Here is a 72,089-nt window from a genome sequence, read left to right on the forward strand (position 1 = left end):
TTCCTTTTTATTATCAATAACATGCATAAAACATGCAACTTTAGTAATAAACATAGTCGTTCTTTGTAGTATCTTTTGGAATTATGTCCTTATAAACACAGAATTAATGATAAATTCCATTGTGGGTGATTTACATGTACAAGACAAAAAGCATATGGAACATTTATAATTATCTGTGTTACATCATCATGTATGTTTCTGACAGTGGAGGGCTTCCATTTTCTCTAGGCTTTGATGAAATCCAAGTTCTCTGCTTGCAATTTTGCATTAAAAAAAATGGTAGGGGTGCCTGGGTGTCTCAGTGTGTTAAAGCCTCTGCCTTCGGCTGGGGTCATGATCCCAGGGTTCTGGGATCAAGCTCTGCATTGGGCTCTCTGCTCAGCGGGGAGCCTACTTCCCCCCTCTCTCTCTGCCTGCCTCTCTGCCTACTTTTGATCTCTGTCTGGCTTGTGATCTTTGTCTGTGAAATAAATAAATAAAATCTTTTAAAAAATGGTAGGATTTTCCAGAATTGACTCCTGGGTCCTACATTTCAAACTTGTTTCTTCTTTCCCTCTAGCCATATAATTCTAGTTCTGCATGCCAGACGAACCATTAATATCACATTAAACATCAGGTCTGGAACTCCATATCACAATGTTGTGCCAGAAGTTGGGGGAGCAGAAGTATTTCTAGAAGCCATTTCTATACTGGGTGCTAGAAATATATTAATCATAACACAAAAATACCTATAAACCACATACTAAATCCAAGCTAAAGAATCCTCCAATTCAACTTTCCCTCAGCTGGATCCTCCAAATACCCTTAGCCATTCCAATACCATTAGACACAGGGCTAAATATGACAGAGGGGTAGAAGAAAGAGACAGTAATCTTGACTGATTGCGGTTTAAATATATGCTGTGAATATTATAAAATATAAAACAATGGGAACACATTGCCAGGACCCCTTATAGTGTCCTAGAGTACATCTGCCTCCAGGTAAGAGGGGAAGGTTATTTGCTCTCGTTCTGTATTTAAAAAAAAAAAAAAAAAATTTCCAGTCCTAGGAAGTCTTCAGCAAAACATCATTTTGGAATCTCCAGAATGTCACAACACTGGGTGAGTTGGGAAATAGTACTCTTGATACAGTTAGCAACATTTCTCAGAAGTCACAATGAACAGCCTGATGTACCAGTCTAAAGTGGTGACGTCATTGACAGGGCACCATAGTGTGGATGAGGGTTGCAGGCTGGAGGAAGGTGGGCGACTACCATGGAAAAGCATGAGTCATGAGAAGTTTATAGGCAAGGATAAGACTTCCCCCATCTGGGAGGGGATGTTGCCCCAGAAATTATTGAGGAGCGGGCCTTTGTCTTGAACCATGAAATATATATTATGTCTATTAATATACTATCACTAAATTTACATGAGAAATTGAGTAATGCCAACTTCATTTCTAAATCCCAGAGCCAATCCACATCATGTACCAAATGGATTTGGATAACGATGAGTGCTAGGATATTTCATGCACAATATCCGTGATGTGATCTTTGCTGTAACCCAGATGCTATGCTCTGAATCCAACCACCTCCTGGGAGGCAACTATGCACCTGTCCAATGCTGGCTTTGGCCAAATATCAAACTAAAACCTAAACAGAAGATGAGCAGTTTTATATATGACCCAGCCCTCATGCTCAGACCTCAGAGCTACAAGAACGACTGCTCAACCAATTTTGTAGTTATGGTTCCCAAGAAGAAATGGTGTGCCCAAAAGTGTCCCGTTTGAATCTCTGGAAAACAGACTAAGTACAGCCCTTAACCCCAAACTCCTCTCTTTTCTATTCTCTTATCACCTACCAATAAGACTTGGTTCTGGCCCACCCTCTGTTTTGTTTTTTTTTAAGATTTTGTTTATTTATTTGCCAGACATCACAAGTAGGCAGAGAGGCAGCCGGGGGGGGGTGGTGGCGTGGGGAATCAGGCTCCCCGCTGAGTGGAGAGCCTGCCACGAGACTCAATCCCAGGACCCTGAGATCATGACCTGAGAGAAAGCAGAGGCTCACACTGAGCTACCCAGACGCCCCCATCCTCTGTTCTTAAAATGCAATGTACTACATGCTTTGAAAGTGATTCTTTCAAAATTGCATCCCAATTAAATTTGCATGGATTGCTCCTTTATTATTTACCAATCTTTCCACTCCAACCCTACGCATTCTGTCACAGACTAGCCCTGTTTTCTTTAGCCACTGGCCATTTCACTAGGCTAATAAACAAAGACCAACTTATATAAACACAGAAGGCACCTCCCCCTGACCCTAGAAATACTAATAGAGAATAAAGAGGAAAATAAAGGTGGAAAAAAATCAAAGCAAGGATTTTTTTCCCCCTTGGGCAGAATTTGGACTCATATTTTCTTTCCTACCAGTCTTGGGAATGTAGTATGGGTCAGTTACTTTATCTATTTTATATTATTTGATCATTAGGCCAACCTGCTAAATAAGCATTATTATTATATCCGATTCAAATATACAAAAACTAATGCTCAGTGACATTAAGAAAAAAAAATTACCGAGCAGGTTAGTAATCATGGAGCTGGGCTTCTAACTCAGAACCCCTCCCTCTAGGACGCCATACATGCTGCAGACTCTGGGTTGTTCTTCAGAGAGAACTCAGTCCTGTTTAGTGTTAGGATTGTTTGTTTTTTGTGTTAGCCAAGGGCAGGAAAAATATTTTGAAGGAATTTCAACTAAAAGGCAGGTATATAAATAAATAATGTGCCTATCTCCTTCTGAGCCATATACTGCCAGCACCAAGCTTTGTTCATTCCCATTTCTTTCAAAAGCAGAAGAGACATGTGACATAATAAAATTTCTCTAAAATACACAATTTTAAGCTACCGTTTATTTCTTAAGGACTTACTGAGTACACTCTGCATTTTAGAGTTGTTTGCTTCTCCTAACCACCCTATGAAATAAATACGGTCCTTTATCCAGAGGAAAGAATTGAGGTCTAAAAGTTAAGTGGTTTGTGCGAGGTAGCCAGGGGAAGGATGATAAAGTGAATTAATGCCGGGGCGCCTGGTTGGTTCAGTGGGTTAAGCCTCTGCCTTCGCTCAGGTCATGATCTCAGGGTTCTGGGATTGAGCCCCACATCGGGCTCTCTGCTTGGTGGGGAGCCTGCTGCTCCTTTCCCCTCTGCTTGCCTCTCTGCCTACTTGTGATATCTCTCCCTGTCAAATAAATAAATAAAATCTTTTTTAAAAAAGTGAGTTAATGTCTGTCTGACCCCAAAATTCGTTCTCTGAAGTATTACATTAAATTTTCTTACAATCATTAGAGTGACCCAGGCGTGTTTTTCGTTACTCATTTTATACCAGCTTAGAAATCAAAATTTGTCTTCTGTACTCACCTCAGAAGCATTGCCTCATGCCCTATATATAGCCCGAGCATGGTCTTTGGAGCCAGAATGCCCACGTTGAACTCCCAGTGATACCGCTTGGTAATGTGTGAATCTGGGCAACTTACTTTATCTCTCTGCCTCAGTTTCATCATCTGCAAAATGGATATAGTCCTGCTGCCTACATTCTAAGTTATCATGAGGATTACATGACTTTAATATGTGGAAAACAGTCCAAAGAGTGTAGGATGCTTATTAAAAACTCTGCTCATGTTTGTATGGAGGAATATATGATGCGTAGTAAGTACTAGGTCAATATTTGCACAGGAGAATATATGAGACACAGTGTTTGCCCTCACCGATTCTTGGCATGCCGCACTCCAGCAGGGGCCTCAGTGATGGCTCAGGTTTTGTGTAGGTACCTGCTATACAGTTGCAGCATCCATCTCTCATTTTCTGTTCTGGATTCTTCCCTGACACTAGCGTGTAACTCTCCAGTGGCACCCCCCAGGCATCGTATGTAGAGGTGTGAGTGAATTGTCTCGCTGTGTGCCAGCCTCTGACCAATATGAAATGAGAGGTGCTGAATAAATGCCTAGCTCTCCCATCTCTCAGGAGACCATTCAGAGGATCTTCGGTGTGTGTGTGTGTGATGGGTGGAAGATTTGGAGATGGAAATCAATGGAGTCCTGAGGAATAAGTGATTGGAGCTTCTGGGACTTCATAACAGGAGACAAATGTCCAAGCCTGACCTCTGGGAGTCCATTATTCTTGGTGCCAACATGTTTCCCTCTCCATCTCATGTATAACATGGTGCTAAGTAAAGCAGAACAGCAGAGAAATAAAATCCATTGGATTGCATATCCCACAGATGGGATCTTGTTTTCCTTGGCCTAATACAACCTAAGTAATTTGCCTCCAGTAAGAAATTGACTCAATTCAAGAAGTACAGTTCAATACATGAGAAACCTGCAGGCATGAGTTCCATATTCATGTCTACATTTAATCAGTTTTATGACCCTAGGAAAGATACTAAACCACTGTAAGTCTCAACTCTCTTTTTGCAAAAATGAGAGCTATCACTTGATGATTTCTAGAATCTTTCCAATAAAATTAAAATTCTGATTCCCAATGCCTTTGCCAGTTACTAACATTGTACGAATTACTGGGAACATATGATGAAAATAGATTCAAGATTGTTAAACATCTTATAATCTATCTTACTTGAAATAGATGTGATAAGACTTTTATTCATGTATTTGCAAATAATTTAAACATTTAAAATAAATCTATCATACTTAAAGTGTAAAAATAATCTAACCAGGGGCTCCTGGGTGGCTCAGTCAGTTAAGCACCTGACTCTTGGTTTTGGTTCAGGTCGTGATCTTCAGATCGTGGGTTGGAGTTCCATGTGGGGCTCCACACTCGGTGGGGAATTTGTTTCTCTCCCTCTGCCCCCTCCTCCTGCTCATGCTTCTCTCTCTCAAATAAATAAATAAATAAATGTTAAAAAAAACATGTAACCATTACTCACATGGTGGGGAGGCCACAGTTTGAAAAATACTTTCTAAAATTGCATCCCTGCAATTTGATGGTCACAACATTCTTATTGTATTAATCCTATTAGTAAATCCCATTTGGGGCAAAAAGAAGTTAAGTTCAAAAAGGTTATTCAATTTCTTTTCAGCTATATGGCAACTAGTTAGTGGACACAAAGTTTTCCATTAAGGATCTAATCTTTTTGAAAACTAGTTTCCCACTAGGATCAAAAATAAACAAAACCAAAAACAAGCAATGAAGGTGAGAGATAAAATTTGTTCAATCAGATAAATAAAAGAAGGAAAATATTAACACGATGAGGATTTCTTCTGGTTTTGTAGAAACACCCCTTATTCCCGCCTATATAGTAAAATCCTTGAGGTAACAGGTAAGTGGCTTATGTAATGCTTTGTGTTCTCCTTCCGGGCTTGAATACGGTAAGTGCTAAATAATAAATCACCCGAGAGATGAATGATTGAGTGATTAATTAGGACTGAGAATTAGGGAAAAAATTTATTCCTCCAGGATTTCCTTCTTGACTTGCCAGTCTCAGGTAAGGCAAAATGTTTCTCTACTCTACTAATACCAGATTATTACAACATTTGTTATGGAATACTGGAATTCTCTGTACGTGGTTCTCTTGCTCATCCATGACCTATATGAAAGGAAGGTCTGATGTTTAACCATTCATTTGTCATGTGCCCCTAGGTTGTGGTAAGTAAAAGAAACATGTGTTGAATCAACAAATGAATAAAAGACAAAAGGAATTAGGAAGAGAGAGAACAATTTGGTAATTTGGGATTTATTAATCTGTGGTGTTATTTGAAGGTGGACAGAGTAATGGGATCAGAAACACAGGAATCAGACACTCGGGGATGTTCACAGTTGGGACAGGAATGGAGAAAGGAGGCATAACAGAAATGTCACTGTAGATCAAGTGGAAGAACCAGAAAAACGTGAGATCACGCAAATAAAGAAAGTGGCAAACACTCTCATGGTCTTTCCATTACGATGTATTTATTGGGCCTTATATAAAGTTTATATTTAGCAAGGATACTCAGAGTACCACTAAAAGTTGGTATTCAACATCAGTTTGAGCTTGTATACACATGGCCGCAACCTCACAGAACATAAAGCAAGTGAGGCTCTGGTAACATGTTACCTTTGAGTCTGGAATTTCTAATCCTTGCTGTGTGGGCTGAAGCAAATTAGCCTGAATGTGTCTCAGTTTTGTTTGTATGGCAAAAACATCACCATCGCCCATCATTGGGCTGCTTTATGCAATCACTAATAAAACATTATGATAAAGCCCTCTGCAAATATGAAGTGCTATTGAAATGTCGAGTAATACACTGGACATCTTTGTATTCCATCAGACACATCCCGAGAGACGTTTCCTTCCTTCCAGAACATGTACACTCAATGAAGTGTCCATCTGGCAAGTTAGACTCTGCCAAGAGTTGGAAAGGCAAATTATTATAAGGTAAACAGCTGAGTGCTGGTGTGTAAAGGTGGTAAAGACTTGTAGCCCTGCTTGCATATGGGTTAAGAATAGGGATTAAGATGCCCCAGAATGTGCAATGTACTTGATATTTTCCCTGGGGAGAATGAAGGCAGGGAAAATTTCTGGCTACCTGGGCCCCTTTGCCTTCCCTCCGAAAACATTACACTTGGCTAATGGAGCTGTAACTTTGTTTTGATTTCCTGAGTGGTCTTGAGTTACCTAATATCTGGCTGGCTTCCCTAAATGGTTGCTTCTTAGATCTCTCCAGTAAAATCATACTTAAACCATTTTCATTAGGAACCGAGTACTACATGATCATAAAGTACCTCATGAAATGCCTTGATTAGCAGAGATCAAAGGCTGAGCTTCATTAGTTTTGCTTTCTTTCCCCTCCTACTTTGCCTTTGCGCTCAACTGTATTAACCTGACTAGCTTCACTCTCCGGAGTTTTGCACAATCTGGAAAAGATAACTTCTCCTGAGAAGTCTGGCTTTTCATTGGAGCACATGGCTTGCAGGTTTTCTTGGCCCAAGGCACAGTCAACAAACTGTCTATTCAGCCCATTCTGTGGAGAGAACCAGCCCATACTCAGAAAGTAGCACCACTGTGGGTGTTGCTGCCTTACTCCCAGAGTTGAGAAGGAATGGGATTAACACCATGGCCAGAGGTGAGGAGCCTATGAGCCTGGCTTTCCTCACCAACCCGAGTCCTTTCAAACACACTCAAGAGTCATATATTTAACAAAAGTTAACAAAACTATCCGCCATAATGTGGTGGGGGGGGGGTACTCCTCATTAGGGATCAACTCTTCGAGTTTCAAGTTTCTCACATGTAAATTGGGGGTGTTAGTGTTGACTTCACAGCCCCGTTGTTAAGATGAAAATGAGATAATGTTTACAGAACACCTACCAGAGCCTAGCACACAGAAAGCCCGCCATAAGTGATGACATCGACGCATGCCAAGTCAATGCAGCCTTGCAGTTCTAGAAAGGAGAAGGACTAATGCAGAATTGTAACATGCTAACTATTTCTGGGAAGTGTTTCCAACTGCTCAGCCACAGCAGCCTCCAATTTTCTTTTGGATTAATATCCCAGTAAAGAATGGAAGATGTTTCCTTGGATTAGCTCTTTGGAGCCAGGCAAACCTCAAACCTTCCCACAAGCACATGGAAGAGGATGTCTACTCTTGGTCTAAGAACAAGAGACACACTGAACAATCTGTTTTTCTGTTTTATGAGGTTGAGTGATGAACTAAAGACAAGGTAAGCTTTTTTTCTGTGTAGAAAACCTGTGGTAAAATTCGGGCATTTTCAAGACGGAAAATGCAGACTCGTCCTGAGATTTTGGTTGAAGTCTCATTTGACAATGTCAATTTGTTTTTCCTCCATCTCTTCCTTTCTTCATGAATTTTCTGTATTATGATAGTGTAATTTAAAAATGCAGTTATAATTTTTACATTACCAACAATTATCACTAGCAATTAGCAATTCTCAGATTGTTTACATTGTGCCGATCACTACAAAAAGAAAGAATCCATGAAACAAGATGGGATTGGGAGGGAGACAAGCCATAAGTGACTCTTAATCTCACAAAACAAACTGAGGGTTGCTGGGAGGAGGGGGGTTGGGAGAAGGGGGGTGGGGTTATGGACATTGGGGAGGGTATGTGCTTTGGTGAGTGCTGTGAAGTGTGTAAACCTGGCGATTCACAGACCTGTACCCCTGGGGATAAAAATATATGTTTATAAAAAATAAAAAATTTAAAAAAAAGAAAGATATCTATTTAGACTTAGTTTAATTCAAGTAATAAAAGCTAACTACTCAAGTGCTGTTCTCTGGTTCAATCCCCCTCCAGGTTTTTCCCACATGTATGTTTGTATCATCCCTAAAAATTAGGTCTGATCCTCAACTCCCATATTATAGATGAAGAAATTAACTTCAGGGAATTAAATATCTCCCCCAAGGTGTTACACCTACTTGATAGCAAAAGCGGGTTTTAGCTTGTATCTGTCTGAATCCAGAGCTCAAGTTCTTGCCTGCTCTACCTAATTACCTCTCAACTACATTTTTTTCATAATCCCAGAGTTTTTCTTTCCAACAGTCACGCTAAGAACTGAGAAGGGGTGAGAGTACATAAAGCAAAGTATTAGTCTGAGCTCCCCTCCTAAAAAAAAGTTCACTTCTCGAGAAAGACCTAGTAAGTGGTGTATCCCATCCTTTGCCTCTAACCCCTCCCTACCTTACACTAGATTTTAATTCTAATTTACTGCTAAATGTGATTTAAGTGATCCCTGTGGTGCTTAATACCCTGTAGATGAGGGGATGATTTTCATTTTACTGGTTGGCTGGATGAATGAATCCTTTCTGTACTGCTTTCACCTCCCATTCCCACTGTGTCAAAGATGCTTGTAGATTTATGAGGCCAGCATCACCTTGATCCCAAAACCAGACAAGGATCCCATCAAAAAAGAGAGCTATAGACCAATATCCTTGATGAACACAGATGCAAAATTTCTCACCAAAATACTAGCCAATAGGATTCAACAGTACATTAAAAAGATTATTCACCACGACCAAGTGGGATTTATTCCAGGGCTGCAAGGTTGGTTCAACATCCGCAAATCAGTCAATGTGATACAACACATCAATAAAAGAAAGAACAAGAACCATATGATACTCTCAATAGATGCTGAAATGCATTTGACAAAGTACAGCATCCCTTCCTGATCAAAACTCTTCAAAGTGTGGGGATAGAGGCACATACCTCAATATCATCAAAGCCATCTATGAAAAACCCACCGCAAATATCATTCTCAATGGAGAAAAACTGAAAGCTTTTCCGCTAAGGTCAGGAACACGGCAGGGATGTCCATTATCACCACTGCTATTCAACATCGTACTAGAGGTCCTAGCCTCAGCAATCAGACAACAAAAGGAAATTAAGGCATCCAAATCGGCAAAGAAGAAGTCAAATTATCACTCTTCACAGATGATATGATACTATATGTGGAAAACCCAAAAGACTCCTCTCCAAAACTGCTAGAACTTGTACAGGAATTCAGTAAAGTGTCAGGATATAAAATCAATGCACAGAAATCAGTTGCATTTCTCTACACCAACAACAAGACAGAAGAAAGAGAAATTAAGGAGTCAATCCCATTTACAATTGAACCCCAAACCATAACATACCTAGGAATAAACCTAACCAAAGAGGCTAAGAATCTATACTCAGAAAACTATAAAGTACTCATGAAAGAAATTGAGGAAGACACAAAGAAATGGAAAAATGTTCCATGCTCCTGGATTGGAAGAATAAATACTGTGAAAATGTCTATGCTACCTAAAGCAATCTACACATTTAATGCAATTCCTATCAAAGTACTATCCATCTTTTTCAAAGAAATGGAACAAATAATTCTAAAATTTATATAGAACCAGAAAAGACCTCGAATAGCCAAAGAGATATTGAAAAAGAAAGCCAAAGTTGGTGGCATCACAATTCTGGATTTCAAGCTCTATTACAAAGCTGTCATCATCAAGACAGCATGGTACTGGCACAAAAACAGACACATAGATCAATGGAACAGAGTAGAGAGCCCAGAAATAGACCCTCAACTCTATGGTCAACTAATCTTCGACAAAGCAGGAAAGAATGTCCAATGGAAAAAAGACAGCCTCTTCAATAAATGGTGTTGGGAAAATTGGACAGCCACATGCAGAAAAATGAAATTGGACCATTTCCTTACACCACACACAAAAATAGACTCAAAATGGATGAAGGACCTCAATGTGAGAAAGGAATCCATCAAAATCCTTGAGGAGAACACAGGCAGCAACCTCTTCGACCTCAGCTGCAGCAACATCTTCCTAGGAACATCGCCAAAGGCAAGGGAAGCAAGGGCAAAAATGAACTATTGGGATTTCATCAAGATCAAAAGCTTTTGCACAGCAAAGGAAACAGTTAACAAAATCAAAAGACAACTGACAGAATGGGAGAAGATATTTGTAAATGACATATCAGATAAAGGACTAGTGTCCAAAATCTATAAAGAACTTAGCAAACTCAACACCCAAAGAACAAATAATCCAATCAAGAAATGGGCAGAGGACATGAACAGATATTTCTGCAAAGAAGACATCCAGATGGCCAACAGACACATAAAAAAGTGCTCCATATCACTCGGCATCAGGGAAATACAAATCAAAACCACAATGAGATATCACCTCACACCAGTCAGAATGGCTAAAATCAACAAGTCAGGAAATGACAGATGTTGGCGAGGATGCGGAGAAAGGGGAAAGCTCCTACACTGTTGGTGGGAATGCAAGCTGGTGCAACCACTCTGGAAAACAGCATGGAGGTTCCTCAAAATGTTGAAAATAGAACTGCCCTATGACCCAGCAATTGCACTACTGGGTATTTACTCTAAAGATACAAACATAGTGATCCAAAGGGGCACGTGCACCTGAATGTTTATAACAGCAATGTCAACAATAGCCAAACTATGGAAAGAACCTAGATGTCCATCAATAGATGAATGGATAAAGAAGATGTATATATACACAATGGAATACTATGCAGCCATCAAAAGAAATGAAATCTTGCCATTTGCGACAACATGGATGGAACTAGAGCATATCATGTTCAGTGAAATAAGTCAAGTGGAGGAAGACAACTATCATATGATCGCCCTGATATGAGGAAGTGGTGAAGCAACATGGGGGCTTAAGTGGGTAGGAGAAGAATCAATGAAACAAGATGGGACTGGGAGGGAGACAAATCATAAGTGACTCTTAATCTCACAAAACAAACTGAGGGTTGCTGGGGGGAGGGGGTTGTGAGAAGGGGGGTGGGGTTATGGACATTGAGGAGGGTATGTGCTTTGGTGAGTGCTGTGAAGTGTGTAAAACTGGCAATTCACAGACCTGTACCCCTGGGGATAAAAATATTTGTTTATAAAAAATAAAAAATTAAAAAAAAAGATGCTTGTAGAGAAGCTGAATAGGAATCTTACCCCCACTCCTCCAATTTCCACTTCCTCAGAACATACCCAGTGGGGCATCATTGAAGATCCATACTTTCTGGAACACACCCTATGAGAAACTCCAATGGAGAGAACTAAAGTTCACAGATGTCAATTGATGCTTTTACCCTTGGATTTCAAGACTTTCCATATGAAGATGTGGCTTGAGCTTGGATCCCATTTATAAAGTGTAAAACCTGTATATTTAAAACATACTGACAAAACACTAAATGTTGCAATTATTAAGGATCATAGAATATTTTCTGAGGACAATTTTTATATTATATCATATGAAATAGTTATTTATCAATGTGGCCAATAGATTTTGCAGTCTTGAGGACAGGATGAGATTTATAATTACCTTTGAATATTCAGCTTTGTGTAGTGGCCAGCACAGGGAGGCCCGTCAGATACCAATTGATTCCCTAGTTGAATGAGTACATGAATGAAGTTCATCAATGAATGAATCACCCATCTTAAGGATTACTGTGCTATTTTTATGTGTCGATTTAACTGGGCCATGAAGCACCCAGATATTTGTTTAAAAACTCTTTTGTATTTCAAAGTCCATAGTCTCTCATGATTGTATGTGTTTGTGAAGGTGTTTCTGGAGGAGATTAGCATTTGAGTCATTTTTATTCCCCAAACAAATGGGCCTCATCCAATTCACTGAAGTCTGAATTGAAGAATAAATGTTGAGTAGAACATTTTCTCTCTCTGCTTGACTGTGTTCAAGCTGAGAACATGAGTCTTCTCTTGTAGTTCAAGTAATAAAAGCTAACACTCAGACTCAAACTCAGACTAGAATTTAAACATTGGCCTTCTTGGTTCTTGGGCTCTTGAAACTATACTCACACATATGAACAGCTAGCCTGGGTCTGGTCTTACCAGTCTCCATAATCACATGAGCAATCCCTAGAAATAAATCTTTCTCTGTCTCTCTTGGTCTCTCTGTCTCTGTCTCTCTCTCTATATATATTTTACATACATATACATACATAAACATATGCAGTTGACCTTTGAATAACATGGATTTGAACTTCACAGATTCACTTATATGTGGGTTTCTTTCAGAGTTGACAGCAAAAGCCACAAGGCATGTATTTACAACTGCCTGCCCAAGTTTTCACAGGATCGAATTAAAGGCAACTGGCCCAGAGACTCACCTGCTGTTCTCCGAGTATCCACGGAGGCCAGCCAAAGTTTCTAGCAGCCTTCAGGGCCAGGACTAGGCTGGGCTGCACGTCATTCTCTGTGCAGGATAGAGTGGGCCAGTGAGCAACCCAAGAGCATCTGAATTCTCAGAGTTCCAGTGTCGCTGGCTTTGGGCCCTTCCTGGGCTGGCAAGGACCCTCCTCCCAGCATGAGGCTTCCAGAGGCCAAGTAGCCATGTAAGTCAGCGGCTGCTGCTGGCCACTAGCCACTGGCCAGGGGCACACCTCCACATAAGAGGCTGCTCTATGTACTATGCCTCCCAGCCACTGCTACCTCCTGTGGGCCTGCTTGTGCCTGCTGCTGAAGATCCAGGTCCCCAGGAAGCAGAACATCACAATCCTAGGGCCAGGCCAGCTGCCTCCATAGTCCCTGGTCTTCTGGGGCACTCTAAGCAGACTTATTTTTCAAAAAAAAGAAAAAAATACACACACAGAGTATTGTAAGTATATTTTTCCTTTCCACTGTGATTTTCTTAATAACATTTGTCTAGCTTACTTTATTGTCAGAATACAGTCTAATACATATAACATAAACAAAATGTGTTTATATATTGTTTATGTTATTTTTAAGGCTCCCAGGCAATGAAAATTTACTAATAGTTGAGCTTTTAAGGAATCAAAAGTTATACACAGATTTTCAATTGCAGGAGAGTGAGTGTTGGTGCCCCTGACCCCCGCATTGTTCAAGGGTCAGCTATATAAGCATAGGATAGTTACCTATAACACCATGCTGTGCGTTAGATTTTCAGAACTCATTCATCTTGCATAACTGAAATCTTGTACCCTTTGACCAACATCTTTTCACTTCCTCTTCCTCACAGCCCCTGGATACCACCATTCTACTCTCTGCTTCTGTGAGTTTGACTCTTTTAGATTTTCCAGGTAAGAGGTATCATATAGCATTTGTCTTTCTGTGTCTGGCTGATTTCACTTAGCCTTATGACATCCACGTTCCTCCATGTAGCTACAAATGGCAGGATTTTCATATGGTCTATCGATCTCACTTCTGACTGTATATCTGAAGGATCTGATATCAGGATCCTGAGAGATATCTGAGCTCCCATATTTGCTTCAGCACTATTCATATTTGCCAAGACACAGAATCAACCTAAATGTCCATTTGTGAATGAGGGCATTAAAGAATGTGGTATATACATTAAATGGAATATTACTCAGCACTAAACAAGTTTCCTTTTAAAATGAAATCATTTTGTTAAGTGTGTTGCTTCCTGTTTGAATAAGGTCACCATGTAAATTGTTAGGCACAGTGTCTGACATGCAGTAGACATTGAGAAGGAGTGACTTAGCCTTCCTTGTGACACTAGTAGAGATTGTCTTTGGAACTGTTCCCAGCTTTTCCCCAAATGTGCTTCTAGCAGTTTGGGGAGGGACAGTCATGGAACTTGGATTGTGTCAGGAGAGAGCTCAGAAACTAATTCTGGAAAGCTGCATATGAATATATATAACACAATTTTTTAAAAGATTTTATTTATTCATTTGACAGAAAGAGATCGCAAGTAGGCAGAGAGGTGGGGGGGGGGTACAGGAGGCAGGTTCCCCGCTGAGCAGAGAGCCTGATGTGGGGCTCAATCCCAGGACCCTGAGATCATGACCTGAGCTGAAGGCAGAGGCTTAACCCACTGAGCCACCTAGGTGCCCCATATGTAACACACAAATTTCTGTAAGAAACCGTGGTGGCTGTTCTAATGGCACTGTAACAAGTGGTTTAGCTTCAGCTCTAGAGCCAGATGACCTAGATCCATGTTCTGATAACCATGTGATTTTGTACAAATTGCTTGATTTTTCTATGTCCATCTTCCTTGCCTGTGAAAACAAATAATATTGGCCTATACTTCACAGGACTGTTTTAGCAGTAAGAGTTAATACAGGCTCAGTACTTAAAGCATTTCTTTTTTTTTTTTAATAATTTTATTTATTTATTTGACAGACAGAGATCACAAGTAGACAGAGAGGCAGGCAGAGAGAGAGAGGAGGAAGCAGGCTCCTTGCTGAGCAGAGAGCCCGATGCGGGGCTCAATCCCAGGACCCTGAGATCCTGACTTGAGCCGAAGGCAGAGGCTTAACCCACTGAGCCACCTAGGCGCCCCGACTTTCAGCATTTCTGACACATAGGAAGAACTGAATTTGTATTTGTGATTATTATAACGAATACCTTTTAGAAAGAAAGAAGTTAAGGCTTAGAAAAGTCAAGCAAGTTACCTAAGATGACATAGCCATGGAGCAGAAGAACTGAGGCTTGAACCCAATTCTATCTAATATAAAACCTGTATTCTTTCCCATTTTTTTGGTGTTTCTCAAATTTGAGTGATGGATAGACCGTCTTCAAAAGAAACAGAAGTTCTGTTTAATGTCATTGTTGATTTAGATTATTTTTGTTATAATGTTGCTAAAATATTTCTAATTTGAAACCTGGATGTAACTTCTTGAGCCTATAAATCATTTAAACTATAAAATTTAAACACATTTACTAATTACATGCAAACAAAAGTTGCAACCCAGTAAAATTCAATTTAGTAACATTTATTTAATGTGATGGCTGTTGTTGTTTTCTTGAAATTAAAACCACTCACAAAGGAACATGGTACTCACTGCTAAGGTTCAAGTTATTTTGCGGTCATCATGCCCATACATCTGTGTGCTGTGAGATCAGTCATTTTTTCCACCACTGTTCTCTGTTCCAACTACTGTAAAACCATAACATGATGTCATTTGGCCTTCACTTGGCAGAAATGCACCATTTACATAGTAATTCTGCCTCCATTTTTTTTCACTCTAGTCCAGGATGAAGTAGAACAACGTGAGTACAACAAACTAAAAAAAAACCATTATTGAATATGCGGACAATTCTTGGTTGTGAGGTTGCCATCAGATGTCAAAAATATGTTTATGTACATATTTGTAGATTGCCATTGATGTGAAATTCCCAAGTCAAAATAAATCTCATGGACTATTGGGAATATGCTCTAGGATCCCCAGAGGACAAAAGATCTTAGTTTAGGAAGTTCTGAGCTGCTCTCTTTTGGTCTTCTTCCTCTCCTCTCCCGTCTAGAAGGAGCATTCATTTATGCCACAAATGATTTAGAATAATGTTTGAGTCATGCTAACGTAGTGATGACTAGAAGGAAGGAAGAAGCAACAGTGAATTACTTTGTCAAGTTTGTGTACAATTGAAAGTGACAAAGATATTTTTTTCTGAAGATGTAGAATTAATGATATTAGAGAGGGATGACTTTTATTTATGGCTGGTTTTGGTGGTTGAGAAAAGGAGTCACGATCATGGCTGACTATTATTTTACTCCTTTTAAAGTGACAATCAGTGACTAATGCTTATCTGGCATGTTATCATCTAAAAAGGGCTTTCTCCAGCTCGATTATCTTCCATCTTCAACCACACCCAGATGTAGAAATTTCTCAAAGCAATAATCATGAACTAGGGAGTTGATATTTAAACCAGGTGTCCTAAATTTGAACTTCTACTTGCTGCGGTACCACGCCACCTCCTACAAAGAATACTGCTGCAATCATTCTCTTCTGGACACAAAGGGGAGAGACGACATCATATATTGTACATTATGCATGAGTTTCTCCCTTTTCAGAGGAAAGGAAGCTTGAACTTTCACTGAAGTCATAACAAAATGTTAAGGGCATGGAGCTCTGGGATTTACATTGAATCTTTAACACTTACAGGCTCTGAGACTATGGAAAAGTTATGTGAACCCTCCAAGCCACAGTATCCTCATCTGAAAAATAAGAAGGCCATGCCCTTTTCATGGGGTTATTTTAAAGATTAACCAAGAAAATAGATACTAAGAGCTGGACGCAATACCTGTGCATAGCACTAATAATACATAATGGATAATCCTTACCCTTGGCCAGACACTCCTTACATGCTTCATATATTAACTCAGTCCTCATATAACAACCCTTTGAGTTAGATTATTTTATTCCCATTAGACAGATGGAGAAATTAAGGGACAGACAGATTAAGTGAGTTGTCTAAGCTCACCTATTTGGTAAGTGTTGGAGGTGGGATTTGAACCTAGACTTCTGAACCCAAAATCTGGGTCCCAGAGTTTGTGCTAATTGGAGAGCTATCCGTGACTTCTCCAAATTTGCTAGCTTTTAGTATTTTAACTAGAGAAAAGGATGCCCTTTATCTACTCTCCCATCCTGTCGTCTATCCCTATTTCCATGGCCACTGTTGAGATCTTTTCAAGATCCTTCCTGAAATACTGCAACATTACTTTTAATGAAAAAAAAAAAAATCTTTTTCCCAGTTATAGTCTTAGCTCTGTGTAATCCATTTTCCACATTGCAGCTAAGCACCAGGTTTAATGCGACCGTTCCTCTTCCTCATTATAACCTCTCTAAAGTTAATCATTACTCTTAAAATATTGTCATGCTCTGAGCCCTAATTTCCTTTCCAATCTCATCCCCTTCCATCTCCTCCCATTTGACATTCTAGGAATCCAAACAGTTTGCAGTTTCATGAAAATGCCTTTCGCTTTTAGTGTATCTGAAACATTTTTCCTATAAACTTGACCACATTTCTACGAATAGCTAAATTCTTTATATCCCTTGAAACTCATTTTAAGTATCCTCTTGTATCTTCTGATATCCTTACTTGTACTTCCTGTATTCTAGATGTGATTATATTCACATTCACTAAGCAAGGGAGTATTCTAATTCTCAAAAAATAAGGCACCCCCAAATAGTACTATCAATTACTATGAAGAATTGTGACATCATGAAGAGTTTTATATCAGAGTCACTTTGGGAAGATACTAAATAGCAACTGAACCAAATGTTATCACCAGATTTCCTGATGGAACAATCACAGCATTGAGTGAATCCAGCTCTGGTCATGTTCATGTATCAAGAAATCTTTGTATGACACTTTGTGATCCTCAAAGCTCAGAGTATGTTTTCCCAAGACCTTCCCACCTTTTCTTTCTTCTTCCCAATTCTCATTCCCTTGTTATTAAGTTCATGTTTGTCAAGAAAAAATTGGCCTCAATCTATCTCATTTGTTTACACTTGACTCATCAAAAATGTTTGTAAAGATGTCTGACGTCCAAGAAGCTTCTTGAGCCTCTTGGTGGTTCTTTAAGACCTTATTTTTCTGAGAACTGAGACTGTTTCTGGCCAAATCCCAATAAATGGGAACTTCAAGTAACTTAAGACTATTAAAGGGATCAAAATATATGCATGAACATGCTGGCATGTGCTCTCTTGTCCTTAAGTTATATATCCAAGCACAAGGAAGGTTTTCAATTTCTCCCTGAAGGTAAATTTCAGGAAACAGGTTGTTGCACAACATGACCTAAGGAACCCTTCTTAAACTATTACACAGTTCCCTGGGCCCTACTGAGAATTCTTTGTCCTTGATGTCTCTAAATTTCAAAAATCAGAAGGTACCAGCTCCCAGACAACAGCTAATCTAAGGATTTCTTTCAGAATGACCTTTGGCTTACTGCCAGCTAAGGTAGCGCAGGGTCCTTCCTGCCAAATCACCTGGACTCTTGTTTCCTGACTACACCAGGTAGTCTCGCCCAGTCTGTGGAAGAGCAAGCAAGCCTAAGAAAAGATAATGCAATCCATGTGTACCAGCATAAATGTCTCTGTTTTTTGCCACATGGCCGTAAGTCATTTACTCAAAGGTTCCAAATTATATTTCAAAAGTTCAACAAATAGTTCATTGTACAACAGACTTAGGCACTTAATTAGAAACCGCAATACTTTGCTCATTGTATGTAATATTAAATGGCCTTTCCTTCCATTATCCAAATGTTGTAGGTAATTTATCATGGAAGTTGTCTTGTGCAGCACACTATGAAAGTATTGCAACTATATACAAGTTTCACAATTATGGCCTCATTTGAGAAAAGGTTTTTCAAAAACCCTTTCTTAATAGTTCTTTCTGGTCGCTTTTTCTAATCCCTCCTAAACCACAGGATGTCCCAACTTTAAAACTTACCACAACAGCAACAAAGCTCCCATCTAGTTACTAAACACTCTTGGAGGCTTCCTTTTTGGAATTCATTTTCGGTTCTTTGCCATTGCAAGTCACCAGAGGAAAATCATCTTATTGTTTCAAAGCCAGAGAGCAGAAATTGAATTCAATCACCTCCTTGGATGTGTTGACACCATGACATCTTGATTTATCATTCCTAAACCTTATGACCCTCTTGCACCAGTCAGTAACCCTTAGAGGAAGGATGATACGGCCATCGAGTCCTTGCCTCTATGTATCTGAATGAGAACTAGAAATTTACTTACCTAATGCCAAACAGCTGGATATGTGAATGCATCCTAATGTTTCCCTTCTTTAGTCCATTTTCAGCCAGATGTTCGGCATCACAGAGACAACACCTAATGTTTCTAAAAAGAGTTTCAAAAATATTATGACTCTTCAGATTGGGAAGATGGGAAAACAAAGACCAAGTAAGATATAATTGAAATCTATACAATTACGAAGGATTTAAATAAGTTCGCTGTAACTCATTCATGAGATCTCAGAATACTAGAAACATCCTTTGAAATCTGAGAGACTTTAAGCAACAAACAAAAGGACAACTGAGTTGAGAATAAGCATATGGAACTTGTTACCCCAGAGGTAGGTAATGAAGATACACATACTAATTCAAAAATATTTACATACGTTCGCAGACGATCAACAAAGTTAATACGTCAACAAAAATATTTGGGGTACATCATGAACTTTTGGATATTGGTGTTATGGAGGAGAATTCTGACTTTTAGCATGTATTCCTTGGAGTAACTCTCTGTATCCATACACTGGATTGGTTGAAAGCCAGTCTGGCAATTGTTACTTCCATGGTGGCTGCTTATAATTATTTGTTGAATGAATATTAATATGTATAGTGCTTGAAAGCACTAAGCTTGAAAGTACATAAACTCTTACATATGCATTCTCATTTTGTCCTTATTTTAATGCTTTCATATTGAAAAGGAGCAAAATTCCCAAGAGAACTGAGATGGAGGTAGCTGGGTGGGGGGTGTGTGTGGAAAATGATTGAGCTCTGGAGTCAGAACCGTCTAGAACCCCAGCTCTACAAAAAACAGTTTTTATCACTTCAGACAAATTATTTAAACTTAAAACTTTAATTTCCTTGTAGGTAAAATGAAAATAATGAAAAGTCTACCTCCTACGGTTTATGTGAGAATTAACGAGATATCCCATATAATGTGTATTGTCTAGTAAATATCCAATAAATAAAAGCTATTTTAGAGATAAGAAAGTTTATTTGCGAAGATATTAAGTAGTCTAATTATCCTGCAAAACATGGCTTTTTAATTATAATGCTAAAAATCAAACAGAATTTTTTGGAATCTGAACCCTGTTTTCCTTCCATGTGCCTGGCATAAGCTATTTGGCCCAAGACAAAAGACTGGCCTGGGTTGTCCAAGAGGAACCCTGGCATCTTGTGTCTAGATGAGCTTTCCATACAATGACAAACATGAACTCTATAACTCATTTAGTATTGTATATTTTAAATGGATTCCTGTTTGCCTTCTGATAAAAAATATCCAACTTATTTTTGATTGATGACAGTCAACCATATGTTTGAATTTGTGAGCTTACCACAATCACCCTGGCAATGTTTGCTGTATATTAAATAGATGCTATCTGTAGTTTTAAGTAACATCAAATATTTGCATTTATAGAAGATGTCTTATGGTTAGAAGAGGATTAGACAAAATGATCTGAAGGAGATATTGCAGAAGTGATCCCTAACATCCATTCCTCCATGGAGGCCAACATTGCAGAACAAGTTTAGCATGAAAATCAATTAATGCTCTTTCCAAGATGCCTTGCAAAATAAGCCAGCTAGTGTGTTTGGATAGTAGAAAAAAAAGATCCTTTATAATTTCCTTTTTAGTAAAATACAATCACCAAAAATATTTCATCGACACCATGTTTATTTGTACTTAAGGGTAGAATGCGTTTAGCCACCGTTGAATTCGTATTTCTCTTACTCTACATAAAATGAATCAGGATATTGTACAGTATGGGGCACACTGATCTATTGATCACACGATCAGTTGAGATGCTTATCTTATTTTCAGTAGCCAACTCCTTCTCCAGCACTACAAACACCACGTGGAACATGTGCCTAGTGACGCATACCCAAAGAGTACGTAACATGTAGACCAGAGGTGGGAATTGTGTCCGTTAATCCTTGATTGGTAACTATCACCCCCAAAACATTTTGGCTTACACAACAAAATGTATTATTCCTGACAGTTCTGTGAGTTGGCTGAGCAGTTCCAGTCCAGGCCCACTTAGCTCGGCTGGGGCTGGGTGGTCAGGATGGCATTACTCACAAGTCTGGTTGTTGGTTCAGTGTCAGTGGGGTGACAGGCCACATGTCTCTCATTATCCCACAGCCTCGCCCAGATTTATTCACATGGTGATGGCTGCAGGATTCCCAAGAGCAGCAGGCAGAAAGTCCCGATAAACAAGTGATTTTCAAGCCTTTATTTGTGTCATATTGTTGATTGTCTCATTGGACAAACAGGTCATGAAGGCAAGCTCAGCCCGAGGTGTGGTTAAACAGACTTTGACTCAGTGGAAAGAGTTGCAAAGTCTCATGGCAAAGACTGTCATATGAAGAGGCAGGAGGAGCTGAGGTGGAACCTCCCCATGAGCGCAGACTATAGATGACACCATCCTGTGAGAATTCTCTACCAGAAGTTGCTCTGCGTTTTACAACCACTCTTTGTTCCATCCTCTCAGAAACGTTGGAGGCAAGTTCAATGATAAAGATAGACATTTAAACAAATTAGTCGTGGGACTTGGGTCCAGCCACTTACTATTACATCATTAGATAGGATTACAACAGCGTCTATGTCATGACATTGCTCAGAGAAATAAATGCGATGGTTTTGTGTAAATTATTTAGCGCAAGCTCAAATTATTAGCTTTTAAACTTTTAATATACATTTAAAAATGCTCTCTGGGAGCTTTCCATATTCCTATGAATCACCATAGAATATTACTAAGAATTTGTTCAGGTAACATTATTGAGCCAAATTGCCTATACTTTATTCTAATTTTTATCTCTTTAATTTTTTTTTTTATTATTTTAGTATAGTTGACCCAGAATGTTACATTTCTAGTTTTAACTTGAGGTAAATTACTTAGTGTTTTGGGTCCTATGTTGCTTTTCTCACTTGTGAGATAAGCATAAAAATAGTCATATCTGCCTCATAAGATTGCTATGAAAATTGCATATAAATGCCTAGAGAAATGTCTGTCACATCATAAATACACAACAAATGATGATTATTAGTATGTCAGGGCATTGGACTAGGCACTATATGTGTGTGTGCACACACACACAGATAAAAATATTTATTAAAAATGTCATTATGTATATTACAGCCTATTTGAAGAGCAAGACATTTAAAAAGTTAACACATCAATAAATTATAGTTGCAAATCATGATTAGTACCATGAAAAGTAACCTAAAGATGAACTCCTATCATGGAATGGTGACAGGTCTCCCCAGTAAAGTACTATTTCAGCTAAGAATTCAGCAATCCAAGAAGTTTGAGATTTCCAGAAAAGAAAAATTAAAGGCAGAGAGATAAAGAAATTTGCTCAAGGTGGTATAGGAGAAGTGGATAACCCAGAAAATTTCCCTGCAGTAACACCACCACTCTAAATGTTATTGGCCCTGGGGACGAACGTTGCTGAACTCTCAGTGAGCTTGATAGCATCTTACAATATTAAACTCTACTCATCTGTGGGTTGCCCTCCTATTTACCTTATTCAGCTTATGGAAAATTTAACCTGAACGCTGAAAAAAGCTAACCTGTGGCTTTTGAAATTAAAAGGTAGGAATTCTGTACTTTGTTGTGGTCCATCCTTCTGCCATGTAAAATCTTAAAATACTCTTTATCTTAAAAGGCAAGGCTTGTCACACTGCATACAACTGTAAGCCACAGCTATATATTGTCTGTTCTATGAGAGATACAATTTACATAAAAAGACACAAATAGGAAATAAGAAAGTAAGTGGAGATAAATATATCATGCAAAGAGTAAGTGTAAGAAAGCAGAGTTCTTTTTATCAGGTACATTTTAAGGCAAGGAGTATCACCAAATTAAAATACAGACATCCCACAATGATAGCAAAGTCAGTTAATCAGAGACTATAAATATGTGCATTTAATACCTTTCAATACTGACAGAAAGAAAAGGAGAATAGACAATTCTATAATCACAGTTAAAGGTTCTATTACCTCTTTATCAATCATTGAGAGAGTAACAGAACAAAAAAAGGAATCGGAAAAGATAGAGATAAGATGAATGACATTAATTGTGGCCCTAACTGATAATTAGGCAAGAATAAACTCAGTAACTGTCAAATACATGTTTTTTTTTTTTTTCACTTGTTCACGGTATACTCACCAAGATCTAGAAAAAGATGTTTCAAAATGATACTTCAAAAATGGTACCGTGCCCTTTGACCTTCGAGTCCCGATTAATAAAAAAAAGGTATTTCTTTACACATGAAATTAAATTAGAAGTTATTAATAATAATACATACAGGAAATAATCCCAAACATGTGGATAGCATAAGCACATTTATCAAGAGCCCATTGTGAAAAAAGAAATCACATATAACTCCAGTCTAATTACAAGGAAAATATCAGCCAAATCCCAGCTGAAAGAAATTCTATAAAATGCTGAACCTGTCTTTCTCAGAGCTGTCAAGGTTATCAAAATAAGGAAAGTCTGAGAGACTGTCGCAGCCAATAGGATCCCTAAATGTATTGTGATATCCTTTGGGGTCCTAGAACAGAAAAACTGTGCTACGTAAAAACTAAGGAGATGTGAATAAAGTTTGGACTTTAGCTAATCATAACTGTACTAAATGGTTCCTTAATTGTACATAATTTACCAACTAATGTAGATGCTGATAATGGGGAAGCAAACTGTGGGGTACATGGGAACTCTCTGTATTAGCTTCTCAATTTTTTTGTAAGTCAAAAATCTTTCTGGATAATCTTTGCCATTCTAACTGGAATAAGGTGGTATCTCAATGTGTTTAATGTTTTTAAAAAATATTTTATTTATTCATTTCACAGAGAGAGAGAGATCACAAGTAGGCAAAGCAGCAGGCAGAGGGAGAGGAGGAAGCAGGCTCCCTGCTGAGCAGAGAGCCCGATGCGGGGCTGGATCCCAGGACCCTGAGACGATGACCTGAGCCAAAGCAGAGGCCTAACCCACTGAGCCACCCAGGCACCCCTCAGTGTGGTTTTGATTTGAATTTCCCTGATGGCTAATAATGATGAGTACTTTCTCATGTGTCTGCTAACCATTTGTATGTCTTCATTGTAGAAGTGTCTGTTCATGTCTTCTGCCCATTTTTTGGCGTGATTATATGTTCTTTGGGTGTTGAGTTTGAGGAGCTCTTTATAGATCTCAGATATTAGTCCTTTGTCTATAGTGTCATTTGCATGAAGCACTGGGTGTAGTACATAAACAAGGAATCTTGGAACACTGAAAATATAAAATAAAATAAAAAATAAAACAAAACTCTTCTGGAATGTCAGTTTATTAAAAAGAGAAATGAGAAAATAGTTTTAACACAATGATGCAAACAGGTATCAAAATTTGTGGGATACAGCTAAAGCAGTGCTCAGCAAGAAATGGATAGCCTTACATGTTTCTGGTAAAAACGAAAAAAAAAGAACTCAACCAGAAGACCTAAGATTACACCTTAAAAAAGTCGGAAACAACAGGAAGAGTAATCCCAAAATAAGAAGAATGAAGGAAGTTATAAAGACAATAGCAGAAATCAGTGGAAAAGAAAACATGTGTAATAGAGAAAATGAACAAAGCCAACTCGACTCTCACACCTTGTTGTTGAGAATATAAAATGGTACAACCACTTCAGGGGAAAATCTGGCTCTTTCTATTGGTGTAAAGTACACATCTACCCCATGACCCAGACACTATACTCCGAAGTACTTGATCAAGAAAAAATAAAAATAAGTATTCACAAAAAGACTTGTACAAAAATGTTCATAGTGGGGGTGCCTGGGTGGTTCAGAGGGTTAAGCCTCTGCCTTCAGCTCGGGTCATGATCCTAGGGTCCGGGGATCAAGCCCCACATTGGGCTCTCTGCTCCGTGGGGAGCCTGCTTCCCCCTCCTTCTCTGCCTGCTCTCTGCTTACTTGTGATCTCCCTCTCTGTCAAATAAATAAACAAGATATTTTTTAAAAATATTCATAGCAACTTGACTTATTATAGCCCCAAGTTGGAAACAGCTCAACTGCCCATCAATAGAATAAATAAATGTGATCAATAACAAAAAAAGAATGAATTCCCAATATACTCAATGTATATTTCCATATACTACCTCTTTTGATGTCCATAACTCTGTGACATATCGTTATTCCCCTTTACTCTAGATATGAGAAATCTGAGGCACAGAGATGATAGTTTTCCTAAAGGCAGATCACTAGTGAGGGACAGACCTAGGACTCAAACCCTGACGGGATCCCAAATGCTTAGCTCTTAAGCAATGTATTATGCTTCCCTGTGTTCATCTAAAACAATCAGATCCCTGGAGTGATGTGTAGTACAAAACGGTTTTCTTGGAAAACTGTGTAAAATACATGTATGCACACCATGCTCTTAAGCAAGCATAGATGTAGGGGGAAGATGATTCTGTAGAATAGAGTCTTACCAGCTCCCAGATGCCTAGACCTAGTCAGACAAGAGAAGGTTGAAGAAAGATTGAAATATTTCCAGTTCTAACATGGCTGCTACAACTAGTAGAATGACTGGGGGAAGAATCCTTGCTGGCAGATGGTTAGATGAGGTCTCAGGAGATGCAGATTCTTACCTGCAAGGAGATTCTAAGCATCTCCTTGCCATGATTACAATCCTCCCAATAGAAGAATGTCTTTTTGGACATTGAATTGCAAATAATTTTTATTCTATGTAAATTATGTTCTTAGAGATGCTAAGTTATTATGGATCAATTACTAGAAATGAGCAATAATAATGAGAAAGTAGAACTAGGATTTCATCTGTTAGGAAGAGAGACATAGAATCTCCTAATTTAACAGAAGGCTTAGGCTCAGGTTCTCCCTCCTTCCCTACCTTTTCAACAAGGTAGCTGAGAACTAGGGTAGGTTAGAACTAGGGTAGGTTACATCACCCTCTCTGAACTTCATCAATCAATGAAGGAGGGAGAACCTGAGCCTAAGCCTTCTGTTAAATTAGGAGATTCTATGTCTCTCTTCCTAACAGATGAAATCCTAGTTCTACTTTCTCATTATTATTGCTCATTTCTAGTAATTGATCCATAATAACTTAGCCTCTCTAAGAACATAATTTACATAGAATAAAAATTATTTGCAATTCAATGTCCAAAAAGACATTCTTCTATTGGGAGGATTGTAATCATGGCAAGGAGATGCTTATGATAGAGTAGAAATAAGAAGTGGCTTCTTGGGGTTAAGATCAGCAGAGTACAAATCCCAGTTTAGAGTTTTCTAGCCACATGAACCTGAGAAATGCATTTCCTGTCTCTGTTTTCTCATCTGTACAGTGGGAATGTAAGCTCACATATCTCAATGACTTGCTGCCTGCTCTGTCTGGGCAGCCATTGCTGGAACTTGTCCCTAACACATCCTTTCCCAAAATAACTCTGACTTGCTGCCAAGAAGAACCCCTTAGTAGCCACCCCTCCCTGCTTTAAGTTGCAAGGGCTAGGGGAAACTAGATGAACTCTGGCTTTATTAATACCCTGGATATAATGAGGTAGGTTTGTTTAAAGCAGTGAGATATACTATAAACTCAGCAAGAAAAACCAGTCTCCACTTGTAGCATCACATCTTTGGGAATTAAAAAAATAATTTTAATTTTAAAATATAAAAGGAATAAGAAATGGAAACCTGGATATCCCTCTCCAATTTCAAAATCAAGTAGGAAATTCAGTTTATAGGTAGGTTCAAAAAAGGACTCCTATCTTCTTCGGACTACTGAAACAATTTAGCTCACAGCCCCTCTTCTACTACAATTTGTTTGTTCTTCTGTTTAGTGCTTATCTTTGTGGAAGTCCTCAGGGACATCCCTCCCTGTTTCCCTTCCTCCTTCTTTCCCTCCCTCTCTGCCTCTCCTCTTCCTCTTTCTTCAACTGTAGTTTGAACCTTTGAAAGGCAGACCTAGTATTTGGTTCCCTGTTTTGTGTCGTACCACTTAGCATGGATTCTGTCATAGGATAGGTGTTCCATTACTGTTTGCTTGTTTAAATTGATCATTATAAACAAACTCCTTGCAGCTGGTATGGACCAGTGCCTTTTCCGTTGGAAGCTCTTCCTGAAAAACACAAGGAGCATGGGGAAATGAGAACAGAGTAAGTCATCTAACCGAAAAGGTTGTGAAGCCCCATGACACACCCAGAATGCAACAGTCCAAATATGAATTCAGTCCTTGGCTTATTTTTCTTTTCTTTGTTGGCTTTAATACTGACCTTGAGTCATGGGGCCAGACTGTGATACAAACAGGACAATTTTTTATTGTTCTTGCATTTACTTTTGTATTCCACACTGAAATCCAGAAATGCTTTATCAATAGATCAATAAAACAACAACAACAATAGTGGGGTAGTATGATAAAAAATTAAGACAAATATATAAATACATAAATAAACAATAGTACTTAAAAAATAAAATGCTCCAGGCACATCAGAGTCTTCTAATAGATTCACTGAGACCCTGATCCTGACATCCGTTCTCTTACCCTTAAGTTTATATAGCACAAAAGGGAGAATGGTCATGATGAAAGTTGGATAGAGGATTTTAGTATTAGTGGCCTAAGGATGAATCAAGAAACGTAAACATTTTAAAATAGAATTAAATTTTGCAAAGGATACATACATACACACGTGTGTACGTATTTATCCCTACAGGGGATAGTGGCAGTGGTCATAGATACTAGTAATATCTATTAGTATAATAATAAAACTACATATTGGACATATATTGTCTGTTGAGCATTACATACAAGATTGTGTATTATTTATGCTTCAAATGAATTTATGAGATAGAAAATTGAGGACGTTAAATAAACTGTCAAAGCTGTACATGTATTAAATAGCATGGCTAGTATTCACACCCAGATAACTCCAACTTCAGAGCCCCATCTTAATCACCACAATGTGTTTGGTATATTTAGTAGCTATAATAACACTTTACCCAAAGTATTGTAAAATCTGATACAAAATTTAGGAAATTCCATATATACGTGAATTATAATTACTTCTTATTTTTTTAAAGATTTGTTTATTTGAGAGAGAGAGAGAGGGCACTTGAGCAGAGGGAAGGGGCAAAGGGAGAGAATCTCAAGCAGACTCCCAGCTGAGCTGAAGGTAGAGCCCAATGCAGGGCTGGATCCTGGGAACCTGGGATCCTGACTTGAACTAAAATCAAGAGTCCAATGCTTAATTGACTGAGTCACCCTGGCATTCTAATTACATCTTTTTTTAACTTATTTTTTAATTAAATTCAATTAGCAACGTATAGCACATCATTAGTTTCAGATGTAGAGTTCAGTGATTCATCAGTTGCATATAACACCCAGTGCTCATCACATCGCATGCCCTCCTTAATGCCCATCACCCACTTGCCCCATCCCCCCACCTGCCTCCCCTCTAGCAACCCTCATTTTTCCTACAGTTAAGTCTCTCATAGATTGTCTCTCTCTCTCATTCCTTCCCGTTCTGTTTTCCCTCCCTTCCTCTACAATCCTCTGTGCTTTTCTTTTTATTTCACATATGAGTGAAACCATGTGATAATTGTCTTTCTCTGCTTGATTTATTTCGCTCAGCATAATACCCTTCAGTTCCATTCATGTTGATGCAAGTGGTAAGTATTCATCCTTTCTGATGGCTGAGTAATATTCCGGTGTGTGTGTGTGTGTGTGTGTGTGTGTGTGTGTGTGTGTGTATCTTCTTTACCCATCTTTTGATGGACATCTCAGCTCTTTCCATAGTTTGGCTATTTTGGACATTGCTGCTATAAACATTGGGGTACATGTGCCCCTTTGGATCATCACATTTGTATCTTTGGGGTAAAAGAGGAGAGATTATAACCAACAACAAAGAAATACAAACAATTTTAAGAACATATCATGAGCAACTATATGCCAACAAATTAGGCAATCTGGAAGAAACGGATGAATTCCTGGAAACTTACAAACTATCAAAACTGAAACAGGAAGAAATAGAAAACCTGTACAGACCCATAACCAGCAAGGAAATTGAAGCAGTAATCAAAAATCTCCCACAAACAAGAGTCCAAGGCTGGAAGGCTTCCCAGAAGAGTTCTACCAAATATTTAAAGAACTAATACTTATCTTCTGAAGCTGTTTCAAAAAAAAATAAAAAGGAAAGGAAAACTTCCAAACTTGTTCTATCAGGCCAGCATTACCTTGATCCCAAAATCAGACAAAGACCCCACCAACAAGAAGGACTACAGACCACTATCCCTGATGAACATGAAATTCTCACCAAGACACTAGCCAATAGGGTCCAACAGTACATTGAAAGTATTACTCACCACGACCAAGTGGGATTTATTCCTCGGCTGCAAGGGTGGTTCGACATTCGCAAATCAATCAGCATGAAAGATCACATTAGTAAAAGAAAGGACAGGAACCATATGATCCTCTCAATAGATGCAGAAAAAGCCTCTGACACAATACAGCATCCTTTCTCAATTAAAACTCTTCACAGTGTAGGAATAGAGGGAAGATACCTCAATATCATAAAAGCCATATACAAAAAGCCCACAGCAAATATCATTCTCAGTGGGGAAAAACTGAGAGCTTTTCCCCTAAGGTCAGGAACATGACAGCAATGCCCAGCCTCACCACTGTTGTTCACCGCAGTACTAGAAGTCCTAGCCTCAGCAATCAGACAACAAAAAGAAATAAAAGGCATTGAAATTGGCAAAGAAGTCAAGCTCTCACTTTTCATAGAGGGCATGATACTTTGTGTAGAAAACTCAAAAGATGCCACCCCAAAATTGCTAGAACTCATACAGGAATTCAGCAATGTTGCAAGATACAAAATCAATGCACAGAAGTCAGTTGCATTTCTATACACTAACAATGGGACAGAAGAAAGAGAAATTAAGGAGTTAATCCCATTTACAATTGCCCTCCAAACCATAAGACCCCCTAGAAATAAACCTAACCAAAGAGGTAAAGGATCTGTACCCTAAAAACTACAGAACACTTATGAAAGAAATTGAGGGAGACACAAAGAAATGAAACAACATTCCATGCTCATGGATGGGAAGAACAAATATTGTTAAAATGTCTATCTATAAACATTGGGATACAGATGGCCCTTCTTTTCACTACATCTGTATAATAAGTCAAGCAGAGAGAGTCAATATTATATGGTTTCACTTATTTGTGGAGCATAACAAATAGCATGGAGAACATGGGGAGATAGAGAAGAGAGGGGAGTTGGGGGAAATTGGAGGGGGAGGTGAATCATGAGAGACTATGGACTCTGAAAAACAATCTGAGGGGTTTGAAGGGGCGGGGGATGGGAGGTTGGGGTACCAGGTGGTGGGTATTATAGAGGGCATGGATTGCATGGAGCACTGGGTGTGCTGAAAATATAATGATTACTGTTATGCTGAAAATAAATAAATTTAATTTTAAAAAAATGTCTATCTACACGTTCAATGCAATCCCTATCAAAATATTGCCGAGATTTTTCACAGTGCTGGAACAAACAATCCTAAAATTTGTATGGAAACAGAAGGACCTGAATAGCCAGAGGAATGTTGAAAAAGAAAGCCTTTAATTACTTATTTTTTAATGACACACTGTGTAGACATTAAAACATGGGGCATCTTCTGTTTCTTACATAAATTTGCCAGTGGATGGTAGTCAAAAACTGAAGCAACCTTGATTTTAGTACGTGGGCAGAAGTGGCCTTGCTGGCCCATGCTGAAATCCCCATGCTTCCCTGCACTCCCACCCCTGAACTTTTCACATAAAAATAATTCACCTACACTAATAGGCAGAGCCAGATTAAGACTTCAGAAAATGTAAGCACTGAGAGATTATGATAAACAATAAAAAGAAAATAGTAGTAACCTAGAAAACTAAAATATGCAGGCAAAACCATGCAGTTCTATCTTCTGTCTAAAACTTTTAAGATGAACCTATCCTAAAATCTCTTATCATCTGTAGGTTCCTGAAGAGTGGCTTCGGGGAATGCCCAAGATGTTCATTAGTTTGAACTAAGAAAATAACTTCTGCTTGTATTTATTTGTGAACATAAGTCAATTTTTTTTTTACAAATATTTAACACATAGATGGACAAAGGAGGCCCTATTCAGGCCACCTAGCAGGTGGTCACCTACTACTCAAGAGATGTCCAGAGGGAAGAGTGGAAGTCTCAAAATGTAGAGGGATTGGCTGTGGAACTTTCATTTTCTTGTGTATATATATATATACATATATATGTATGTATATACAAAATATAAATTTAAATATATACATACATATATATTTTTACATATACATATACATATATATACAAATATATATATGTATATATATATTTAAATTTATATTTTTATATATTGAAATAATTTATAGTTTACCTTTACCACTTAAGTGAATTTATAAATTATATCAAATAGTGTTTAAAAATCTAATACTAATGAAATGAGCAAGTGGCTTAAAATATTCCTATTAAGACATTGAAATTGAAGCTGGTATTAATAAGGTATGCACAGTAGCATCTGACATGGACAAAGAGACTAACCCATTCTCCCAGAACAGGCTTGTTAATCCCCATGCTTTGAAATAAAAATAAGATGTTAACCCAAATATTTAACATTATTTGAGAGACTATGCCAACTAAGGATTTGTATCCATTTCAATTATTTTTGAAGTACCTCTTGAGGGCGTGTTGTGCCCTGAGAGTGTGTAAGTCAGTACCAGCATGACGCCATCATTAGCAAGATGTAGGCCTTTGATTTTTCTAACAAAGCTTTAAGATACTTGGAACGAAAGCAGGCATTTTTCAAAATTTCTCTCAAGGTGAAATAAACACTTAGGGACCACTATTGAGATTCTTTATTAGCAAAAAGCTGAAATCATTAAAGTACCAGCTATTTGCTTGCTGCAGAGAAACGCCTGCAGGATGTGATAGACAACAGGGTTAGAAGGAGAAATGCAGTCCTTTTTCAGGCAAGAGTTTTAAGGCTCATAAAACAAAGACATCCTTTTCAAATTCTCTTCTCCTATTCAAATCTATATGTCTTTATGAAGTAACTTTTTTAGTAATTATAAGCCCTGAAAGCCAGTTATGAAATAAATTCAATTTAGAACGAGATTTCGTAATATGGTGTATTAAACCAATGTTTTATAAACTATTAAGCTTGTTAATTTGTTTTGCTCTTATTAAATTAATCAACTGCATTAATAGTAACAATAAGGCATATTGTTATCACAGAAACAATGCTAGGTGTTCAGTCCATCATTCTTTTTCTGGACACAGGTAAAGACTTCATTTCCCAGCCTTGCTCACTGTAAGATCAGGTCATTGGACTGAATTCTAGCCAAAGATATATTAAGTTGAAGGGTCGAGCACTAACTTCTGAGCCTGGCCCTTAAAACTTCTAGTGCAATCCTTTAGATCTTATTTCCCATTTTCGAAGTGCTTGTGGGCTGCATATTTCAGTGTTGTAATAAGAACTTAGCCTGAAGTCACATGAGAGAAAATTATCCCAGAAAGCATACTGACATTGGACTCTAATATAAGCCAGAAGTAAAATGTATTATGAGAAGCCAGTGAAAGGTCACTGCCCTTACTACAGGGGAGACAGAACTAATCAGATTAATGTAATTGCTAATAATATTTTAATGACAGCAAAATGTTTTTGTACTCTTATTAAACATAATAAAAATTGTAAAATTTTGTTTCATCGTGATGTAATAGTTTTAAATGCCCATTTTTGTACATCTTGTACTATATAAGTTGTATTTCCAAATGTGTATATGTACTTGGGTTGCGTGATGTTTTTTCTTGATGAAGAAGCAATCACAGCCATTTAGAGGTAGTTCGCCTGAAATACATGGTTAGTTAATAAATTGTCATCATGAGCTATTTAATTTATGCCCCATGCTCTAACAGGATACCCTCAGACTTGTTATTTTCATGAATCTAACCCATATATCTAGGTCCTAAAAGACAAAAAATGAATGTTAGTTGCATCATATTTCCATCCATCTCTTCTAATCTTCACCCAATTGTAGTTGATAGAGGTTGCCATACCCAAGAAATGATTTCATAAACTACAGTGTCAGTACCAAGGGATTAAACCAGTTGGTATGCATGGCTGAAGATAGAACACTCTAAAACACTCCTGCCCTTGAAGTTGTATAGTGTATAAAAGTGTTATATCTGAGAAATAAAAACAGAAGAAATAATTCAATTTTACGTGGAAATTTTTTTTAAAAAAAGTAAATGTGAATTTTCATCCGGGAGACAGATGTTTCTCTCCACATCCATTCATGAACAGATGTACACATACACAAATATGGATGCACACCCTCACACACGTATTGGGTGTTTATTTTATTGAATCAGAGCTGTTTTTATCCAAGAGACTCATTTATTACTTGAACTGATTGAGGTAAAATTGAAATGAACCTTAGCTGCAAGGAAAAAATGAGGGTCTTGGGTCTCATTTTCCTGAGTTAAATCAAGATCACATGCTTCTTCTTTCCACGGTTTGATAGAAAATTTTTGTCCTTTTCCAGGTACCAAAGCCAAAGAGTCAAATTTCTAGCTCTTAACATCTATGCATCTTTCAAGAAGAGCTGCTAATTTCACAGAGAGTGCCCGAGGGCTCGCTTCAGAATGTATCCATTTTGAAAAGTTGGTGGCTCTTAAAAGTCTAGGATTAAAAACAGTAGGAAGACTGGCCTTTGAAATCTTTGAAACTGTTGACAGCTATAAGCTCTCTGGGACTTTCTGGTCACAATAACATCTACTGAGTGCACTTTGGCCACGTCTCACTAGAAGTTCTCACCCTATCATCTGATCAAAAGTTCGACCTTTTAGGTCAGTTTGTGAGAGTTTCAAATATTCTTTTAAAAAGGCAAGGCCAACATTTCAACAGAACTAAAGCTAGATGAAATTGTTCAGGGCAAGTGATGGCTCCCTCTCAATTTCAAGGAAAGCCTTCCAACAGTAGTGCTTTGCCTCATTTTATTTTCAAAACAGTGCTATGGTCTGAGTATTTGTGTTTCCCCCAGATTCCTAGGTGTAAGCCCTCATTCCCAGTGAGATAATATTTGGAAGTGGACTCTTTGGGAGGCAATTAGGTCATTAGGATGGAAAGCTCATGAATGGGACGAGTACCCTTGTAAGAAGAGCCATGAGAGATGGCGATGCTTTGTCATGTAAGGACGTAGCAGAAAGGCAGCCATCTGCAAACCGGGTAGAGGGCTCTCACCAGACATATTGAATCTACTAGCTCCTGGATCTTGAACTTCCCAGGCTCCAGAAATAAATGCTTATTGTTTAAGTCACCCAATCTATGGTATTTTGTTATAGCAGCTAAGACAAATGACAGCCAATCAACCAAGCACTCTTAATATAGCAAGCTACTTCGATACAAAATTTGTGTTAGAAATGTTGGAAGTTGACATCAGAGGGCTATGAAAGCAATTTTGCAACTGTCTGTCATCTTTAGTTCTTAGGGATGACTCAGTTTGTATCAATAATTATGGCAAGAGGAACTGTATGTTTCCTCTCATCTCTCTTGGTCAGTGGAGTTGACGATTCATTAGAGAGATGACATTTTGGGGGATGTCATCTATTATTAGTCAATGTAGAAATCTTTGTTATGTTTAATGTAACTCAAGGCAGAGAAGGGGCAAATGCTCTCCTGGCATAATAAGGTCATGGTTATTCATTCATAAGAATTAATAACAAGATTTTCATGGCAGAGTGCATATGACTTTTTTATGTCCCTGGATTATTTGGGAGAATTTATGTTGCTTCAGAAGGAAGTGGCAAGATGTGTGTGATTTTAGGTACTCAATAAAATACTAGACATAACCCCAAGTGCATGTTCTCACCATCTCATCTTTGCTCCTATATAAGTAAGCAGGAGCAGAAAAACCACTAAAAAGAGTCCATTCCTGACCCTTATGGAACAGCTTTTATTAGACCAGGGAGGGAGAGCCAAGAAAGCCACTGACGTCTAAGTCTGCAGCATTTACAAGAATGAGAATGGGTTAACATGGATGAGATTTTATTTTTTGAATCAATAAATCCCCCCTGTCCCCCTGACCCACACAACAGATAAAAAAGAGGAAGATGTGGTTAAAGGAGAGGGTACTTCTGCATATCAGGTGGAATGGTACAAGAGAATGTCCCTGAAGTACACCACAGTCACAGTAACCACTCTGAGAGGGTTGTAGAAACAGAACAGTATCTCTAAAAAGACAGGCAAAGAAGGGAGGGCTACATGGCTTCCATCGTGCAATTTCACTTTTCTACCTTGAAGGTTTGTTTGACTGGTTAAAAAAAAGAAAAAAAAAATTATGGTAGGGATTTTAGTTTCTTTGAGATTCCATAACAGAATACCAGACATTGGGTGAATTAAACAATGGGAATTTATTTTCATACAGTTCTAGAGGCTAGAGTCCAAGATCAAGGTGCCCACAAGGTTAATTTCTTTCTTTTTTTTTAAGTTTGTATTTTATTTTATTTATTTCTTATAAATATACAATGTATTATTAACCCCAGGGGTACAGGTCTGTGAATCACCAGGTTTACACACTTCACAGCACTCACCTTAGCACATACCCTCCCCAATATCCATAATCCTACCATCCTCTCCTACCCCTCTCCCCCTGGCAACCCTCAGTTTGTTTTCTGAGATTAAGAGTCTCTTATGGTTTGTCCCCCTCCCAATCCCATCCTGTTTCATTTAATCTTTTCCTACTCCCCAAACCCCCACACTGCATCTCAACTTCCTCATATCAGGGAGATCATAGGATAGTTGTCTTTCTCCAATTGACTTATTTTGCTAAGCATAATACCCTCTAGTTCCATCCACGTCGTCGCAAATGCAAGATTTCATTTCTTTTGATGGCTGCATAGTATTCCATTGTATATATATATCACAAAGTTAATTTCTGGCGAGACATTTCTTCCAGGCTTGTAGAAGCTTGCCTTCCTACGGGGTGCTCACCTGCATGTGCCCAGAGAGAGCAGTCCTGGGTTTCACTTCCTCTTCTTACAAGGACACCAGTCCTATGGGATTAGAGTCCCACCCTCGTAACTTCCCTTGATTACCTCTTTAGATGCTCCAGACTCTAAAGTGTTAGGGTGTCCACATAGGAATTTTGATGGTTAGGGTGTCAATATACGAAATTTGAGGGGACACAATTCACTCCATAACAGTATGTTTAAAAAAAATGTTTAAAAAAATTATGTCATGTTTAAAAAAAAATTAATACCTTATGGGATAAAAGAGAAGACTAAAAAATGAAGCCAGAGGTTAATTTGCTATAAATAAATGTATCTGGGAAGGTCCTAACCAATTACATTGACTCAGGTTAACTCTGCACCTCTCAATGGCCAAGGCAGAGAAGTCAACAACATCAGTCAGGGAGCCCGCAATAAATCCATACTTGCTACTCAAGGGAAACCAAGCTTTTCTTTTCTTTTCTTTTCTTTTTTAAAGATATATTTATTTATTTGACAAACAGAGATCCCAAGTAGGCAGAGAGGCAGACAGAGAGAGAGGAGGAAGCAGGCTCCCTGCTGAGCAGAGAGCCTGATGTGCGGCTGGATCCCAGGACCCTGGGATCATGACATGAGCCGAAAGCAGAGGCTTTAACTCACTGAACAACCCAAGCGCCCCAAACCAAGCTTTTCTTAGACTTAAGTCCTGAAAGACATTTCCCCCATTTCAATTATACCTGAAGCGTTCAAGCAAAAGCTAGTTTAATAACATTGTGTCTTACTCCATCCCTCACTGCTGGCTATGGGAATAAAAGCAAATCAAACATCTGGTAGAAGTATTTCTATGAAAGTTCCACACAGTATGTGTCAAACCCATAGCTATTAGGTGACACTCTTAATAAGCTAACAGCTTGCCAATTGTTATTTATGTATCTAAAACAAGCACTAGTGAGTAGTATAAAATTAATTTCCATTTTCTGCCCTTTGTTTGTTAAAAAGGTACACTCTGTAACTATAGTTTTAACCAAAAGGAAAAACAAAAGAATTCATACAATATAGATACAATGAAGCTTTTTCTTTCTATGTCTTTTCTCCATCCAAAGGATCAACATAGTTTTTATTTTACAAATTTGGGAGGGCAGTGTGAAAACTTCAGGGCATCCTGTGATTGACTTAAACTGCATCCAAGTTGCTTGGGGCGGCATAGAAGGGTGAAAAAGTAAACACGTGGGTAAAATAATTTATCACAAAAAGACTTCAGCATCAGAAGGCATGACTATATGGCTCAGCAGCCCCATTGATAAATTAGAAGTTCCTGAGCTTAAAGATTGGTTTCTAAAAAGGAAATAACTATTCTGTGTCAGTTTAATACATCTCAAGTGAAAATGTTATGTTAATCACCACGTGTTGTTCGAACTTCGGTACCTAGTAGTTACTGACCTAGATGGTGATGTTATGCTCAAAGGAGCCTTGTGGATGTAACCCAGGGACCCCAGGAAGCTCTTTCTAACTTGAGCATTCCACCAACTCACTTGCAATAGCGCTCCCTTTCCCTGCCCATGAATCACCAACAGGGGAAAAAACAATCTGGGGGCACTAGCTCCAAGAGGCAAGATTCAAATATACATTTTTGTTAGTAACCTTGTGCTTCTGAGCCCTTTAAAAAAGTTGCCCTCTTTTTATTCAGTTAGTAACTATCACTACAAAATACAGAGAAAACCTCCTCCATAGACAGATCATGGGAAATGTACACAGGGTGTTGGGAGGAGAGTGTGTGTTTTTCAAGGTAGCAGAAGGCCCTGATCCTAGATCTTGGACTCCAGGCTTTCAGGCTCTCCTCAGTCCAGTTCCCCACTGTCTCCGCTCTTCTCTGCTCTACCTAAGTGAAAAACCAGTTAAGAGTTGGCCTGTTCAACTTATTATCTCTAGAACACACGGTAAGTGCTTTTTATAGTTGTAACCTTCTCTGAAATGTTGGTATTAAAAATTCTTTTGCCACTACTTTCTGGACTATTTCAATATTTTATTATTTAATTGATGCATGTTTTCATCTTATTGGAGCAGAATGAAGCTCCTTTGGGACAGTCCTTTATCTCACACTTGTTGAAACTCGCTATAGAGACTAGACATGGGCTCCTGCCCATGAAGATCGGAAGTTAGGGATGGGATATATTCTAATACATTCTAATCCTCACTCTGTTAGTCCAATCATTAGCTATGAGGTTTCTGGCCCCTTATTTAACCCTCCCAAGATATCATTCTATTCCAAGAAGACGCGGGTGTGTGTGAAAGAGTGGAGTTAGCTGACTAGTGAGCAAGAGATTTAGAACAAACAGCTGAGCCCATCCACATAGATTTGAGGTTTTAGGGTTCTTGGCCTTGTTTGCAGACACCTTTCTTCAGAGGTGTTCAGCTTTCAATACCTTTAAGAAAATGCACAGAGAAGATCAAGGGAAGGATCACCTTTAAGCTGAGTGCAAAACCCAAAGCTCACTTTGATATCCCTGGCTTATTCCGCTATTGGGTAGACTTATGTTCTTGGGCAAAGATGACTGTTTTTCCTGGCTCTCCTCCTCAAATATGCAGACAAATCCTCGATGGCAGCAACACCTAGAGAAGAGTTTATAGCCAACTCTGTTAAAGGGAAGTTGGTAATAAGAGTGTGGTTCGCTGATGCCAGATGGCATGGTTGTTCTAATATTGGGGGGAGAAAGTTCAGCATTCTGCGTTGCTGTTGATGACTGTGAGTGATTTCATTCTTTCTTGACTCATAGTTGTTTGTTGCAATGGTTAGCTTGGCTTTTGACCAGGGTAATTTTGAAAAAAAAATAATAATGAATAGTAGTGTTTGTTTATTTGTTTGTATGCTTAAGACCTGCCTCTATAGACCTGGCATTACCCAGCTTCCAACACACAAAAGAGGGAGCCTGTTAAATACACTGAAGGGGCCACTGGAAAAGATGCAAAAATATTAAAATGAAAAATAAAAAAGATGGAGGAAAGGGCAAAAGGGTGTCTCTCTCTTTTTTTTTTTTAAGATTTTATTTATTTATTTGACAGACAGAGATCACAAGTAGGCAGAGAGGCAGGCAGAGAGAGAGAGAGGTGGAAGAAGGCTTCCTGCTGAACAGAGAGCCCGATGCGGGACTCGATCCTAGGACCTTGAGATCATTACCTGAGTTGAAGGCAGAGCCTTTAACCCACTGGGCCACTCAGGCACCCCCAAAGTTTTATTTGTTTGTCAGAGAGAGAGAGAGCAAGCATAAGCACGGGAGCAGCAGGCTGAACAGACAGAACAGGCAGAGGGAAAAGCAGGCTCCCCACTGAGCAAGGATCCCAGTATGGGGCTTGACCCCAGGACTCCAGGGATTATGACCTGAGTCAAAGGCAGACACTTAACCAATTGAGCCACCCAGGCACCCCAAAAGTGTGTATTTTATGTTTGAACTGGCACAACTAACTGATTATTAGTGATCACTGTGTGAAAAACCTTGGTTTGTATTTTTGGGGGCCAGTCCTGGTCTTCTAGTCTTGGTCTTGAAGATCCTCCCCTCCCCCACTATCATCACAGCTGTTGTTGCCTGTTGTAACTGTGAGGGTTCTGCAATAGGAGGTTTAATGTCTTATGGTAGCTTAAGATTGAATTTGTTTCTTTCTGTGACTATTACGTTGTCATGGCAAAACTCTTGTGTAATACGAGAACCATAATTTCCATTTCACAAAGAAAATAATGATTCTTCAAGCTGACTTAAAGAGCTCAACAATCAAAATGAACAGCAAAGAAACCACACATATCTCTCGAATGTATTTGATTCATGTAAGACCCAAGGAAGGGGCCATTAATCAGTGTCCTAGGTTAGAACATGCTCCTATCACGGAAGCATTTGTTCATTATTTCGTATCGCTGGTTCTTTTCACAACATGGAGATCTTGCCATTAAGAAATTCAGAACTTTCACCAGGATTAATGGAAAGACAGATTCCTTTAGGCCCTGGTTTGGAAACTCCTTAGTGAACCTGAATTTTTGGAATTTCCACAGCTTAAAGCAACTGTTATAAGACACTTAGTGCACTCCTTGATATTCAACCTGCTTTGCTTCCTGGATTATAGCAAAATTAATGTTTTAGGTGACAAATTACCTTATTTTGAATTAACAGATATTTTTGCCAAAAGGACTGATTACAGATGTAAAACAAACCAAAACAATAAAAGGAAAACATTGCTTTTTATTATGTGCCGAATAACATGGTTCAAATGGACTTTATACTCCCTTTTGGCATATACAGGCTCAAAAAGATAGATCTGTTTTCTGAACAACAATTAATTTTTTCCTCTACAATTCTGTGGGTGGAAGGATGATTCTACTGGTCTTACCTGGACTCTCTTGGGCCATGGCAATCAGATGACGGTGGATTGACTGGCTGGGATCCAAGCTGGTTCCATTCATGTATCTGGGAGATGGTGCCGTCAGTCGGTCAACCGGGGCATGCTGGTTCTTCTCATCTGGAGGACCTCACAGATGGTGGAGGACCTCACAGATGGCTGCTCTCCTCCTTTTCGTCCTTTGCCTCACTTCCTTTCCTTTTCCATTTTGCAGACCTTAGTCCTCAGGGTGCTTGTGATATGTTTAGCTTCTCTAGTCCGTTTGTCACATGAAGGATGTGGACACTTCATGCCTTTGCGTTCTTCTGTCTCACTTACTAGAGTCTTGCTGGTTTCTTAGCTAGTTGTTTTTTTGTGTTTTTGTTTTGTTTTGTTTTGTTTTTTTTCTCTTGCCACTTATTTTTACAGCTTCAATCACCTCTGGGACAAGTTTGTATTTCTGGTCTGTGTCTATTCATTCTTTGGAGTGAATCTGCAAAACAGAAAATCACGGCAAATTTTCTGTAACTCAGTACTGAATTTGCACAGTCCTGATTTATGTACTAGGATTCTTTGTGAAGGACTTTTTTTACTTCTATGCCTTTTAAAGTCTTCTCTTTTATTTTATTTTTTTAAAAGATTTTATTTATTTATTTGACAGACAGAGATCACAAGTAGGCAGAGAAGCAGGCAGAGAGAGAGGAGGAAGCAGGCTCCCCTCTGAGCAGAGAGCCGGTTGCGATGCGGGGTTCGATCCTAGGACTCTGGGATCATGACCTGAACTGAAGGCAGAGGCTTTAACCCACTGAGCCACCCAGGTGCCCCTTCTCTTTTATTTTCTATTCTCCCTTCTTTTTTAAATATCAAATATGTCTCTCTACTTCGTTTTAAGATATGTACTACTGAAAGTCAACTAAAAACATCCTACAGTTTCACTGTCCTTTTTCTATATTTTTCCTCTCTCAATAGGGAAATTAGATGCAATGGTTCCCTCCAAAAAAAGCACAACTGGATCCAAGTGAGCACAGCCTCTTAAATCTCCTGGCAAGGAATCACACTCTCTGCTGCTGGTCATTTAAGCACTTTGACACCCACCTGGGACTATTGTCACAGGTATTTATTCTATACTCTGCTCAACGTCTGGGGGTCTATATATGGTGTCCAGTACACACGTAATCAACATACTGAGAAACGAATGGGAAGCACCAAGCAGAAACAATCTGAAAGTGTATTATGTCTATCATCATGAAAGCCACATTCCTAATTATTTTGGCTTAGGAAGAGTAAGCGTTGCAGAGCTCTTAAAAAAAGATCATGTCCCAGAATAGCAAATATTATGAAAACCTCAAATCATCAAATAATAAATAGAACTTTTAAGCACTGTACAAAGGTCTTCTTATTTTGAGTAGGATTGTTCCTAACCATAATAAAGACAATATGAATGAATATTGCCTCTTCAAATTTACTGTAGTTCAATGTGACTCATGTGATTATTTTACCTTGAAGACCTTTACTGCTGTTTATTTTAAATTTTTTTATTGGATGAGCTCTATTCATTATCTCTTGAATAAAATTTATTTTCCAGTTCTCAGTGCAAAATTTTATTTGCCTTAGGGGCGCCTGGGTGGTTCAGTGGGTTAAAGCCTCTGCCTTCAGCTCAGAGCATGATCCTAGGGTCCTGGGTCTGCTCATCAGGAAGCCTGCTTCTTCCTCTCTCTCTCTCTCTCTGCCTGTCTCTCTGCCCACTTGTGATCTCTGTCAAATAAACAGATAAATAAATAAATAAATAATTTAAAAAATTTTTACTTGCCTTAATTCATGGTTAAAATGACATGGGGAATTAAATATAGTATCCTTTCCTTCAAGGTCAGACTAAATTGAGGACCAATAGAAGGGAGGAATTAAGAAATCTGATTTCATTTTGGTCTATTCCTTGAAAATAGCAAAAGGATTTCATCTGTTTGTAGAACACTCCAGGTAGTTACTGCTACTTATGTTTTTAGCATTTCCATTAGCTTTTCCCAAGAAGAACTCTGCGATCTTAGAACGATTTTCATATTTTATAAGACAAAAAATAGATAAATAAATCAAATATGTTGGAAAAAGAAAATGGATAATTGCTCAGAGTATAAGAGAGAAAATTGAAATAAGCAAGACTAAAGAGTTTGAAACCCAGTTGAGTAGTGACTGAGGTTGGACACTGCCTTGTGGGGGCAGGCTTGCGGATCTAAGAGCAGATTCAGTCTTGAGGGTCATTTAGCCTCTGAATTGAAAACAAAACCCTTTGGTCTACTGGTGGGTTCACTGAAACTTTCCACACTGGACTACACTGCCTCTCTGGAATTTATGGGACACTACCATCCTCAGCACTGGCACACTCCTGTCCGAAGCTGTTTCTATGTCCTTAGGTTCGGTGGGTGGTCAGTATTATGCATAGAGAGAAACAGAAGTTCCACTGGTGTCAAGTAACCTGTAGAGTGTCAAACTATATTTTGAGGGGCTGATCTAGAAACTCAGGGCGCATCTCCTTACCCAGATATTCCAGAGAAAAAGTGATTCTTATTTATTTTGGAAGTAATTTTGAGAGTAAATAGATGTAAAAGAACTATGTTCAACATTTACAAGGGATTACAAAACACGGCAGTGATGACTTTGCAAATTATTTCTCTAATTTAAAACGTGTGGGGATTTCACATTTGAAAAGGCCATTATTAATATTTTTCTCCAAGAGTATTATAGAATTCTGTTGATTCTTTGATACACTCAATGGGTTAATTTCCCTATGATGATCATCATTTCTCTGATATCTGCTCCGGTCTATAGAGGGTAGAGTTAAGGAGAAGACATGCTTCTTATCCTACAAGAAAATTGGAAAGATCTTAGCTTTGAGATGTAATGTTTCCAGATGGTTGAAATCAAAAGCAGACTTCCTCTCCTTGCCTGTTCAGCCAAAGTTTTATGCAGCAGTAAATAAGCTCTTATTTGCTTGTGGCGCATTTTATGGCAGGATACAGAAGGATTGAGGTGACTGATTTTGGGTGGAATGATGCCCTTCACCATACATTCGGAAGGGTAGTTACTGCTTCAGACTTAAACCATGAGTACATAGCTCACAATTTTAACTTCAAGAGTATTACAGAATTCTGTTGATTCTTTGATTTTTATTGGCTTTTCCCATAAGACTTTTCTAAAACTTGCAGAATACTTTTAATTTCTATTTTCTCAGGCCAAGGCAGAAAAGCACAATGATGTTTCTTGCCCTTAAGCTTTAAATATTAAACGTATTTTCATGTACATAAAGGGTCAGTACATTAATTTTTATTTCATATACAACAATAAACAATTTTAGAAAAAAAATAATATCCTTCGAAGTCTACATTAGACTTTGTAAATGTCAATTTTCTCATTGATGGGTGTGTGACCATAAAGGGAACAGTTGACAGGTTGGAAAGTTGGTTATTTAGTTTACAAATGTAATTTCAACTTGTTTTCTGACTCATAATCTCTATTCCCCTTTTTTGATAGAAAATTGTGGTAGAAATGCTAGCAACCATTTCAGCCATGATCTTTGCTGGATGTTTCTGGGCCTTCCCCTAATATATTGAGCAAAGGGAATATGTACTGATTATGTAAAGGAATTAATAGAACCAGCCTGTCAAACAACTGTACTGTCTATGAAGTCTGGTTCTAGAATACGACAAAATTTAATTATTATGTGATATATTATTATATGTTCAACACCACCCATTCTATCTACAAGGTTAAAAAAAAAAGAATGCAATGTTGTTGCAGAATCATCTTGATACTTTTTTAAAAAATCTCTATGCCTGCTGAAAGTGAGTAATTGTTTTCCTCATCTTCAAATGAGTGGATGATGGGGATATCTGGGCTGTGAATTTCCCAAGATCTGCAGAATTCAGGTGCTTAATTTAGCAAGAATTTAGCATGTGCTGAGAATGGTGGTTGGAAAGAATATTGATTATACGCACTATGATATAGTTATAAATATGCTCTTCCGCAGGCAAGGGGGAGGGAAACAAGGCTGGGACTACCCACTTGGGAGAGAGGGTAGAACATGTGAACCTCTCTGGTTCATTTCTGTGCACACGTGCTGAATGTTAAAGGTGTACCGGACACTGCCCTTGGCACCTGCTATGGTCTACATGTTTGCATCTCCCCAAAATCACATGTCCCTAGCCCCTAGGCTGATGATATTAAGGAGTAGGACCTTCAAGATCTGATCAGTTTGTCAGGGTGGAGCCCTCATAAATGGGATTAGGTTCCTTGTAAAGGAAGCCCCGGAGAGTTTCTCTCCTCTTCCACTACGTGAGGACGCCCTGAAAAAATGCTATGGATGAATAAGGAAGTGGATCCTCATCAGATACCGAATCTTCTGGGACCTTGATCTTGGGCTTCTCAGCCTCCAGAATTGTGAGAAGTAAAGTTCTGTCATTTACTGTTTTTGTTTGTTTGTTTGTTTAAGGAAGCTCTATGCCCAAAATGGGGCTTGAACTCAACCTGGAGACCAAGATTCACATACTCTACAATTGGAGCCAGCCCGGTGCCCCCTAAATTTCTTTCATTTAAGTGGATGGTATGGTATTTTCTTATAACAGCCCGAATAGACTGAGACAGCATCTTTATTCAGTGATGAAAACAAACAAACAAACAAAACAGAAAAACACAGTACCTGATCACGGAATGAACACTTTACTTGATTTGTTTGTAGATCATCTTAACTTGTGTCTGGGTAGGATTTCTTGAAAGTAGTACGAACCAGGAGAGAAAAGATGGAACACAGGCATAGAATGACGAAACACAGGGCATGCATAAGCGACTAGAGACTAGAAACAATTTTAATTACTGCAGCACAAAATCTGGAAGCAAAGAATATAAGGACTGGTATCATCATAAATAATCTGTTTTTTTCTTTTCTTGTGAGACAATATGTATGATTATGGCAACAAATGTGGCTGGTTCACTCTGATAGCCCCAGCATTTAGCAAATGCCTGAGACTATGTTATTAACAATCATTTATTGATGTGTGAGTATATGACCTGAATAAAAGCAGTGTGATCAGTTCAGAGCAAGGGATAGATTTTTAAAATATTCAATATGTAAAAATACTGGGACTTGCCAATCAAAATGAAAAACAACATCTGGGTGCCTGTATTAATTAGAGCATAAGCTCTCCAGGACAGGGTATAGCAGAGTGTTACGGATGTAAACTCAGGAATGATCTTAGCTCAAATCCTGGCACCCTGACTTCCCAGACACGTGCTCCCGGGCAAGTGATTTAATCCATGTGTGCCTTGGTTTGCTTATATGCAGAATATAGTACATACTTCATCATGCGGTCGTGAGACTTACAGGAGTTAATTCCCATAACGTACTTAGAACAAAGCCTGGCAGACAGCATATGTTCAATGAAAAGCTCAGATGAAAATCTCATTAGGTCATTAGCAATGACTGTTTCACTGCAGAGAGGTGACTTGGCTTTTCAATTTCAGCAATACTTCTTTCAATCCTCTTTCTCTGATGGGTGTCATTGTCTTTATTTAATAAATGGCAAGTCAGAGGCCCCAAATTAAGTGAGGTGCTAAAATCACACAGATTGTTGGCACCAGAGCTGGGTTCCGAGCTGGGGCGCAATTCTGCCATAGGGCTTTCTATTGAATCTCTCTAAGGGAGAGCTCACAGCTGGTTGTATATGGTGGCAGAGAGCTTAAAAGTCCAATTTCAACTACTTAAAAGAAAATATGTTTGGGCAAACAGCATCAGACCCTTTCAGTCAGTACAGATGTGCCTAATCTTAGCAGATGCCAACACCAAAAGCTTTAGGGAAGTTCTTCAAACATGTGATTTTTTGTTATAGTCCATTAAAGATCTGTCTTCTGTAAATTGAGCTAAAATATTTTTATGCCTAAAATGAATTTTCTTTGACCATGAGCTCTACCTTGACCTGAGATTCTGGCAGAAGTCTTTTGCATCTACTTCTATCTTCCTCAACTAGGAGAGTTTTGTGTTCATCACGTACTCATCTTTACATGGCTTCTCTTGTGGAGCCTTCGCAAAAGCAGAAGTAAGATACTGGAGAAATAAAAATGGAGGTTAAGAGAGTGGGGGCTGTAGGGGTCATCACAATTGAGTTGTGGGAGAAATGAAGGACATTTAATAAAACAAGGACCCCGAATCTTAGTAATGCCTTGGAGGGCCTGCCCGCACGCAGTGAAGAGTGGAGTCAGAGTGGAGAGAGCCCTATAGGGATGGGGCCCCGCGCACTGTGGCCCAGTAAGGAAGTGAAATTGCTAACAGGAATTTGCGGGCTCAGCCCTGGCCACTGGATTAAATCCAGGTCCTCCAAATCCTTTTCTGTCAAAAGTTACTTTGAATTTCCAGGAGGAATAAAAAAAGGATTTAAATAGGGTGCCAAGGATGAGTCAAAACTTCATAAAATGTCTGAAATGAATTGAATATATGGACAAGGAATCCAGTCCTAGAAAATAAATAGGTCCCTTGGGAGAGTCCTCTCTTGTGGTCTATGGACAGGGCCAATCCCTGAGGGTTTATTATCTGTCTGCTGGAGAAGGATAGACACGGAGAACAAGTTGTAGGCAACTTGTCCAGTAGTTTGGAAATAATGTTATGTTTCTTTCATGTGATCATAAAAAATGGCTGTAACGTATGCCTTTGGTTTCTTGTGTTGCTTTTATTTTGTTTCATCTTATATATTTACATGCCTTTTTATTTTACATTTCTAGTGATTCATTCTTTATTTTATTTTACAAAAAGATCAGTCAAGGATGGATTGGGAAAGGAAAAAAAATTGACATCTACCATAGATAGTGGGAAGTACTTTCTTAGATTTAATATTTTTTTCCAATAAAGTAGAGCAAATTTACAGTCACCACATTAAAACTGTGGGGGAAGATAATAAAAAAAGTTTCTGACAAGCAAGAGAAGGTAATTTTACATTGTCCAGTATTCCTATTTTAAGATATACAAAATATCGTTGATAATCATATTAGGTAATCTGTTGAATTTATCCTTTTTATATAAAATTTGTACTATAAGTGCTTTGATAAATGCATTTGTACCTATATTTCCTAATAATAGCTTAATATCACCTAAGTTTTATTTTATTTTTATTTTTTAAAGATTTTATTTATATATTTGACACAGAGAAAAAGCAGCAAAGGGAGAGGGAGAGGGAGAAGCAAACTCCCCGCTGAGCAGGGAGAGCCATATGGGACTCAGTCCCAGGACCCTGGGATCATGACCTGAGCTGAAGGCAGAGGCTTTAACCCAGGTGCCCTCACAGAAGTTTTAACAGCAGTTTCTTTGCAAGAAAACTTTTTTGAAACTATAGTCTTCAGCTGAGAAGACTATACAATATTTTATATTTCCAGTCTGCACATCTTCTTGAGGTTAGAATTCCCGTATGTTAATGACCTACAAGGTTCACACTAAATCCTTTTGTTTTTCCTGAATTTTCTTGCTTCAAAGATACAATAGGTAACGTTGGCACTGGAGTGCAATTTTTTCCATCTTTTCCAATGTTCTCCATTCCTATAGATATTTCTATTTTGCTTCTTGTTAGAAGCTATGAGGGAAGGAAGCATGGTGTTCAGGGATTTATTTTTTAGAAAAAGACATCCCTGTGCTGGTACACCTAAGGGATGTGTCCGCCAACACACATCCCTTTAGATCATGCTCCGGGAAAGGGGAAGCCTGGGTTGAGCCTGATTCCTGTGTGACCATCTTCCCTGAGTCTGTAGCCCCCAGGTGACTGTCACAGAAGTCTGAGCAACCAAAGACCAAAGGCCCAAGTGAGGCCTGAGGGCGTCTGTGGGGGAAGTGATGGACAGAGATCTGATGTGTGGTCTGGGGTGTCCGTAAACCCACAGGTCATTGAAGTAAGGGATTGAGCTCAGTAGGGGTGGGGGTGCATGAAAAAGGGCCATGCCCTTATAACTTTAGGTACAGAGCTGATTGTCCAGAATTGATTGGAGATGTCTGCAAACAAGACTTCAGAATTCTTGACAGACTAAACTTTGCTACAACCTCTTCTAGAGGACAGCTGGCAATACCAATAAATGTCTTAAACTCACATCTCCACTTTGAGGACTTTGTCCCACACATCTACGTTAAATCACTTACAAGAAGGCATCTTTCTTCAGTGAGTCATTTATTTAAAGAATGATTGGATATTTCCTTTGTTTCAGATACTAATTTAGGTGTTAGGGATAAAGAGTGAACAAAATACATACACACCTACATTAAGTCCTTGGGCTTAGATCAAGCAAAGTATAAATAAATAAACTGAGAGGCACCTGGGTGGGTCAGTCATTAAGCAGCTGCCATCAGCTCAGGTCATGATCCCAGAGTCCTGGGATTGAGCCCGTTGGGCTCCCTGCTCATCAGGAAGCCTACTTCTCCCTCTCCCACTCCCCCTGCTTGTGTTCCCTCCCTCTGTGTGTCTGTCTCTGTCAAATAAATAAATAAAATCTTTATAAGTAAATTAAACAAACAAATAAACTGAGATAGATAAAATTAGATAAATTTATAATAACATAAGGAGGATAAGAGTGGGAATTGGTAGACTAAATGGAGACATATGTGTATAACCTATACATTCACATAGACATATAGTTTCATTATGATAATGCTATCCATATGTGTTCCTTAAAATAATGCTATAATAGCAAAATAACGGAAACAACTAAAATGTCTGTTAATATGGAATTCATTGAAAAAACTGTAGTATGGATAGGTAAATAATGTTTACACATAGCTGTTAAAAAGTGAAGTAAGGCTTAAAAAAAACGATTTTATTTATTTATTTGACAGAGAGAAGAGAAAGAGCACAGCAAGAAGGGGGAGCTGCAGAGGAAGATGGAGAAACAGACTCCCCACTGAGCAGGGACCCTGAGGTGGGGCTCGATCCCAGGATCCTGGGATCATGACCTGAGCAGAAGGCAAATGCTTAACTGACTGAGCACTCAGGTGCCCCATAAAATGAAGTAAGGTTTTATACATGTGCTGATGAGGTAATATCTCCCATAGGAATAGCCCCCACAAAATATAATATATTATATATTACAATAATATAATTCATTTATTTAAAATAAACAAAAGAATATATTGGTATATGTATAAATGTAGACACACACGAGTGTGTACCTGTGTTTGTGTATTTGCATGAAAAATTTCTAGATAGCTAGAGCAAGAAGAGCCAATAGTGGCTTCTTTGGCCAAATGGAGAAGGAAGTATGTTACTCATTAAATATCTTTTTATCCTGTTTTAACTTTTTACCATGTGTATTTTGTATTTATTACTTTTCAAATGGTTGTTTTAAAACGCCCAGATTGGGTTAAAAAGGAAGTGTTGTGGTGTAGACTGAGAGCAGTGGAATTCTAGCCGGTATAGGCGCTATGTCTACGGGAAAGAAAAACGCTCCTTCTGGGTGAGGGAAGTGTGAACAAGGGAGGAGAGAAATCCAGGCTGTTGGTGCAGATGAAACTCCAGTGAATACATTTCCAGAGACACACCTAAAGTGGGGAGACGCAGTGAATTAGTTTTGAAATAGGAGCTGCATCCAACTGAGAATAAATTAAAAGCATCCAAGGTTCCAGGTTGGGAAGCAGGATCATGGCAATGAGAAGCTATGGCTTGATGATAGCCATGTTTGATGGATTGAAGGGGTGTGACGTTGCCTTCTCAAAGAATAGAGACAGAAGCTCAGGGTCCGAGGTGCTGGGGGCTAGACTGGGTGAAGCACTGGTGGAAGGAAAGTGTCTGGTCAAAGAGCTTCTAGAGTCAAGAGTCCTGCTACAGGCAGCATCCAGAGAGACCCTCTGAGTAGACAAGGAGCAGGAGGAAAGGCAGAGAGAATGAGATTCCAGGACAGAGCTCCACTTTTGGAAGAGAGGCTAGAAGGCAGATCTGGAGAGGAGCCCAGGGCTTGGGAACCTCTAAGACCTTTGCTCCAGGCCCTGTGCTGGTACTCAGGACCACCTCTCCCCAATTTCCGATTCAGCACCAGCAGAGGAGCTCAAGGCACCTTCCACCTCCTGCATCACAGTTGTGCCATGTCCTCTTCTTGGAGCTCATCAGGTCAAAAGCAGACCAGCCCTTAGGTGCCACTTTAGAGGAATCGAGGCACCTCTACTAGGAGAAAATTTGGTATGAGATAGAGAATTCGGTATGATAAAGAAATTTGGTATGAGATGAAGAAGTCAGACTTCTAGGGGTCAATAGTCACTTCCTGGCTTGAGACGTAGGGCAAGTAATCTATCCTCTCTAAACCTTAGTTTCTTCATCTGCAAAATGGAATAATAATAGTACCTACTTCATAGGGTATTATTGTTAACATTAAATGAGATCATGTAGACCTCGTGCCTGGCATGTGGTAAGTGCACAGTACAGGATGATTGATGATAATGATGGTGAGGATATAACAGCATTGCACAGGCCAGGCCATGAACGTGTGCATGACATTACTGCATTCGACCTCAGCTTCAAGGTGAAGTTTATTCGTTTCTACCCCTTAGTGATCTGGCAGGAGCAGAAAGTGCTAGAAGTATGGATGAGGGTCAAGAAGAGGAAGCCAGCTGGACTTCTTGCAACTTAGCCATCTAGCTAGTGCAATGAGCCATAGAATTATTATTCTTAGCTCTTCCCTCTCCACCCCTCCCTGCATGCTCTTGTATCCCCAGGCTGGGAAACATCTGTTAAATAATCATTCTCATGAATATGGGGACTTATCTGTAGTTTCATGCATTGTATCCTTATCATCCACAGCTATACAGAGCCCCAAACTTGCTGTGGGTCTTATCATAATTAATCTTACTAATTAGGTTTTCTACTTCCTTTGTTTCCTGCTTCCCATTCCTTCAGAACTGACACTGGGAATTTAATACTAGAAAGTTGCAGCTGTGTTCATAAGCCATAGATCTCCAGTTACAGAAGGGACTTCCACAGCCCCATGAGTTCAGTAATCTAACTTTCATGTACATTAATCCTTACTCTGTACTGGAGGTGACTCAAATTTTCTGTCCATTTGAGTGTTCAGTGAATGCTCTTTTGGCTTGGTGTGAAGGTATTGGGGTTGGGGTATTTTCTCATGGTGCTTGGGAGTTAGGACAAATTTCCTAGAAAGTTTCAATTAATAGTACATTAATTTTCTATTGCAATTTTAAGAAATTGCCATGCACTTAGAGGCTTAAAACATTATAAATTTATTATTTCAGTTTCTGAAGGTCAAATTCTGGGCAAAGCAAGGAAGGGTTGGCTAATTCTCTGCCTAGAGTCTCACAAGACTGATACTGAGATATCAGCAGGACTCTGCTACTTTCTGAAAGGTTTGAGGTAAACCCACTTCAAACCCATTTAGGGAGTTGGAAGCACTCAGTTTCATGTGGTTGTAGGACTGAAGACCCCATTTTCTTGTTAACTGCCAGCAAAGGGGTTCATTCTTGTCTTCGAGAAGCTACTTACATTCTTTGGCTTCTGGCCCTTTATCACCATCTTCAAAGCCCCCAGTGGTAAATGAAGTCAAACTTCAAACCTCTCTGACCTCCTCTTCTGCCACATCTCTCTGCCTGGTCTTCAGTTTCACAGCTCAAAAACTTGACTTTTGCCAGTTCTTAGTATAATTCAGGTCCAACAAACTAGCAAGACCAAAACAGGGACATAAGCAGGTTTCAACTCCAACTTAGTGCTAATGGCTGCCACGCATGCTATCCAGGGAAAAATACTGAGTCTCTAATGAAATTGGGCAAGACCTCAGCTGTAACAAACCTTGGTGACACCATCTACATGTACTTGCGTAGATCTACAGGTGGTGCACAGAGAAAGTCTTGGCGTGCGTGTCATTTGCAGTACTAATAAAGCAGCTAACATAAATGTTTGTTTTCTGAGTTTCTTTCAGTATTAGAGCTCCTCAGAAAGTGAAATCACAGTAGGAAGTTTGCTCCAGTGATGTTGGTCAACTCTAACTGTTCTCTTCTATCTGACGTTGGACCGTTGACCTTGACACACTCAGTCTCGTTGTTTATGCTATTGTGCTAGAAGGCTAATACAACCAACTCAGCAAAGCTGTATGTTGATGTCTTGACTGGAACTTTGGTGTTCCCAGGCCCCATTCTTGAAGTTAGACCTGCATTGTACGTTCTCCATTTCTCTCGTTTCTCCCGAATTGTACACCCTTCTCTAAAAGACCTGGCTCCTGTTCTTTGAATTCTCTGGGTCTTCAGATATGTTGTTCAGTCATTTATAATGCCACATTTCCATTTGTTAAAATTCCTTCAAGAACCAATCTCAAATGTCATCTGTTCAGGAAAACTGGTATAAATCATCATAATAATAGTTAATATATTTAAGATAAAAAGTAGGTCAGACACCAATACCTTTACATAGGCTATAGAAATTAATTCTTCCAATTAGTCTATAAGATATTATTATCCCCACTTTTCAGATGAAAAAACAGACTCATAATGATTAACTCATTTCCTAAAGTGAGTCCATTTAGTAAGAGCAAAGCCACATTGCAAACCCGTCTGGGTTCAAATGTGAGTCCCTTGTTCTTAGTTTGTGTTGTGATGCTAAAATGCTCTACATCTGCGAATCCTTATGTTTAAATTGAGTCTTTCCTTTGTGACCTGTCCCAAGATCACTGTCTGCACAAACTTTTCATAATTTCCCTAAGTAGATCACCCTGAGATTTGAAACATCCTCTTTTTTATGCTACTCCTGAGACCCTTGTCATTTTTCTTCTTGTATTACCTTGTATTATCTTCCCTTACTCTCTATATTTTTGACAGGCTGCCTGTGACCTAACCACCCCCCCCCCAAAGGCTGTGCCCACGTCTCCTTAACTCTGTCTCATTTAAAGGACCCAGCATTCTGCCCCATAAATGTCTGATAAATAACCAAAGAATTGATCAACACTCCTCTGAGTGGAATTTTAGAGAGCCTGACATAAGAATGATTCTGATGATATTAGGGCAGTGTAAGAAAAGATGACTAAGTAAAGCATGCGTTAGTTACCTTTAATCCCCTTAATTGAGGCTTTAGCTTCAAGTTAAATTCCAAAATGATTAAAAGTGCATTACTGATCTCACACACCATTCCGGCTGTTCGTCAATGCTTACCCACTGGGAGTATCAACCTTCCAAGGGGTAGAGCTAATGTTTGAGGGAGGAGCACCACCAGTCAGCAGTGCCAGAAGACTTAGGCCTTGGGGATCTGCATAAAACAACCCGCCCCTTTCTTCACACAGCGGTGTTACCACTTGTTAATCAGTCAACAACTAGTCTCTGTGATAGAATTTCTTCTCTGGATTTACACAGCTCATAAAGGCAGAACTGTCAGTGGACTTTTCCTTTGCTAAACGCTGTCTATTTCCATGAAAGTGTTTATTTATTTATTTATTTATTTATTTATTTATTAAAAGATTTTATTTATTTATTTGACAGACAGAGATCACAAGTAGACAGAGAGGTAGGCAGAGAGAGAGGAGGAAACAGGATCCCTGCTGAGCAGAGAGTCTGATGCGGGGCTTGATCCAAGGACCCTGGGATCGTGACCTGAGCCAAAGGCAGAGGCTTTAACCCACTGAGCCATCCAGGTGCCCCAAAAGTGTTTATTTAGCTTTGGGGACAGGAAATTACTGCATTCCTAAAGATGGGGAGATAGGGTGTCACTGTGAATTACTTTTCATTATTTGAGGCAAGATTGAGAAAACAATATGCTTCTACATATTATTTCAAAACCTTTTGATACTAAATATCTAGATATATCTTTCTCTCTCTATCATCTAAATCTCCAATGGTCTGTATAATTCTTTCTATATATGCATGGTAATTTATGAGATCTTCCTAAACCCTGTCCAAATAAGAGAAGACTCTTATTTGAAAGTGACTGAAGAAACTGTGATCTCACATAGCAACACAGTCAATATGTAGAGTCAGTTAATTCAGCAGTTTCATAGAATCACGAAGGACCCAGGCTGCTAATATCTCTGTGCTTTGCCATTCTTATCATGGAAAGACTTGGTCCTCAGCTTGTCCACTCAAGATCTCAAAGTGAATGCTACAGCTCAGCTTCTAGTTTCTTATTATCATACAATCAAGTCAGGAGGAAGGGAAGAAGAGGGTGGTGTTGCATCACTGTTAGTTGGTGGAGCAATTTGTCTGGTTAATTTCAATAAAGAATGAAATCTGGCATGCTAACTAGTTATGCAACCCAAGAGCCAGCGGTGTCCTCCAACTTTTTAGAGGGACAAGTGGCATTCAGCCACCCAAGTTTGAGCAATATCAGGTCTTTGATGCCCTTAGATGTCCAGGGCTGCACGCAACAGTGACCGGTCAACATGTGCCTACCCTCCCCTGGCAGGCCCAGGTAATCCAGTAAACCCCATGTGTGACGGGGATCCCGGATTGACTGAACGAATATAAAATATTATCAAAATTTTTTACTAGTGTCTAATATATTACAAATAATACAAATGTAGTCATGCTTAAGAGGGAAGGAAGTCTCTGGTTTAACATACATGCCTGAGGGCAAATCAGTACTTTCAACACACTGATGGAGAGTGTATTTATTTAGTTACGGTTCCAATGTTTTAGAAAACACTAAATTGCCAAAGCCAGTTACTATATTTTCTAAACATTTTAATTCTAGATAGAAGTCTTCACTCCTAAGCAGGCTGTTTTGACAGGTACTTTTTAAGGTCTTAGTACTCATGGTAATAATATTTTGCTAGGTTGGTTTATAAAAATGAGTACACATTTAACTTGCTTTAAGTTTATAATACATTAAAGTCAAATAAATGCTATGTCACTTTAAATAAATATTGCAGATTCATTTTATTTTGTTTAAAAAAACTCATGTTGTTTTTTAATGGCCATGAATATTTTCTAGCAATTTGTGGCTAGAGACTTTCACTACTTATTAGCCAAGACAAATAATTGCTGTGATTGGAAGATTAATCAAGATTCACCTCCAGGAGCAAAGAGGATTTCTGTCTCCCCTAAAGTAAATAAGTCCTGCTTCTTTTAACATAAAAACTGGGGGAGTAAGCTGCTACCTCTGCCATATATACATCATTCATTGATTTTTTTTTTATAAACTCTACCCCCAGCATGGGGCTTGAACTCACAACCCCGAGATGAAGGGTCACAGGCTTTGCTGACACAGTCAGCCAGGTCCCCCATAGACAATATTCATTTTTATTCCTCACAATGGCACAGTATGGAAAGTCTTTCTGATAGGCACTGTTGATGCCCACCAACACATGTGCTCCTCCTCTGGTTAGCCAGAGATGAGCATGAAATTCCATGCCTACCGAGACCAGGTCATGTGACTAATTTTGCACAGTGAAATTTGTTTATGATGGATGTTACTTCTGAGCAAAGAGCATTTAATTACTACACTAATTGCTAATGCTCCCAGCCTTCCTTGGCAATGTGTAGTAGCTGCTGTGAGTCAGTGAGAGATAAACCTTCAATGTTTAAAGCCAATGAAGCTGTGCTTTTACATATCAGCTAAATATAAAATTCTTTTAGCATATCAGCTAAATTCAAATGCTAGAACTAGTCAAGTAAGGTTACCTCCATTTTTCTTCTTTTTCTGAGGGTGCTAGAAATGGTGTAACTTACTCATTTCTAATGGTGTAATTTACTCATTTCTACCATCTAGTCCATCCCTCTTTTTAACTTAGAACTACTTACCTTTCTTTTCAGTAATGACAGTAAAAGTAATCATATTCATTTAAGGGGCAAGTGACAGCTACAGGCACCAGATTCCATAAATATTTGTTAAATGCCTATTATGTTGTAAGAACATTATGTCTCCATACACGTTGTTACATTTTAACCTCACACACACAAACAAATCTGTGGAGAGGGAAATATTGAAAAAAAAAAATCATTGCACAAAAGAAGACTTTAATCCATTGGGTGGTTGAATAAATTCTTCAAGACTGCTCAGCTAGGGGGAGGAGTCAAGATGGCGGAGAAGTAGCAAGCTGAGACTGCTTCAGCTAGCCGGAGATCAGCTAGATAGCTTATCTAAAGATTGCAAACACCTGAAAATCCATCGGCAGATCTAAGAGAAGAAGAACAGCAATTCTGGAAACAGAAAAACAACCACTTTCTGAAAGGTAGGACCTGCGGAGAAGTGAATCCAAAGCGACGGGAAGATAGACCCCGGGGGGAGGGGCCGGCTCCCGGCAAGCGGCGGAGCAACCGCGCACAAAATCGGGACTTTTAAAAGTCTGTTCCGCTGAGGGACATCGCTCCAGAGGCTAAACCGGGGCGAAGCCCACGCGGGGTCAGCGTGGCCTCAGGTCCCGCAGGGTCACAGAAGGATCGGGGGTGTCTGAGTGTCGCAGAGCTTGCGGGTATTGGAACGGGAAAGCCGGCTACAGAGACAGAGCCGACAGTAAGCTCGCAGCTCCGTGTTACCTTGAACCGGTCGCAGGCTCAGTGAGCTCGGAGCGCGGCCGGAGGTCAGGCAGACGGGAGTAACTGGGCGCTGTTCTCTGAGGGCGCCCTGAGGAGTGGGGCCCTGGGCTCTCGGCTCCTCCGGGCCGGAGACCAGGAGGCCGCCATTTGTATTCCCGTCCTCCGGAACTCTACGGAAAGCGCTCAGGGAACAAAAGCTCCTGAAAGCAAACCCGAGCGGATTACTCACCCCGGCCCCCGGGTAAGGGCGGTGTAATTCCGCCTGGGGCAAAGACACTTGAGAATCACTACAACAGGCCCCTCCCCCAGAAGATCAACAAGAAATCCAGCCGAGACCAAGTTCACCTACCAAGGAGTGCGGTTTCAATACCAAGGAGAGCAGCAGAATTCCAGAGGAGGAGAAAGCCAAGCACGGAACTCATGGCTTTTTTCCTGTGATTTTTTTTAGTCTTGCAGTTAATTTAATTTTTTCTTTTTCATTTTTTTTTTTTTTCTCGCCTTCGGGTAAAATTTTTTTTTTTTTTAACTGTTACCTTTTTCTTTTTTAACGATTTTTTACTAGTTTATCTAATATATATATATATATTTTTACATTTTTCTTAGGTGTTTTCTTTTTTAAAAAAAATTCTTTTCTTTTCTTTTCTTTTTTTTTTTTTTTCTTTTTTCTTTCTTCCTTTTTGAACCTCTTTTTATCCCCTTTCTCCCCACTCACGATTTTGGATCTCTTCTAATTTGGCTAAAGCATATTTTCCTGGGGTTGTTGCCACCCTTTTAGTATTTTACTTGCCCCTTCATTTACTCTTATCTGGACAAAATGACAAGACGTAAAAATTCACCACAAAAAAAAGAACAAGAGGCAGTACCGAAGGCTAGGGAACCTAATCAATACAGACATCGGTAATATGTCAGATCTAGAGTTCAGAATGACAATTCTCAAGGTTCTAGCCGGGCTCGAAAAAGGCATGGAAGATATTAGAGAAACCCTCTCGAGAGATATAAAAGCCCTTTCTGGAGAAATAAAAGAACTAAAATCTAACCAAGTTGAAATCAAAAAAGCTATTAATGAGGTGCAATCAAAAATGGAGGCTCTCACTGCTAGGATAAATGAGGCAGAAGAAAGAATTAGTGATATAGAAGACCAAATGACAGAGAATAAAGAAGCTGATCAAAAGAGGGACAAACAGCTACTGGACCACGAGGGGAGAATTCGAGAAATAAGTGACACCATAAGACGAAACAACATTAGAATAATTGGGATTCCAGAAGAAGAAGAAAGTGAGAGGGGAGCAGAAGGTATACTGGAGAGAATTATTGGGGAGAATTTCCCCAATATGGCAAAGGGAACGAGCATCAAAATTCAGGAGGTTCAGAGAATGCCCCTCAAAATCAATAAGAATAGGCCCACACCCCGTCACCTAATAGTAAAATTTACAAGTCTCAATGACAAAGAGAAAATCCTGAAAGCAGCCCGGGAAAAGAAGTCTGTAACATACAATGGTAAAAATATTAGATTGGCAGCTGACTTATCCACAGAGACCTGGCAGGCCAGAAAGAGCTGGCATGATATTTTCAGAGCACTAAACGAGAAAAACATGCAGCCAAGAATACTATATCCAGCTAGGCTATCATTGAAAATAGAAGGAGAGATTAAAAGCTTCCAGGACAAACAACAACTGAAAGAATTTGCAAATACCAAACCAGCTCTACAGGAAATATTGAAAGGGGTCCTCTAAGCAAAGAGAGAGCCTACAAGTGGTAGATCAGAAAGGAACAGAGACCATATACAGTAACAGTCACCTTACAGGCAATACAATGGCACTAAATTCATATCTCTCAATAGTTACCCTGAATGTGAATGGGCTAAATGCCCCTGTCAAAAGACACAGGGTATCAGAATGGATAAAAAAACAAAACCCATCTATATGTTGCCTCCAAGAAACACATTTTAAGCCCGAAGACACCTCCAGATTTAAAGTGAGGGGGTGGAAAAGAATTTACCATGCTAATGGACATCAGAAGAAAGCAGGAGTGGCAATCCTTATATCAGATCAATTAGATTTTAAGCCAAAGACCGTAATAAGAGATGAGGAAGGACACTATATCATACTCAAAGGGTCTGTCCAACAAGAAGATTTAACAATTTTAAATATCTATGCCCCCAACGTGGGAGCAGCCAACTATATAAACCAATTAATAACAAAATCAAAGAAACACATCAACAACAATACAATAATAGTAGGGGACTTTAACACTCCCCTCACTGAAATGGACAGGTCATCCAAGCAAAAGATCAGCAAGGAAATAAAGGCCTTAAATGACACACTGGACCAGATGGACATCACAGATATATTCAGAATATTTCATCCCAAAGCAACAGAATACACATTCTTCTCTAGTGCACATGGAACATTCTCCAGAATAGATCACATCCTCGGTCCTAAATCAGGACTCAACCGGTATCAAAAGATTGGGATCATTCCCTGCATATTTTCAGACCACAATGCTCTAAAGCTAGAACTCAACCACAAAAGGAAGTTTGGAAAGAACCCAAATACATGGAGACTAAACAGTATCCTTCTAAAGAATGAATGGGTCAACCGGGAAATTAAAGAAGAATTGAAAAAAATCATGGAAACAAATGATAATGAAAATACAACGGTTCAAAATCTGTGGGACACAACAAAGGCAGTCCTGAGAGGAAAATATATAGCGGTACAAGCCTTTCTCAAGAAACAAGAAAGGTCTCAGGTACACAACCTAACCCTACACCTAAAGGAGCTGGAGAAAGAACAAGAAAGAAACCCTAAGCCCAGCAGGAGAAGAGAAATCATAAAGATCAGAGCAGAAATCAATGAAATAGAAACCAAAAAAACAATAGAACAAATCAACGAAACTAGGAGCTGGTTCTTTGAAAGAATTAATAAAATTGATAAACCCCTGGCCCGACTTATCAAAAAGAAAAGAGAAAGGACCCAAATAAATAAAATCATGAATGAAAGAGGAGAGATCACAACTAACACCAAAGAAATACAAACTATTATAAGAACATACTATGAGCAACTCTACGGCAATAAATTTGACAATCTGGAAGAAATGGATGCATTCCTAGAAACATATAAACTACCACAACTGAACCAGGAAGAAATAGAAAGCCTGAACAGACCCATAACCAGTAAGGAGATTGAAACAGTCATTAAAAATCTCCAAACAAACAAAAGCCCAGGGCCAGACGGCTTCCCGGGGGAATTCTACCAAACATTTAAAGAAGAACTAATTCCTATTCTCCTGAAACTGTTCCAAAAAATAGAAATGGAAGGAAAACTTCCAAACTCATTTTATGAGGCCAGCATCACCTTGATCCCAAAACCAGACAAGGATCCCACCAAAAAAGAGAGCTATAGACCGATATCCTTGATGAACACAGATGCGAAAATACTCAACAAAATACTAGCCAATAGGATTCAACAGTACATTAAAAAGATTATTCACCACGACCAAGTGGGATTTATTCCAGGGCTGCAAGGTTGGTTCAACATCCGCAAATCAGTCAATGTGATACAACACATCAATAAAAGAAAGAACAAGAACCATATGATACTCTCAATAGATGCTGAAAAAGCATTTGACAAAGTACAACATCCCTTCCTGATCAAAACTCTTCAAAGTGTAGGGATAGAGGGCACATACCTCAATATCATCAAAGCCATCTATGAAAAACCCACCGCAAATATCATTCTCAATGGAGAAAAACTGAAAGCTTTTCCGCTAAGGTCAGGAACACGGCAGGGATGTCCATTATCACCACTGCTATTCAACATCGTACTAGAGGTCCTAGCCTCAGCAATCAGACAACAAAAGGAAATTAAAGGCATCCAAATCGGCAAAGAAGAAGTCAAATTATCACTCTTCGCAGATGATATGATACTATATGTGGAAAACCCAAAAGACTCCACTCCAAAACTGCTAGAACTTATACAGGAATTCAGTAAAGTGTCAGGATATAAAATCAATGCACAGAAATCAGTTGCATTTCTCTACACCAACAGCAAGACAGAAGAAAGAGATATTAAGGAGTCAATCCCATTTACAATTGCATCCAAAACCATAAGATACCTAGGAATAAACCTAACCAAAGAGACACAGAATCTATACTCAGAAAACTATAAAGTACTCATGAAAGAAATTGAGGAAGACACAAAGAAATGGAAAAATGTTCCATGCTCCTGGATTGGAAGAATAAATATTGTGAAAATGTCTATGCTACCTAAAGCAATCTACACATTTAATGCAATTCCTATCAAAGTACCATCCATCTTTTTCAAAGAAATGGAACAAATAATGCTAAAATTTATATGGAACCAGAAAAGACCTCGAATAGCCAAAGGGATATTGAAAAAGAAAGCCAACGTTGGTGGCATCACAATTCCGGACTTCAAGCTCTATTACAAAGCTGTCATCATCAAGACAGCATGGTACTGGCACAAAAACAGACACATAGATCAATGGAACAGAATAGAGAGCCCAGAAATAGACCCTCAAATCTATGGTCAACTAATCTTCGACAAAGCAGGAAAGAATGTCCAATGGAAAAAAGACAGCCTTTTCAATAAATGGTGCTGGGAAAATTGGACAGCCACATGCAGAAAAATGAAATTGGACCATTTCCTTACACCACACACAAAAATAGACTCAAAATGGATGAAGGATCTCAATGTACGAAAGGAATCCATCAAAATCCTTGAGGAGAACATGGGCAGCAACCTCTTCGACCTCTGCCGCAGCAACATCTTCCTAGGAACAACGCCAAAGGCAAGGGAAGCAAGGGAAAAAATGAACTACTGGGATTTCATCAAGATCAAAAGCTTTTGCACAGCAAAGGAAACAGTTAACAAAATCAAAAGACAACTGACAGAATGGGAGAAGATATTTGCAAACGACATATCAGATAAAGGACTAGTGTCCAGAATCTATAAAGAACTTAGCAAACTCAACACCCAAAGAACAAATAATCCAATCAAGAAATGGGCAGAAGACATGAACAGACATTTCTGCAAAGAAGACATCCAGATGGCGAACAGACACATGAAAAAGTGCTCCATATCACTCGGCATCAGGGAAATACAAATCAAAACCACAATGAGATATCACCTCACACCAGTCAGAATGGCTAAAATCAACAAATCAGGAAATGACAGATGCTGGCGAGGATGCGGAGAAAGGGGAACCCTCCTACACTGTTGGTGGGAATGCAAGCTGGTGCAGCCACTCTGGAAAACAGCATGGAGGTTCCTCAAAATGTTGAAAATAGAACTGCCCTATGACCCAGCAATTGCACTATTGGGTATTTACCCTAAAGATACAAATGTAGTGATCCAAAGGGACACATGCACCCGAATGTTTATAGGAGCAATGTCCACAATAGCCAAACTATGGAAAGAACCTAGATGTCCATCAACAGATGAATGGATCAAGAAGATGTGGTATATATACACAATGGAATACTATGCAGCCATCAAAAGAAATGAAATCTTGCCATTTGCAACAACATGGATGGAACTAGAGCGTATCATGCTTAGCGAAATAAGTCAAGCAGAGAAAGACAACTATCATATGATCTCCCTGATATGAGGAAGTGGTGATGCAACATGGAGGCTTAAGTGGGTAGAAGAAGAATAAATGAAACAAGATGGGATTGGGAGGGAGACAAACCATAAGTGACTCTTAATCTCACGAAACAAACTGAGGGTTGCCGGGGGGAGGGGGTTTGGGAGAAGGGGGTGGGATTATGGACATTGGGGAGGGTATGTGATTTGGTGAGTGCTGTGAAGTGTGTAAACCTGGTGATTCACAGACCTGTACCCCTGGGGATAAAAATATATGTTTATAAAAAATAAAAAATTAAAAAAAAAAAAAAAAAAAAAAAAAGACTGCTCAGCTAGCAAATGGTAGAAATGAAACACAAATGCAGCTTGTTTGGCTATAATCTGGTATTCTTTTCACAATGTTATACTACAGGCTTAGAGATTTAGTTCAAATAAGGACAGCAGGTCCAAACTATATACTATTTTAAAAGACATGATGGATGAGAGTAAATGATATTAAAGTGTTCAGATGAGTATATTCAAAGCTGCAATGCAGGTACTAGTGGTACTTGAAATAATTTTCAGTGGTATCCAGCAAGGTGTTCACTAGTATTGAATTGGACTTGTGCTTCATCTCACTAAGTATAACCAAAATTCCTGGACATTCTATAAAACAAAGACAAGAAGGTTATGAGAGGTGGAGAGATGACAACCTGACTTGCAACTTGATACTCAAGGAATGGCACAATGGTGAGTTCCCTGGGTCTTCTTTTTGCCTCATAGATCCTACACTTGGCACCAAAGAAGCTGGTACTATAGACAATGTTTATGTCCTCCCAAAACCCTATGGTGAAATCTTTACTCCCAATATGATGATATCAGGAGGTGGGGTCTTTGAGAAATGATAAGGTTGAAAGGGTGGAGCCCTCACAATGGCATTAGGGTCTTTATCAAAGAGACCCCAAGAGCTCCCCTATCCCTTCCACAGGTGAGGACACAGTGAGAAGATGGCCATCTATCAACCCAGAAGCAGGTTCTCATCAGATACCTTGTCTGGTAGCACTTTGACCTTGGATTTCCCAACCTCCAGAATGATGAGAAGTAAGTTTATGTTGTTTATAAACCCACCCAGGCTGTGGTGTTCTTTCATGATAGCCTGACCAGACTAAAATAGTTGTAACCTGGAATGTCCATGGATACAGACACACACACACAGAAGTTCCTCCAAAAGACTTGCTTGCTCTCTCTCTCTCTTTTTTTTTTAAAGATTTTATTTATTTATTTGACAGACAGAGATCACAAGTAGGCAGAGAGGCAGGCAGAGAGAGAGAGAGAAGAGGAAGCAGGCTCCCTGCAGAGCAGAGAGCCCGGCTTGGGGCTTGATCCCAGGACTCAGGGATCATGACCTGAGTCGAAGGCAGAGGCCTTAACCCACTGAGCCACCCAGGCGCCCCAAGACTTGCTCTCTTTAGTCAAAGAACCAGGAGAGAGACAGATGAACAAGACAGAAAAAGCTTTAAGACCATAATCCCTCTATGCTAGGCAAACACTACAGAAAAAATTCTCTAGTTCTTCCTTCACCCACATCAGCAAAGGCAAAATGAAGCACCTAGACTTTTACCCTCATGAGGCTGTGATGAGGCATCCCAGCACCTCCACCTGTGTGGTGGTAGAGATGCTGAGAAGGTAGTGTCGATGACTGCTAGGGAACCTGACTTTTCACCCTCACGAATACTAATTAGGTACGCCTTTGCTTAGCCATCAACATGGTGTCAAATGAAGCTAGTAAACCGTCAGGACTTTCACCATCTCCCAGTGTTAATGAGGCACCCACTACTGTGATGTCAGTCGAGTGTGTGTGCATATCTGGAATTAACATTCCCAACCAGTAATAAGGAATCCTCCTCCTTATGTGTGAAGCAGAGTGAGGAATCGGGATTTCTGACTCCACCAGGATGTAATGATGTGGCATGCCTTCTGCCTTCTGCAGTTGGGGCACCATCATGACTTGCCAGGTAAAACAGAAGATTGCAGGAGATCCAGAGGAGCAACCTGGATGGCTCAGTCAGTTAACTAACTGCCTTCAGTTCATGTCAGGATCCAGAAGTCCTGGGATGGAGCCCACATCGGACTCCCTGCCCAGCAAGGAGTCTGCTTCTCCCTCTCCCCCTGCTTATGCTCTCTTTCTCTCTCTCACTCTCTCTCTTTCAAAGAAATAAATCTTTAAAGAGATCCAGACTCTCATAATATAATATAAAAATTTCCAAATTTCAATTAAAAGTTATTTAGCATACTAAGAACCAGGAAGAACTCAAGCTGACTGAAAAAAGACAATTTAGAGGTAACACAGATTATCAGAATGATGTGGCAAAGATTTGAAAGCAGCATCGTAACATTTTAATAAGCAATTATAAATATGCTTGAGATACATTTCTAAAATTGAAATCCAAAGGAATAGACTAAATAAAGAAGAATCGAAGGTAAATATTAGAACTAAAATATACAACAACCAAAATAAGAACATCAGTGGGTGGGTTCAGCCACCAAATAGAGAGGACAGAGGAAAACAACCGAGGAACTAGAAGATAGAACAATAGAAACCACCCAACCTGAACAAAAGAGAGAAAACAGAGTGAAAAGAAAAGGAACAGAGCCTCAGGGACCTCTGGGACTATAACAAAGAGATACAGTATTTGCATCACTGACGTCTCAGAAGGAAAGACTGACAAAGCACAGCTGACAAAATACTCAGAGAAATAATGCTGAAAGTTTTGAATTTGGCACAAGACAAACCTATAGACTCAAGAAACAAGCTCTAAACAGGATGGGCCCAAAGAAATCATTCCTAGACACATGATAATGGACCCTCTGAAAACCAAACACAAAGACTTGTGAAAACAGCCAGAGAAAAATGGTACCTTTCTTCAGGGGAAAAATCAGAATGACAGCCCATTGCTCATCAGACAACATAAAGGTCAGGAAAATGTGGCTCCATATTTTTCCAAGTGCTGAAGCATCATAGATTCAGGGAAAATATCCTTCAGAAATGAAGGGGAAATCATGACATTCTCAGATGAATGGGAAGTAAGGGACTTTGTCGCCAACAGACCTGCCCAAAAAGAATGATGAAGGGAAGGGGTATACGCACGTTGTTTTCTGACAATTAAAAACAAAACAAAAAACGAAATGAAACTAAAAACTTTGGAAGGAAGAAGCAACACAGTAAGCAAAAATATGTGTGAATACAATAGACTTTTTTTTTTCCCTTCTGAATTCCTAAATCATGTTTTCTAAATGACACCATTTGAAGCAAACATTATACCACTGCCTGAAGTGGTTCTGAATGTTTGCAGAGGAAATATTTAAGAAATTATGTTATGAGTGGGAGAGAATTAAGGGAAGTAAAGCGTGCTAAGCTTTCCATACATCACAGAAACTGGTAAAATGAGGACACAAACAGACTGTGATCCATTGTATAGCATGTAATGTGACGAAACCTAACAGAGCACCCACGGAAAGGTTACTATTTTGAGAATAAAATAGGTACTCAAAAACACTACAGATAAGTCAAAATAAAATTCTAGAAAATGTTCAAGTGACTTACAGGAAGACAGGGAAAAGAAAAGAGAGACCAAAAAAAAAAAAAAAAAGAAAGAAAGAAAGAAAGAAAAAAGGCAAAACAGAGAGAACAAACCAAAAACCAATGTAGTGTTGAATTACGTAGTGAGAAAATCTCTCCCTTTTTAGTGCCTCTCGAACTTCTGATCAAATCAGGCAGAAGTCCCAGTCCAATGACAGGAATCTTTTCTTTTCCTTTTTTTAAATTTTATTATTTACTGGAGAGAGAGAGAGAGCACGAGAAGGGAGAGAGTCAGAGGGAGAAGCAGACTCCCTGCTGACCATGCCACCTGATGTGGGACTCGATCCCGGGACTCCAGGATCATGACTTGAGCCAAAGGCAGTTGCTTAGCCAACTGAGCCACCCAGGTGCACCAGCCCTAACAGAAACCTATAGCACATCTCTGATGTTCCTTACCTTTCTTTTTATAAAGTAGAGAAAGCCGTCTCAGACTCGATGTGGCTGGTGATGGTATTTGGGGATAGTATTTTGGCCATAACTGTATAATACTGCATTTGTTTTTGAGGAGCTTTCTTTGTGGCAAAAGATGTAAGTTTCCATATACAAGTCTTATGAAAATGTTTCTTTTCCAATTATCAGGGAGAAATGATAGATCAACCTATGGAAAAATAATAAATACATGAGGATCGTATATGCAAAAAGAGCAAATATCAGGAAGACGGTATTCAAGTGAACAAAGTTTGTGAACTCATTTTGGTAAAGTGGCAAAGCCATTTCCTCGCATGTATACATTAATCAAACATTTCTGTACTAAATATTTATTATTTGTGTATATATGTGTATGTCTGCATACACACACACTTAAAGAGGTCCCTTTTTGTTTATTTTTTATCGAAGTGTAGTTGACATGCTATTTACATATTTGTCTTGTTTTGTTTTGTTTGTTTTGTTTTTGTTTTTTTTTTAATTTTTTATTTTTTATAAACATATATTTTTATCCCCAGGGGTACAGGTCTGTGAATCACCAGGTTTACACACTTCACAGCACTCACCAAAGCACATACCCTCCCCAATGTCCATAATCCCACCCCTTCTCCCAACCCCCCTCCCCCCAGCAACCCTCAGTTTGTTTTATGAGATTAAGAGTCACTTACGGTTTGTCTCCCTCCCAATTCCATCTTGTTTCATTGATTCTTCTTTAAGCCCGCTATAATGTGAGCTCCTTTAAATCAGAAAAGATGTCAATATTGTTTCTTTAGTGCTTAACATTGTATTTGCCATGTAATGTTCTCAATAAATGTCTGGTGAATATCTGATGTAATAGATCTAAAGCGAAGTATAGAAAAATAAGAGTAAACTCGACTTCTTTGCTACACTTTGCCTAGGAGGAGCCAGGAGGATAGAAGTTGTAAATAACTTACATGCTTGAATTTCGTCTAAGCATGGGTTTCTGTATGCAGTGGGGTAGTGGGTCTAAAACAAAGGAAGATGGGAATGGGGGTATGATGGCACTTTACCAACATCAGCAGGAACAAAGATGTAAGAGAGTGCTTCCTGAATTTACAAATCTAGCTTTATTAAGCCACATGATTAACTGATAAATATCATAGATATGTGTCCATTTTTGTTATAATTTTAATCAAGCATTATATATCAGGATCTCACCAGTTTTTAAATTTGGGGGGTTTTGGGCTACTTGAATGGCTGTCAGTTGAATGTCCAACTTCTGGTTTCAGTTCAGGTCATGGTCTCAGGGTGGTGGGATCAAGCCCCGTGTGGAGTCTGGGGTCCCTCTCCCTCTGTTCCTCCCCTGCTCACACTCTCCTCTGTCTCTGTCTTTCTCTCTCTCTCAAATAAAGTCTTTAAAAAATGGGGGGGGGGGTGTTGAGTAGGGGGTCTCTTCTTGTAGAACACAGTTAATATTTTATGAAAAGTATTATTAGCTAGGTTGATGAAAAAGAAATTCCGTGTGTGTGTCTGTTTCTGTATATATGTGTGAATATATTGTTTATTTAAAACATTAAAGCTCCTCTTTTAATCAGGCCCTTTCTACTTATCTAATGAACTTAAAAAGTGGAGAAAAAATCTCTCAGAAGCTGAGCTCTCCTTATTTCTGGAAATAACACATTTTCTCTCGTAATGTTAAATTATCTGAGGATATGAACAGTCATTCTTCACAAAGAAAACAATTATTTTGTGAGTGTGCACATGTGTGTGTAAACAGCGAAGTTGAATTTATGGCTTAGGTTGTATGGCAGTACTTTCTTAACCTAACTTTGTTAATACTCTCAGACACAAACAGTAACAGAGATTAATTACAAATTTTCCAGATGTGGCCTGAGCAGATACGCACTGGAAAAAGGCAAACATCTTGGAAGTTAGCATATTATCATGCTGTACAAATTACTATTAAGTGTGTGAAATCAGTTGTTTTTCAAAACCTCCTGTTTGAAATAATCTTGGCAGTATTACATGATTAGCAAACTGTTTTTCGTAGATAAATTGAAAGGTGGATTTTGATCTGTTCTTGTCCAAATGATCAGCGATTTGGAAACTGGTCTCTCTTACTGAAGTGTATTCTATTGTTTGAAGATTTTGTGATTTCTTAGGGAGACAAAAGGAAAAATATACTTTGGAAGAATAAAAGCTGTACTTTTGAAGAATAAAGCAAGAAGTTAACAACTTTTACATTTTACTCATTTGCGCTTACAAAGAAAAATTCCGGTTAATCTTTAAGGAGGAGATTTTGTGGTATACTATGCATATTATGCAGAAAACATTACACAATGTCCTCCATAGCATATTCTGATAATTTCATATTCCCTTACTTCTAGGAACAATGACTTGTTTCATGTTTTACTCTAATGACCGTTTCAGAAGAATGAAAGACTATATTTGTGGGAAATGACATTTCAAAACTGGGATAAAGGGAAGAGCATATTCATGAGGAAAGAATGATTCATTTTAAAGGCAGAGTTGTTTCTGATGCCCAGTAAGTTAGAGGTAAATGTATAGATTATTTCTTCATTCAGTTAATAACTATTGAGAGCTTACCAGGTGCAAAGCTCTGTTTTATCAAAGTTACTTTGAGGAGCAACACAGAAAAAAATTCCTCCTCTAAACTTCTGTTTTATAGAGAGGTGTCCCATTATGAATAGGGAAAACTATAAGATCATGTAAGGTGATAACTATAAGGTAATAAGGTAAATCACGAGATGTACTAGAAAGAAGATAAAACATAAGAGCAAGTGATTAGTAGGGAAAGGAAGTTACAGTTATGCTGGAAGTCAAGGAAGGATTTATGTTCCTGTGGTAGGAATTTAGATTAAGACTTGGTACCTTAGCACTCTGAATATCACAACACACACACACACACACACACACACACACACACACACACTTGTTTAAAACATACATGCAAACACACAAGTCACGTTATATCTATTATTGTAGGCACATTGTTGCCTTTGACCTTAAACACCTACCTTTGTGACTAGTGGGATTCAGGTCCCTGGAAAAGGCTTCAACTCTCTTTGCCTTTTGTCCTCCAAACAAATACAGAGGAGGTTTGGCATTGTCCACTGCTGATATTGAAGCGGACACTGCTTTGGAGTTCATGGAGAATTTGAGCAACTGACTCAGGTAAAGAAAAATGCAAATTCTTCTCGGTTAAATGCATAGAGTCTCTCATAGAAAGAATCATTTCTTAGTGCAACAATAGGTCTATTTTCTTGCTATTTGTTTTTAAATTTTTGTTTCTGGAGGTGTTTGCAAATCAGGATAGTATTTGCAGTATATGCGTATACACATGCATACATCTGTGCCTATGTAAATATACATCTATTTCATCTGTATCTATATGTCTACTTATATCTGGTAGATCTAATGTAATATGCATGATGTCTTACCTAAAATCTTTACATTGAGATATAGTCTGTAAACTTTAGAATCGAAAAATATTGTAATTTTATTATTTACTATTTATTTAAATATATAAATTTAATATTTACTATATAAATTTTTTTATTAAAATATATTTCACTTATATTACATAAATTTAATAATTACATAAATTTAATAATTATATATTAAATTTAATGTAATACATTTAATATTTACTTAAAACACCCAAATTTAAATATATAAATGTTTATATGAAATATATTAAAATGTTATATAATTTTTATTTTAAAACAATAGCCATACATTATCATTTGTCTTTTATCTTTCTAATTCTAATGATTTTAGTTAAAAATAACCATTTAAAAACATGACAAATAATATATTGTTTCTGATATTTATATTACAATGTTTATAACTCTGACAAAAGCATATTCAAATATTATATATTTTAAGTATGTTCAAATATGGTATACTTCAAATCAATTAAATTTTACTTTTGGTCCTTTTAATCATTATTGTGAATTCATTCCAAATTGTACAAACACACTGAGTACAACAATACAATAAATGATATTGCTAAGTAAAGGCAAGAAAATTAGATTCATGTAATTATTATATAATAGTTTATAAAATATGTATGCCTTTATTCTATTACTAATCTAAATAATCACCAGCCCTTCAATCAGAACACTGAGGCATGCAATAATAATGACATTATATTCAATTATCTGATATTTTGCTGACCTGCTATCACATAAACCCTATTTTTCTATCTATGTACAATATAATTTCTGTGTTATAAGGACATATTTGGAGGATATAAGATAACGTAACGTACTCTTGTTAGCTTGTTAGTTCAAGCTCATTTTGACATGAAGTCTGTGGGATACCTTCAACCCAACAAATGTTAGGGTAGAACTGCCTGAAAACAGTATGTCAGCTGCACGCTGGCCTGAGAGCAATGAGAGAAAGATGCTTGGGGTGCTAGAAAAATGGCAAGAGGAGCAGTGTGACTAAAGCCTGGATTCCTGGGAAGAATAAAGAAGAGATCATATGGGAAGCTTAAACAGTGATCCAGAGCAGATATGGTCATGGTAATTGTGTAAGTGGAGGAAGATGGAATTCACATATACTTTGGAAGCATTGTTGACAGGATTGCCAAGAGATTCCACACAGGTTATGAATAAAAGAATCAAGATAATTCTTGGGTTGTTTCTTGAGTAAACAGATGATAAACTCGAATAATGCATCCATTTACTGATAGGCAATCAATAATTACTCTGAAGATTGTATTACTACAAATATGGCCAGCAACGTAAAAGTGATGACAGTAACAAGACAATGATGCCTAATGTCTGCACTTATAAAGGATTTACTTAATTGTTTCCTGTTTGATACCCATCACAATCTCGTGAGGCTACTTATTTTCTGAATTTTACAGATAAAATTATTGAAAAGGTACATTGTTTAAGTTCCTTATCCAAGAGCCCACAGGTAGAGACCTAAGAAAGGAGGAGAGAGAAAAAAGAAAGACCTAGAGCAGAGTCCTGACTCAGAATTTCCTACTAATGCCAACTTGAGCATTTATTAATCTTGAGTCTAGTAATTCTGACTTCAAGTACTATCCTTTCTACTATACTGCAGACTGCATTCCTAGGCATAAGGAGGTGACTCTCTGGTCTTTTAATTCTAAATGTCTGTGATTTGTGTGCTTTAACTTGGGTCCAAAAGGTAACAATCTCACAATCCATAACATTTTTTTTATAGTTTCCAGGGCTCTAATCTTGCACAAATTCTTGAAATTTTATCTCTAAGTATTTTATGCTTTTTGATGCAATTGTGAATGGCATTTTTAAAAAATTTGTTGGCTACTGCTGTTATATAGACATACATTTGACTTTGAGGGATATTTACCTTGTAACCTGTGATATTGATAAAGTTGCTTGTTTGTTACCTTTTTTGTATATTTCCAAGGGTTTTCTTCAAGACACAACAATCATTTCATCTGTGAACAAAGACAGTTGTAATTCTGTCTTTCAATCCATGTGCCTTTTATTTCTTATTCTTGTGTTGTTACACTGGTTAGGACCTATAGAATAGTTGAGTAGAAGTAGTGCAAATAGATGCCTTGCTTTTTCTCAGTCTTATAGGGGAAACCATCCCATCTCTTCTCTATTAAGTATGATATTAACTTAAGGTGATTGTTTTTTTTTTTTTTGTAGATC

Source organism: Mustela lutreola, chromosome 3 (genome assembly GCF_030435805.1).
Source record: "Mustela lutreola isolate mMusLut2 chromosome 3, mMusLut2.pri, whole genome shotgun sequence".
Classification (NCBI taxonomy): Eukaryota; Metazoa; Chordata; class Mammalia; order Carnivora; family Mustelidae; genus Mustela; species Mustela lutreola.